Genomic DNA, 72,089 nt, shown 5'->3' on the forward strand with positions numbered 1-72,089 from the left:
TCAAATGACTTATCTGGTAATATGTTCTTACATTTACATTTCTCAAATTCTACATAATTTCTAGTACATATTTTGAAAAAAGGTCTTTCATTGATTGCATTGTTGGTGGAGGAAAACATTGTAAAACCGTAGGAGAACATATATTAAAAGGTGTTTATAAACACCATCCATTTGTGTGATTATCAACTTATATTAAAAACCATTTTACCCCTAAAGGGTGTGAAGAAAACCATTCGCTATTTGATCATTCAATCTCTTAAAGTTGTAGAAATTTACCCAAATTCAATGAGATTCATACAATTTCAAATTCTCAAAATGTCTTGATCCTCAAAAACCCCCGATGGTGAAGTTTGACATTGATATATTAGCGGCTTTAGTGAAAAATGATCCTCTTAAACCTCCTGCTGGTAAAGTTTAACATTTTGGTGTAGAAGTTTTGGAGTTATAGGAATAATATTATTTTCCCTTAAAAAGAGACTTCTATTTCGTATGGAAAATTTTTACAAGGGAGATTATAGATCAAGCACAAGGGAAATCTCAACCAATTTGGTGCCGCTACCAAACAAGGTCCCACATGAGAGGTCATAAAAAAGATGGTCCCATGATGTCGCGCTCTCATGAACTGGCCATGTTGCCTCTCTTGAATCCTCGTCGAAGATCCTTGAATCTTAGCCCAAGTTGCACAGGCTTCTCCAAATGCACTGTGTGTCATAAACCAAAGTATCCTCCATGGCCTTAATGCATCTAGCCTTCCAAATTTACTAAGTTGTGATGCTAGCAATGATCTCCCATGGATAGTCAAATATTTGTGTTGGTCATACATAGCTTCACCCTAGCATGTCTTGAAGATGGCATTTCCAACCCACTTCTTAGGTAATCCTTATGATCATATCGATGTCATTCCCTTCAAACCTAAGTTGCAGGCCCGATTATGTGAAGCAATAGCACCAAAAAAAATGTAGGTGTCCCTCCTCGTCCTTCCAAAAATGTATGCTATTGCAATCCAACTCCTCTCTGCCTCCTTGTACTATCATAAGCCATGGTAGATTGTCTCTCAAACTCCTACACATCTTGGAAAATTTGGGCTAGCAATCTCCATTGTGATTGGTGGCAAGACTTCTATGTAGAGAAAGCAAAAAGAAAGATGAAATCTCTCTTTCCCTACACAAGTGCCACAACCTCAGCCAAAACGCTCTCTGAATGTCAAGCGTGATTCCATAAGCCTCCCAATGAGGTTTCCAAGTAGGAACTCTTTGGAGTTTTTCCAAAACAGTGTAACTAAATAGGGGCATGCTTTAATGGGGTTAAAAGCATCCCTCCACTCCCACTCACTCGGGTCCTAGTGAAAGAATTTGGAACACCCACCATATAACAATAGGCTCCAATATTCTATAATCATCCCTTGAGGGGGATCAATATAGAAGTGATTCCCTGCCCTACCCACCACTCTCTTTGGTTGGACCATTGGACCCTCAATGATATCTTGCCCAAGACCTCTCCAAGATCCATCTATCTCATCGTGCTCACCCGAAGTGAGAAGGCACATGACCTGAAGTGAGAAGGCACATGACCTGAAGAGGTGCCCCTGTTCTTTCCTGAAAACACCCCACACCATAATAAGATGAGGCCCTTCCACGAAGTTCTCAATCATGAGTTATAGGAATATTTTTCCTAGGTGTAAAAGCATGCACTTGAGGTCAAGTGCAGAGGCATCTTTGTAATTGAATTTCTAAGAATGGCTGATGGAATTTATTTATAGTCAAATCCAATAGTAAGAGATCCAATTTATTCAGATATTACAATTATTTCATCACATTCAAATAATTACTTTGAACATTACATTTAATACATAGATCATACTTTGGAAACCTTAAATCCTACTCTCATCTAGTTAATGATTTTCATATTCAAAATTTTCAAGTAAAAGAAGTGACAATAACACTTTTCAAGAGAAGACCAATAGAGGATGGTATCTATGAGAATTCTAATAGTGCCCACTCATCAAAATAGAACATGTCAAGCCATGCAAAGTCTAGAGCACTAGCATGAAGATTGAAGAAGTGTACATTCAGGAGGTGCCTACCAAATTTTAGTAAACGTGCGGTAAACTATCCCCCTAGTAAAAAACAAAGCTCGCCTTGGTAGTTCTCTCAATCCTAGCTAGGGATTTCACTGACGTAAACGAGAACATGTGAACATGTTAATAACATATGTTAATAACACAAAAAATTTTCAAGTAAAAGAAGTGACCTATTATTTTGTGAACGGTAACATGTGAATAACTTGTTCACATGTGTTATTATCACAAAAAATCTTGTGATCATGTGAATATTAAATCCCTGATCCTAGCTATAGTAGTGTTAGTGTTGCCTTATAGGAGCTATCCTTTGAGGCCTCAATTCCATCTATAGTAGTGTTAGTGTTGTCTCACAAGAGAAATCCTTTGAGGCCTTAATCATGTTAAAGTTTCTCCCTAGTAACATACCTTGGGAGGGCCATGTAGTACCTAGATCCAAAACTTAACCTAGTTTCTTGTTGTAGATGGGGTGTGGATCATCCCCTCCACCGTGCTACAATGCCACTCTATCTCAGAAACCATGCTTAGGGGGAAGGAGAAGATCTAGATAGCTGCACCCACATTTGTAAGTATGCACAGAGGTGTGACCACCTCCATTAGGATAACTCGCTTTTAGGGGTAGCCATTTGAAGGAGTGTATCCCATGAATGGAGGGGGAGCACCCTTGAACTTTGGGAAGTGGGCACAGACAGTCAAAGTGAAAAGGATATTCTTCACTAGGTTACAGTCATACTCCCAAGATTGACTGTCAAAGTGAAAAGGATATTCTTCACTAGGTTACAGTCATACTCCCAAGATTGACTCAGGGGGCTAAGGTAGATCAGGTGGGCTAGAGGACGGTCACCACCACCCCACAAAGAAGCGGTCCACTATTGCCTACCTCGATGCCTAGAAGTGGGCTGCTATTGCTGCCCCTAGATGAGGCTCTCTATTTACGAAAGGAGTGGCCAAAGGATGGGGAAGGGGTTGCATAAAGAACTTTAAATTGTTACCAATGTATGTAGGGACTCTCTGAATATAAAGGAAAATTTAATAAGAACCAAATACCTATAATAATACATACTATAATGTGTGTATTTGAAGATGCATGCTATTAGGGGAGAGGGAGCCTTACTCTCTTGGGTGTGAGTAAAAATCCCCCCACCCTAGGGATTGGAAAAAAAGATGCACCTATTAGTTGAATTCTACCTTTTTGATGAGTCATTGAGGTTCATTGATGAGTAATGAGTCATGCCTATAACCATTCTAATGGGATCACTGTCTATAGGTTGATTGCATGTTTGTAAGTTCATTGCATGCTATTATAGGGCTAGTCCTTTTTGGTTGGATTTTCTTAAATGCTAACATTTACTTTGTATGGATCACTTTAGATGGAGTCATGTGTGCGCTTCAATTAGGTATAGCAGACCTCGTGAAAGTTGATCCTCAAAAACCCCCCAAGTGCTCCTCCTAATGGTGAAGTTTGACATTTATATTTGACAACTTTGGTGAAGTTTGATCCTCTTAAACGCCAAATGCACCTCCTATTGGGTGAAGTTTTACATTTTGATGTTGAAGTTTTGGAGTTATAGCAAAACAAATTTGAGATTTTAGTGCCTAAGTTCTAGATTTATAGGAATATTGTTTTTCCTTCAAAAGAGACTTATATTAAGTATGGAGAAAATCTATAAATGGAAGATTGCAGATCAAGCTCGGGGGAAATTTCAACCAATTTGGTGCCTTGTGTTGCCAAAAAGGTCCCTTATGAGAGGCTATGGAAAAGAAGCTATTATTCCAGTCTCTCATGAACTCGTCGCATTTTCTCTTTGCAACCCTCGAAGATACCCGAATCCTAGCCCGTCGCCATAAGCGTGTGGATAACATATCACCAAGTCTTGGAAATGCACTTTGTATCATAAACCAAAGTCCAATCTGTGTGTTGGTGATACGTAGCTTGACTTTAGTACGACTTGAAGACAACATTGCCAACCCATTCCATGGGTAATACCATATCATTGTCTTCCTCCATTCAGATCTAAGTTGTGGGCCAGTTGTGTCAACAAATCAATATCACCAAAATAAATGTAGGCATCCCTCCTTATCCTTGCTATTGCAATCCAAATCCTCTTTGCCTCCTCGCACTCCCATAAGCAACGGTAGACAGTGTTTGAAGCTCCTGTGGATCTCGAAAAAGCTAGGCTAGCACCAATGACCGATCTCCGCCGCTAGCAAGACCACCATGTAGAGAAAGCTAAATAAAAGAGAAAATTTTTGTTTCCATGTACGAGTGTTGCAACCTCAGCCAAAAAGCTCTTTGAATGTCAAGGGAACCATTACCATTCTCAGAGCCTTTCATCACCTTGATGTCATCTTAAATGGTATAATGGCACCACTGACATTCTCCCTTACATTCATGGAAGAATGGCAGAGGTGCCATTCTCAACATTCCCCATCACCTTGAAGCGGAGAATAGAACCACTGTCGTTCTCCTCTTCCATTCAAAAAAGAATGGCACTAGTGCCATTCGCAAGGCATCCCATCACCTAACATTCAAGGTTGGTCGGTAGTAGTGGTGCCATTCCCCCTTATATTCAAGGAAGAATGGGAGTGATGCCATCCTCAAAGCTTCCCATCAACTAGATTGAAGGAGAGAATGGCACCACTGCCATTCTAAGGGTCTTCCATCACATGAAAGGGGAGAATGTCACCACTGTCATTCTCTAGGCCTCCCATCATCTTGAGGGGGAGAATGTCACCACTGTCATTCTCTAGGCCTCCCATCCCATCATCTTGAGGGGTAGAATGGCACCACTTCCATTCAAGTGGTTCCATTCAAAGAAGAATGGCAGTGGCTGCAATTCATGAGGTCTCCCATCCAATCGCCTTGAAGGGGTGAATGGCACCACTGCCATTCTCCCTTACATTAAAGGAAGAATGGCAGTGGTGTCATTCTCAAGGCCTCTTATCCAATAACCTTGAAGGGGTGAATGGTAGTGGTGCCACTCTCAAGGTCTCCTATCACCTTAAAGGGGAGAATGGCACCACTATTGTTCCCCTTACATTCAAGGCAATCACTTGAAAGGGGAGAATGGCACTACTGCCATTATCAAGGCCTCACATCCCATCATCTTGAGGGGTAGAAATAGCACCACTACCATTCTCCTTACTTCCAGGGAAGAATGGCAGTGGCTGCCATTCTCAAGTCCTCCCATCACCTTGAAGGGGAAGCTGGCATAGCTGCCATTCTCCCTTACATTCAAGGAATAGTTGTAGAGTGGTGCCATAATCCCTTACATTCTTGGAAGAATGGTAGTGGTCCCATTCTCAAGGCCTCCAATCACTTCATGGGGAGAATGACACCACTGCCATTCTCCCTTACATTGAAGGAAAAATGGCAGTGCTGCCATCCTCAAGACCTCCCATCTTGAAGCAAAGCCTAAGGCACCACTGCCATTCTCCTTTACATTCACGGGAGGAATGGCAGTTTTGCCATTCTCCCTTATATTCTAGGAAGAATGGCAGTGGCGCCATTCTGAAGGCCTCCCATCACTTCGTGGGAAGAATGGAACCACTTCCCTTCTCCCTTACACTCAAGGAATGGCAGCCGTGTCATTCTCAAGGCTTCCCATCACTCACCTTTAAGGGGAGAATGGAACCACTACCATTCAGCCTTACATTAAAGGAAGAATGGCAGTTATGTTGAGATATTGAGCTCATCTAGTGAGGCGTGGACACTAATGCCCGCTTGGGGGATAGGCCCCGCACTTACACCACTGGCATGGTTGGTGAGATCATGGGTGATACATGGCCAGTGGGATGACACGTTGTGTGACAGCCATTCTAGAGAAAAGAAGAAAAGAAAAGAAAAAAAGAAAAAGAAAAAGAAAAAAATAAAAAAAAATAATTTTTTTATAAATTATGTGTTTTTTTAGGAGTCCATATTCTTTGCATATTCTGTAATTTTTCTTTTTTTTAAAACTTCTGTAATTTTTTGCATAATTAGTGTAACTTGCATTTTTTTAAAATTTTTGTAATTTTGTGCATAATTAGTATTTTTGTGTAATTAGTAAAAAAGTAAAAAAATTATTTAAAAAAATAAAAAAAAATAGTAATAAAAAAAAGAATAGATAGTTACACACATATTCATATCAGTTGCATTTAGTGGTTAGGTAGAAAATGTTGAGATATTCAAGCTCGATGTCAGTGAGCCAGCTATGCTATGTGCTGGCAGATTAGATAGGAACATGTGTGAGACATAAATGACCGCGTGTCCAGCTGGTCATAGTGTGTGGACATTAGCTAGGGTTAGTAGAGTGTGGACACAACTCATTGTGTGTTGTGTGGATTATGGATTAGTGCATTATGCTTTGTGTGAGAGTGGACATGGCTTCCCTCTATGGTTAGGGTTTGCAATATACATTAGGGTTTGCTCCTGTGTGTGTGTCTCCTCCCCCTCAACCGATCTTTCAACATGGTATCAGAGCCTTGTGCTGTTTATTAGGGTTTATGAGTGAGTGAGTGAAGAGGGAGAAGAAGAAGCTGTGAAAAAGAAGCTGTGAAGCTGCCATGGAGCTGTGAAGCTTGGAGCACACCGAATCTTATCAGATCTGAGAGCTAGGCCTACCGGGTAAGGTCTTCTAAACATCCTTGAGCGGATTGCAGGTGAAACAGGCAAAAGCAAAGCATTTTAGAGCAAATCAAAGCAAGGCAAAATTCTGGTTTTTTGAAGCTTTCCATTAAAGCTTGGGAACATTGATGTATGGTGGAAATATGTGTGATTCTGGCAAAGCAAACATGTATCTGACAATGAGAGATGTATTGGCAACTCTTATGCAAGCCCTATTGTGATTTTGAAGCATTTTGGAAGCATTTAAATGTATGGAAATCTCTGGTTTTTGAGCTCACACAAAACAGAGAGAAGACAGTCAAAAATTGATGCATTTGGAGCCTATTTTTGGTGAAAATCAAAGCATTGGTGGGTTGCACACATACCTAGGTGTCTTGGGAACCCATTACTATCATCAATTGTCAACAAAAACTCTCCAAAACCCTTCTACAGCAGGCGGTGCAGCCATCTACAGAGAAACAGAGCTGAAAACTGTCCGTCCTGACGCGAGGAGATCGATTACTCATTGGTTGCTTGATATATTCCACAAATTCCTTAGCAATTGGATGATTTACATCTTGGAGAAGAGGGCTATGTGATTTGCTTGGTCAATGATGCTTAATTGAGCTGGGAATGAGCTGATTAAAACAGGCTGTCCACTGGTTGCAGAGAAACAGAGCATTTTAATCGAGCAATTAATCTTTGGTGTTTTACAATTGGACAAATTCCTCTTACATGGAGTTGATGGACACTATTGCTAAGACAATGAATGCCTGGTTGCTCAATTTGGTGAAATATTGAAGGAATTAGAGCCAAATCATTACTGGTTTTTCTGGTTTTTCTGGTTTTTCCAAAAACAGAAAAAGGGGTTTTCAAAAATTGATAATTATACATGTCAAATGGAGTTGATACTCAACATTGAGGTTCATTAGTTGTCAATGCAAGTTGCCTATACTTGATTGCACCATTGCATTGCGATCTGGAGTCTTGGAAGGCGTGTCAATTCAGGGTATTCCGCACTGAGTGAGTCAGTTCATCTTGGATGATTACAGGTTGATTTTCTACATCAAATTTGGAGTTTGTTGGCTACCTTGGAGTATCTGGAACATTCATTGGAGTGTGGTTGAGCTGAGGAAGGCTCATTTACAGATTTGAAGTGTGCGGAAGGTGTACGCATTGAGCAACATGTCGGACAATCCAGTTCAGATTGTTGGTGAAAAGCTGGATAGGAAGAACTTCCAGGCATGGAAGTATAGGATAAAGAGTTTCTTGAAAGGAAAAGGATTTTGGAATCTCATTACAGGTGCTGAGCCAGAGCCTGAGCTACCTCGGCAACCTACACAGCAGCAGCTTATTGCTCATAAGCAATGGTCAGAGAGAGCATTCAAAGTGCTGCATTATTTGTCTATATGCATTTCTGATGCTATGCTCACACACATTCAGGATGCTGAGAATCCCAAAGATGCATGGGATACTTTGGTCAAGATGTTTGATACAGATACGAGTGCTCGCAAGTCTCAATTGCGACAGCAGATACACAATGTGAAAAGGAATAAAAGGAGAATACATGATTATGTGCAAGAAATCAAGAAGTTTGCAGATGCATTGGCCACAATAAATGCCCCCATGCCTGATGATGATTTGGTGGATATTACCTTGCATGGTCTTGGCAAGGAATACAAATCCTTTGATACATCTATCTCAGAGAGGAGTACAGGTTTACCCGACTTCGATGAGTTGGTTTCACTCTTATTGGTTGAGGAAATCAAGCTCAGTGATTCATTTCTGGATGCATCTACTAGCCATGATGATGGCAGAAATCAGGCTTTTTACTCGCAGAGAGGCTTTAGAGGCAGGGGGAGATTCGCATCACGTGGACGTGGTGGTAATGGTCGTGGATGGCAGGATAGACCTCCACAACAGAATTTTCAGCCTTCATATGGTGCTCAAGGTGGTCGTGGATATGCACCACAAAGAGGCAGAGGTAACCCCCGTGGTCGAGGACGTTGGCAAGGCCAACAAAATTCTATGCAAGATGTGGAATGCCATTATTGTGGCAAATATGGTCATATGGCGAGAGATTGCTTTCGCAAACAGAATGATTTGAGAGGGGGAAGAGCACAACGTGGTGGTCATTATGGTGGAAACTATGCACAACATGGCGGCAACTATGCATCAAGTAGCAATGATGGAACTGCAAATCATTTGTTTGCCATGAAGCATGTTGTGGGTTCTATGACAACAAATGCTGAGAATGATGATACATGGTATATGGACTCAGGAGCATCAAATCATATGACATGCCATGGTGAATGGTTTGAGCACATGAAGCCAATGGATGTCAAAGGCTATGTGGAAACAGGTGATGATACCCAGCATGTCATTACACATGTTGGAAGTGTACCATTGGTCATGCATAATGGTCAGACAAAGTCTATGTCAGATGTGCTGTATGTGCCTTTGATCACTAAAAGCTTGGCCTCAGTTGGTCAAATGGTAGAACAGGGATTACAGGTTAGATTCAATGAGCATGGATGCTTCGTTGAAGACTTCAAACATGGATGTAGAGTGATTGCTAAAGGCAAGAAAGAAGGAAGACTGTTTAAGCTGGATGCTGGAATTCCTGAGCTAAAATCAGCCATGTTCTCAAAGAGCAGGAATGTGGTACAGGATATTGATATGTGGCACAAGAGGATTGGCCATGTAAATATACAGAGATTAAAGAACATGCAAACAAGAGGCATTGTCAATGGATTGCCTAGGTTCAAATATGATGGACATATGCATGTTTGTGAAGCCTGTCAGTTTGGGAAGCAAGAAAGATTGAGATTTCCTAGAGAAGGAAATATGAGTAACAGGCCACTTGAGATCGTGCACAGTGATGTATGGGGTCCTGCACAAAACCCATCTATCAAAGGCAGTTTATACTATGTTACATTCATTGATGACTTTAGCAGGATGACATGGATATACTTTCTGAAAGAGAAGAGTGAAGTGTTGGAAAAATTCATGGATTTCAAAGCTTTTGCAGAAAAACAGTATGGCTGTTGGATTAAATGTCTGAGGACAGATGGAGGTGGTGAATACACTTCAAAAGCTTTTGAGCATTTCTTGAGGAAGCATGGAATAAGAAGACAGTTGACATGCAGGTATACACCTCAGCAGAATGGTGTGGCTGAGAGAAAGAATAGAGTTATATGTGAAGTGGCAAGGGCAATGCTTAATGAAAAGAGCATGCCAGATTACTATTGGGCAGAAGCATGTGCTACTGCAGTTTATATATTGAACAAAACACCTACAGCAGCCATTCATGGAAGCACGCCAGAGATGCGGCTCACAGGTTACAGGCCAAACATTGGACATCTTAAAGTTTTTGGATGCATAGCTTATGTGCATGTGCCTGATGAAAGAAGAAGGAAGTTGGATCCTAAGGCAGAGAAATGTATATTTGTGGGATATGCACAGGATCGAAAGGCCTACAAGTGTTATAATCCACAAACTAGACAAGTGGTCATCTCACGTGATGTGGTGTTTGATGAGCTTGCTAGTTGGTACAAGGCAAAAGATGAAGGTGTTATTGAGTCACTTGAGGCTGATGTACATGTGAACTTGCCATCACAAGCAAGTTCTAGTTCTACTACTATGTCTGGGCCAGCAGCAGAAGCTGAGAGCAGCAGTGTACGTCCATGGTCAGGACGTTTGAGGCATGAGAGTGTAAGCACTGGGAGTAGTGCTATGGATAAAGGCAAAAAGAAAGTCGAAGGAATTGGAATCACAGGATATGAGTCATCTAGTTCGGAGAGTCTTGATGAGGAGCTTGGCATACCTGTTTTACGCACACCTGGTACTAGACAAGATAGATATGTGCCACCACATGCTAGAGTTACAGGTGTACAGAGTGACCCGCATGCATTGCGGAGATCCCAGAGGGTCAGATATCCTGTTGACAGGTTGACATACAGAGATCTTGCTATGCACTATGCATACATGACATCTATGGTGAAGCATGTGGAACCTACATGCTATACAGAGGCTATTGGAGAGCATGTATGGAAAAAAGCAATGGATGTGGAGATGGACGCATTAGTCCATAATGATACATGGGACTTGGTTGCACTACCAAAGGATAAGAATGTTATTGGATGTAAATGGGTTTACAAAGTAAAGTGCAAATCTGATGGTTCTATTGAAAGACATAAGGCAAGATTGGTAGCAAAGGGTTATGCACAGACCCATGGATTGGATTATGATGAGACGTTTAGCCCAGTGGCTAAGATGGGCACAGTGAGAGCAGTCATTGCTATGGCTGTAGCTAATGGCTGGGAAATGCATCAAATGGATGTCAAGAATGCATTTCTGAATGGAGACTTACAAGAGGAAGTGTACATGGCACAGCCAGAAGGGTATGTACACCCTAGATATCCCACTCACGTATGCAGGTTGAAAAAGGCATTGTATGGTCTAAAGCAAGCACCTCGTGCTTGGAGTGATAAGATGAGCAGATATCTTATCTCACTTGGTTTTCAGATTTCTACAGCAGATTCTTCACTCTATGTGAAGAAGACACAGCATGGGATTGTTTTACTAGTCATCTATGTGGATGACTTGATTATTATAGGTGATCATAGTGCAGATGTGATGCATGTCAAGAAAGCTTTGAGTGGGCAATTTGACATGAAAGATCTTGGTGAATTGAGATACTTCCTTGGCATTGAAGTGGTGAAAGATCATGCAGGTACTTGGTTAGTACAGCGCCAATATGCCTTGGATATGTTGGCAAAGTATGGCATGACAGGGTGTAAACCTATGAGTACACCATTGGAGCAAAATGTAAAGTTGCGGGCTGATTATGGCGAGGAATTGGATGATCCTTCTATGTACAGGAAGATGGTTGGTAGTCTCATATACATGACTATCACACGCCCGGATTTGAGTTATGCAGTGGGGCTAGTCAGCCAGTTTATGCAGAGCCCCAGGAAACCACATTTGGATGCAGTGAGACGCATCATGAGATATGTGAAAACCACAGCACATTATGGTTTATTCTATGAGAGTGGTAAAAGCTTGGACATACATGGCTACACAGATGCTGATTGGGAAGGTAGCGCATATGACAGGAGGTCTACAAGTGGATATGCTTTTACACTTGGAAGTGCTGTGGTGAGTTGGAGTAGCAAAAAGCAACCTACAGTTGCTTTATCCAGTACAGAGGCTGAGTACAGAGGTGCAGCCATTGCTACTTGTGAGGCTATATGGTTAAAGAGTCTCTTGGCAGATTTATGTGAGCCTCTTGATGGCAAAGTTGTCATACATTGTGACATCATGAGCAGTATACAGTTGGCAAAGAATCCAGTGTTTCATGCGAGGACCAAACACATAGAGGTCCATTATCACTTTGTCAGAGAAAAGGTGCTGGATGGTACAGTTGATCTTCACTATGTGAAGACTGATGAGCAGGTGGCTGATATCTTCACGAAGCCACTTAGCAGGGAGAAGTTTGAGTACTTCCGGACTATGTTGGGAGTACATGGGATGAGCTTGAGGGGGAGTGTTGAGAGCCTTGATATCCCAAGCTCATCTACATCTTCATCGGCAGTACATCATGAGCTTGAGAGGGGCTGTTGAGATATTCAAGCTCGATGTCAGTGAGCTAGCTATGCTATGTGCTGGCAGATTAGGTAGGAACATGTGTGAGACATAAATGACCGCGTGTCCAGCTGGTCATAGTGTGTGGACATTAGCTAGGGTTAGTAGAGTGTGGACACAACTCATTGTGTGTTGTGTGGATTATGGATTAGTGCATTATGCTTTGTGTGAGAGTGGACATGGCTTCCCTCTATGGTTAGGGTTTGCAATATACATTAGGGTTTGCTCCTGTGTGTGTGTCTCCTCCCCCTCTACCGATCTTTCAACAGAAAAAAAAAACATATATATATATATATATATATATATATATATTTGTAAAAAAACAAAAAAAAAACCTTAAAATTTGACCTTATGCACTTTTGGTCGGGACGTCATATAGACACTACCATAGGGCCTAGGGCACCTTCTAGAGTACCTATGCAAGAAAGTGGGACCCAATCGGTAGGAAATTTGGCAGATATTGCTGAAACCTTTTCCGAATTCCAATCTGATACCCTTTCCAGAACAACTAGCTCATTGTCCATGGACAATCTAGGGCCGTCAAATAGTCATCCCTTAGCCCCAAATAGGACACCCACAAGATCTTTTAATCCATTTGAAGCCGACACCATGGGGTTAACACTCAATGTGAGACTTCAATATGTCTACACGAACGCTCAAGGAGCTGAGATCTTTAGGGATCCACAACAACGGTATCTTGTTAAGATCGCAGACTTTTTCTCAGAACTTGATAGAGCACCTCTAGTCAATGACTAGGGTAACATGTACATGGGTGGAGATGGTGTTCGCTCTGCGAAGTCACCTATCATCCAGAGAATGTAGACAAATTAGGGGAGCTCTCTAAAAGCAAGTTCTTAGACTTATCAAAGCTTTCCAGAGCAAGGGAGTCTAGAGATGATTGGCTCATTGAGTCGGACATGCTTGGACCATCCAATGCCCAGTCCTCAAAGCCATCCATAGATGATTTACTTCTTGTAGATCTAAATTTGGAAAGGGATAGGAAAGGCAGGAGCAAAATGGATCAGGGTGTGGAGAACCAATGGGAGTTTGTACGACAAATTCCAGTGACAAAGGTCTTACAGGATGACCCACTTCAAGAGGTCTATAAGGACTCTTTAGAAGGATATTATGCCACAACTAGATTGCCAGAGCTAGATCTTCCTCTAGCACTTGTGGTGGTAGTCGAGAAGCTTGCAGGACACATGAACCGAATCGTTGATAAATGGGCCAATGAATACAAACCTTAGATTGGAAGGAGATTCGGGAGCTCGCGTGGAAAGGACAACCATTATTCATGGAAGTGTTCTCAACAAATACAACTAAACTAGGAGAGACAGCCTCTCATGGAGAAACTGCTGCTCCTCCCCTACGAGAGTTCATTAGAGAGGGACCCTCAACATCAAAGTGGACCACTGCAAGTAGCCCAACTCTAGCACCAAGACATTATCCTATACCAAAAGTGCGACCACACCCACAGATCACACCACAACAACGTTTCTCTCACTATGACAATCGGAGGGTAGGGGAGCCAACTCGGCCTCCCTTAAATGCACCTCCTGAAATGCGGGTAACAAGATCTTTGGAGGGGGTTGGTGAGGCAGGTAATAGGGGACCCACACCAATTTGGGATGCATGTGGACCATCTTACCAAAGAGAGGAACAATTCCCACTGAGAGTGAGAGGCCATAGGCCCTATGATGAGTATTCAAGACAAGTAAGTCCATCAACTCTTTAGAAGTTGGTAAAGAAGTACAAAGGGTCGGGAGATCCATATGACCATGCAGCAGCATTTAGGCAAGCAGTTCGAGCTGAGCAAGTGACAAGCATACTCAAATTGAAGGATTTGGGCTCACTCTTGAGGGAAAGGCCCTTGCTTGGTTTCAGGCACTATAGGCTTCAGACAAATCTTCTTTACGAGTTCTAGAAGAGAGGTTCATTGCTGCTTTTTCCTTGATGGGGATTCAGCATGACACAGTAGCAAACATCTACTCTTTTAAGCAAGGCGAGACTGAGAGTGTTAGAGATTGTGTAAATAGGATGAAGCAGTACATTAATCGTTGCCCAGAAGATGCGAAACCCACCCAGAGTCGATTAATTTCTCTCTTCTTAAAAGGACTAAAAAATTCAACACTACATACACATCTCTATGCAAAGAAGCATACAAATTTCAATGAGTGTTGCCATGATGCTATGGATTTCACAGATAACTTCAAATTCCAAGATGGTTCTGGCCCTGAGGTGAAACCTAGAGATCAGTGGGGTGATGACCAAAGTTCAGGGTCTAGTGCGCTAGTAAATCCAGACCAGATAGCTAACCTAATACTAAGGAGATTGGAACAAACCTATCGCCCACCCATGCAGCCACAACAACAGCAGCAGCGAATGAGGAGTGTACTACCTACAGTTCCTCATCTTTGTGGAGCATGTGGCGGTAACCATAAAACCGAAGAATGTAATACCTTTTCTTCTCTAGTCACAAACCAACCCACAAAGAAGTGGTGCCAGGCCTGTGCTTGGAACTTTACCCACACCACACAGGAATGTACTCGCATTGCAAGAATGAGACAGGAGCGTGAGCAGCAAAGGGGTGGAGTGACTCCACAAATGCATCAACAGTATACTAATTTTGAACGTAAGCCACCGATGGCACAAGAGCAAGCACGACCTGTTCTTGGTGCTCAACCTCCTGCTCCTGTGAGGGTTGTTGACTACGACAATTCAAATATGTGTAGAGACTTGGTAAACCCAGGCTATGTGGAGGAGGAATATACATCATATTCATCCAAGGAAAATCTCTTTGAAAGTCCCGCATATCCAAGCCAAGCACTGGAGGTTCAGGGGAACAAAATTCTTTGACGTTGCTAGGCGGCTACCAACCTAGGACTCCAGGCCCCTCAGGTCAATGGCAGCAAAGGAAAGTAGAAGCCAAACTAATGGGCCCCTGTTATGAGTGCGGAAAACCCCATTGGGCTCGTGATTGTCCACATCGCTCAAGGCAAGCAGCTCGATCCAATACAACAGTACCACAGTTTTCACCAATTGAAAGATATTGTCTAGGGTGTTGTGTAGAACACTTCCCAAAGGATTGTTTGCTGAAACCACATGAGGAAGGCACCTCTCAACCAAAGGTCTCACTCAACCTTGTAGGGGCAGTTCCATCGCCACCTTCATCAGAGAATGAGGATGTCGTGCCACTTAGAGTCATGACTAGATCCTAGACACAAAATGCCGAAATGCAGACTGATGAGACACCTCGAACTAGGGATGCAAAGGCAAATCTAGTGGACAAGACCCTACATTCCAATAGAAAAAGGACCACTAGGAGGAAAAAGAACCGCAACAAGCGAACTAAAAGTGCATCCACTAGTTCTCAAGAAGTCTCTAAACAAAACATGAGGGATCAAGCTTTTACATCCCAAGAAGTGCATTGCTACAACAACAGAGTTGTAGGAACCTTTATTATACACGACGCCAGGTACTCTCTGAGATGGATCTTACTAAATACTTATGCATATTTCATGACCAGATGGACCAAAAGAAAACATCAATCCCAAGACTTCGGGTGAAGTCAAAGGACAATGATTCTACTTGGCAATTACAAGTGTCTCTAATTGGAATGATTACTCATAGGCATGGGCATGGACATTATGGACACTTCACTGTGAATGGTTTGTGGCCCTCAGATCCAAATCTCACAGTTGAATCCCTTGAATTGTGTTTGAGTAACTTGGCGAGGATGGACATGCATACAATTGGGGACCTAGCTACTAATGGAGTCCAAGAAAGTAACAATGTTCCATTACTAAATGCTCTAAACTGAAGAAGTGCCTTGGATTTTCATTATGCTTTAGAAGGAAAGGAACCTCTCCAGAGTGGTGGGTTTGTAGGTTTATTACAGGAAAGCTTCACTAATGCAAACTCAGGGGATATAAATGCCATGACTTCTACTACGGAAACTATAACAAGCACTACCTCCTCATTTCATAAATTGCCAAAGAACTTGCTGCTACTACAACTAGATAATTGTACATCAAAGAACAAAAATCGGTACTTATTTGCATACCTTTCTCTACTTGTTGCAAGAGGTGTCTTCAAGACAGTTCAATTAGGCTTCTTGATGGTAGGGCACACACACATGAGGACATTTATTCAATGTTTAGTAGGTTATCTGAGAAATTGAGAGTGGGTCAAACATTCACGTTTCCACATCTAATGAGTACATTTAGATTCTTTTTCGAATCCAAACTAGCACCATTTCTTCTCAAAAGGATCCCCAACTTCAAAAGTTGTGTTTATGGTTATCTTAAATGATGGGAAGGGTATGCTTGAGGGTCATTCTAAACCATTGCAATTTCATTTCTTCATGCTTGAAGAAAAACCAATGATGCAATACAAAGTGCATCTTAATTCACGTGACTGGATGCCTAGAGAAGGAGGCATTGAGTTGTGGAAGAAAAATTCTAATAGACGGCCACTTCTTCCAACAGGGTTTCTAGACATGCTACCAATGACTGAATTTGTAAGGGGATCACTTGCAAGTATTGGCAGGTAAAAAGGACTACATTAGGTTTTGGGAGAAGTGTGAGACAACATCATATGAAACCTATATTATACCAGTCATAGATTATTGGAAAAATGTGCTAGGGGAACTTGAGCATCCAATTTTATCAAAGACAAGTGTGTACTCATATTTTTTGCCAAAGACAGAATTGCCAGATCATGTGGATAACGTCGATAGGAACAATAATGAGTTCATAGGCTATGAGGAATGGAAATATCACTATTGCGGTCCTTTAAGTGGTAAGCCACGGGAAGCGTTTAGCTCTATGATAGATGTTAAGAAAGGAAACTTTGTCTTGGTGAGGCCATCTGATCCAATTTATCCTATAGGGCTTGGTGTTACCCAATCAAAAATTGAGATATATGCAACATTACCTAATTCAATAAGGTACTAATTCAATATTGGGCACCTTGTGGCTAAGAAAAAAGGACTAAGTGATGGAGAAGTCTATGAGGAGTGTTGGAGCAGGCTTTGGGTAGAGAATAAGAAGGATCCCCAAGTTTGGGAATGTGTTGTTGTATGTTCATGGATGTTAAAAGTCACAAATACTAAGAGGATTAAGATTCTGTGCAGAATGTGCATACAAAAGTACAAGAAGGCTTGCTTAGAAATGGAGACTTGCAAATCGCATGACTTATCTGGTAATGTGTTCTTACGTTTACATTTCTCAAATTCTATATAATTCTTGTACACATTTTGAAGAAAAAGGTCTTTCATTGATTTTATTATTGGTGCAGGAAAGCATTGTAAACCCCTTGGAGAACATATATTAAATGGTGATTATAAACACCACCCCTTTTTGGGTCCAAAAATTTCCTAATGCAGTAGGTTATAAATCCACATCCTCCAACAACTTTAGAATTGGTATGCTGAAGATACAACAAATTAAAGTAGAGTAAAACATAAATTTTCAAAGTAATGGGATTTTTTAAAAATCCCTAATAGGTCTTTTAAGGTTTTCATTGATGAGAGTAATGGGCCATATGTGTAAGTTGATTGAGGTTTTCATTCATGAGTATTGGGTCATGGTTGTAATATCATTATATGCTATTATTACTAGAACATATCTTGTTCTAACGCTATGTGACATATTAAAAAATTGACTTACTTTTGGAGTATTTTTATCATTAAAAATACCTAATTTCACCACTCTTTCTTTTTCTCCATATAACATCAATTATTAATGATAAATTTTTAAGGTTTCTTAAATCTATAATCATATCTTTATATAAATATATTTGAATATGGGGTGTTAAAATTATAAGGTCTTCCCACATGACACATGACGTGATAATTAAGTTGGAAAACTTTGAGCTTTGTCAATGAGCTAAAATCATGATTACATTTCCACAATTGTTAGATTTATTTAGGAAAAAACTGAGCCCAAGAAGGATAACATTTAATTCACTTGATAAGTAACAGAGATTGGAGGTGTCCCAATGAGAAGAATGGAGGTGAAGTACACATTTTATCCACTTGGTGAATAAAATACAAAAGGAGGTCAAATGCACATTTTATCCACTTGATATCAAGGTAGGTAGCCATAGGCTTGTCCTTGATTTCATAGGTGTCTCACCCCCACCCCCACCCCCAAACCTCCCCTACACCACCCCACTACAAGGGTATGATGGGACCGGTGCATATACCGATGCCAAAACATGACATTGTAAATGCCCCAAGCATTTGTATACGCACCAGTATAAGTGCCGGTTCATGTGCCAGTATTCGAACATCAGTATAGATGCCTCGATATAGGCACAGTTAGTTGTGCCTATATTTCGCGCACATACCAATGCTTTGTGTATATTATTTTTGGTAGAATATGTTGGAGCTATATATAGCTAGCCCTAACTCACTCTAGGTCTTGCCTATATATATGTGACTTGTGACTAATATGATTCATTCTTGTGGAGCATATGTGGTGTCTCTTGTCTCGTCTCTCTCCCTCTCTCAACATGGTATCAGAGTGATTCTAATCATAAGTGAAGCATCTACGTATTCTTGTTCAATTTATGATTATGATTTCATGTCTTACAAGATTGATCTTTCGTACAGTTTTGTGTAGGGTTGTGTGGTTCTTTGATTATATGTTGCCTACATGATTTTATAGCTCCACTTGTTGTAATTAGAATTGTTTCTTAATCGCATCCTTAAAAGCAAAACGGTTTGTAGATGGTACAATGCTGGTGCATAGATGGTACAGTGCTGGGTGAATCCTATCAAAACGGTTTGTCAATCGGAGTTCTAGGTCAGAAGTTAGGACAGTTCAGGCAAACTGTATCTAAAACAGTAAAATAGGTTCTTTGTTTGTGAGAGAAAATAGGTAGTTGTCTCTGAGTCGTAAGCAGGATTTGATCATCAAAGCGTTCCGTGAAAGCTTCAGACGGATGCTTGCTGTACAAGCTACAATTAGATACAAAACTTGCCGTGTAAGTTGCATCATAATGCGGTGCTTTTTCTTAACACGGTGCTTTTTCTTATTATTATTTTTGTCTTTTATGGACCTCTAAGTTTGCTTAGGTGCATGAGACATGGGTCTCCACTTTTAGAGTTCTAATTTTGGTTCACATTCTATTCTTTACACGATCACTTTATGCTCGTCGTCTAGTGCATGCCTATGTTTGGCTACGTTTCTCATATCTCGTACACATGGTCTGTAAGTTCTGCGATCTTATCTTGTACGTGTTCTCACAACCTGACATGGCAAACACCATACTTGTTAACAGATTTCCTTCTGGGCAGCGTTCTGTTCCTCTTTTCCAAGGCCAAGGATTTCGTGGTTGGAAATATAAGATGCTATTAATTTTGAAAGGAGATGAATTGGCAGATATTGTTCTTGGTATTCTTGCATGCCCTCCTCAACCTATTGATCCACTTCAGAATGATGTTATTATTACCGAAGGTCTTATTTTTGAACAGTGGAAAATTTATCATGCACATTGGATTCGTCGTGGTGATAAGGCTGCTCGTCTCGGTATATACTTTCTGTCCTTAACGATTCACTCATGCTAGATGTTTATCCGTTATCCACATCATATGCTATATGGGACTATCTTATCACTATGTTTGAGAAGAAAAATGTTACAGAGATTCTGTATCTCTGTAATCTTCTGGGCAAGCTTCAATTCACGGCAAGTACATCTATGTCTAGTCACATTGAATCATTCAAAGGTATTATAAATCAACTTTCTACTGCAGGGGATCCTATTCCTCAAACTCAATTGGTTACACACCTTCTTGATACGGTGAAGGATCCTTTGTATGATAATATTGTCACTATATTATCTAACAAGGATGGAATTGACTTTGAGCATACATGTATTTCTTTGATTGAATATTCTCAACGTCATGATCGTCAGACGCATGAAACGGTCATGATTGCCCAAGAGTACACAGAATCAGAGATAGCCTGTACTGTCCGAAGACGTCCATTTCAGCAACACCCTTCTTCTTCGGACAGCCTTTGCTGTTTGGAGATGTCCATTTCAGCAACACCCTTCTTCCTCCTCCAAATTCACATCTCGTGGCTTCCAAAGAGGAGGTAATTCTTCTCGTTTGAGATTTCCTCAAAAGCGTTGTTCTTATTGTGACAAAACTGGTCACTTGGTATGTGAATGTTGGGCACACGAGAGTACGATGAGGAACACGGTATTACAAATAAGCAACCTCATTTATCAAGGGGTTCTTCCTCTTCTGCAACTTGTGAATATTGTGGGAGCATAAGGCATTCATCCAGTCGATGCTTCAAGAGGCGTTATGATGAAGCTCGAAATCAAGCTTATGCTACTCAACAAAATCCTCTCATGATGAAGACAATGTTCATGAAGAGGCTAATTTGGTTCATTATAATGTCTCTCCATAAAAGATACTACATGTTCGTGATGGTTCTTTCTTTATTGTTGATTCTGGTGCTACTGGCAACATGACATATCAATTGCAATGGTTACACAGTGGTTTATCTTGCTGATAATACAACTTGCCAAGTAATGGGTATTGGTGACTTGTATTTGGGAACTTCTTCCTCAACCAAAATACTGTGAGGAGTTTTATATTTTCCTAATTTACAAAGAAACTTACTTTCTGTTGCGCGGCTTGTGGATCTTGGTCTATTTGCTGGATTTGATAATACAAAGTGTCGCATCGAAAAGGATGGCACCACTTAGGCTAATTAACTTACCGACAAATAATTAATTGTTTGACAATAGACAAATTCAGTGATGCAACGAACATACGTCAATATATATCATCAACAAATATATGTACGTGTCTAGAGTGTGTGGTGATCAATCCTCACATATACAAAACAGATCCCTAAGTATGATCACTACATGAGCCATCACTATACGAGTCGCTAGTATCTCGTGATCACCATCACCATCACCACCCGTGCCCCCACCCGCAACACCACCATCACCAGCACCACCACCCGTGCCCCCACTCGCGATCACGCCGCCGCTCCTCTCAGCCTCTCGGTGTCGCCCCTCGACCTCCTGTCGAGCCACCTCTGTCATGTTGTCCTTGCCATATTGCTCCTGCATTAGTTAGTGAAATCAAATAAGAACATATTACAGTTAACATGAAAATAAACTACAAAACAAAACAGTGATACCCACAAGTGGATTTGGTCTGTCAGCAAGTGTCGCATGCAAAGCGCGGTAGCCGTAGTATGTGGCGTACTCCATCTCCTGCACCATAGGTGCACGACCATAGTCTTTGGTCTGCATCAAGACAGAACCAAAGACTTATTTATAATATTACCTTTGAAAGTTAAAATTTGAATGGTCTATACTCACAAATGTGGCCACAAATCCATCTCGTCCCATCCAGCCTAGTCTAGATGTGTGACCAGCTTGCAGTCTCTTTTGTGCTACCATTTATGTAAATTTGATTAAACAAAATAACATAGATTAGAGAATAGTTAGAATCAATCTAGCAAAGTTCATTTAATTCTAATATACGTTAGCAAAGGCACACACCTTCTGCAGAGGAAAAGTGATTCGTAAGGCGTCTCAATTTGCGGAAGTATTGCCATGTCTCCATGCACATATCAGCCCCCCTCTTGTTTGTCTCCACCATACAGTAGCGTCTGTTTATTTTTCATATTACAATAAGCGTTAGAATATACCATAGACCTAAGTTGTTAGATTTCAATGTTTTGTTTCTTTTATTGATTTTTTAACTTCGATCATTTGATAAATGACTCATGTTTTTATGGTACTTGAAAATCAGATTTGGACCAATCAGAGGGTACACTGCCACCTCCTACTGGTGGTGGTTGGGGTGCACAGAGTTCCAATACTGCACATGAACCCGTTTACGATGATTTCTACTATGATGAGTCTATTATATGCTAGTGCGCTCATTGTCGTGGCACATATTGGAGGCCACGACGACGGGAGTGCTTTTCACATGAGATGACTCATGGTACTTTTGAGCGAGCACCACCACCTGAGGAGCGAACAATTCGTTGATGAGTACGAGAAGGAACTTCCAAGCAAACGAGTTGGCAGACATAAAAAGAGGAGATCCAGACGTCAAACCAATGTAAATAATGACGGGGCCGTACCTACTTTCATGGATTGGTTATACACCCGTATGCAACGCGTGGTTAGTGATCATGAGCCAATCTCAACGGAACAAAGAGAGTATGATCGGGTGTGAAAGACTGGTAACTTGTTGGGTTTTGAAAACTCTGAACTAAACAAATGAATCTCATTTTTTTAATAATTTATTTATTGGTCTAGGCTCGAATGTATACCAACATGTGGACTTATGGACAACATCTTCAGATAAAATCAATTGACGACTTACGTCTAATGAACTTGGTTATGTGGGAACCATAGTCGGCATTTATGAAGTATCGTATCATATCTTCAAGTAGGTAAATGACATCTCTCTTCATGCAACAATGACATGTAGATTTCTTGAAGCTATACATAGTTCTAAAGTTTTGATTTGTGTATTTTGACAGGTGCTTTTGAAGGCGGATTGGTTTCGTGCCGAGTATAAAGGCAATAATGCCACAATGAAAAGAGAACCGTCTGGATTTTGGTCCGTCGACTCCTCGAAGTTATTGCGTGCAACAAAAGAGCCTTACATTCTGCCAACTCATGTTGAACAAGCGTTCTTTTACAACAATACAGATGCTCATCCATGGTGGCAAATTGTGCATGTGCAACCTAGAGGTCGACACTTGTTTGATAGCGTTGACTCTGAGAAAGCGGATCAGGATGAATTGATTACGTCCTCGAATCTAGACACATTGACGTCAGAGAGGTGTAGAATTCTTCTTTCCGATCATGATGACATTGTAGATGATGAGAACGACAACGATCCAGACTCTGACACTACAGACACCGAAGAGGAAGAAACAATGCATGTCGAGCCTACGGAGGAAATGAATGTCAACACAGATTTAATGATGGAGGAGTTTGAAGAAGTCAACAAGGATAATGAAGATGAAATTTTCTTGACAGTTAATCTCAGAGATAACGATGAGGACTATTAGTCTTACGTGTCAACTCACGGATCAACCTATGTTCGATAATATTTAATCTCAAAATAATTCATTGTGTGAAGTCATGATTTTTATTCTTTTGAAAACTTACTAACAAGGGTGGGTGGTGGGAGAGTCTCGTGGTGATAGCCTCGTATGGCTAGTGTCGGGGTTCGATTCCCCTCAGACTCATTTTTCTTGCTCTAGCTGTGTACAGGGTAATTTCAGCTTCAAGTTCACTGAAAGAAAGTTCATATCAGGATTTGATTCCCCTCCTCTACCAAGGCTTCTATCTCGCGTTTCAACCCCAATATCAGCATCTCAACCTTCAGTACCCGCAATCAAGCATTGTTCCCTGGATCGACTTGGCCTAGCAGTAGACCATCGAAGCCAGTAGTCTTCTAGCATTTCAGGGTAGTAGTTCCAGCAACACTCTCAGTGAGTACCCGCAGTACCCTTAGCCATAGCACCCCCCATGCTGCCCATTTGCTGCTCCAGAGGCTCTCTCTCTCTGACACTATGGTCACCCCAGCTTCGATGTATGCAGCAGCAGTATGGGCCCCATGCTTGTCAACCGCTTCATGAACGCAGATTGAGAGACCACAGATATGTATGATCTCATGCTTGTTCCACAACAAACCATCAGTACCACTGTTCTACTTGACAATGGTATCACAGCTCTCTGGTGGTAACTTTTTGGTCTCATAGGTCATTTTGGCCTTTTGAAGACGTAAATATAGCATTTCATTTTGTTTCATTTCTCTCTCTCTCTACTTACCGTGCATTGTCGTGTCGAGATGACTCATGAGTTTGCACATTTGCTTCAACAACAACCACTTCCGACTCCATCCTATCCCAAACTCCGTCTCCAATGTGTTGATGACATATTTCTTGTCATCCTCAAGTTGATCGTTGCATTGCAAAATAAAGATAGTTAGTAATTCAAATAAAAAACTATAATTCATATTCTTTATGTTAAATAATACTTACTGCCATGGTATATGAACTCGCTGTAGATAAGACATGCAAAGGTCTCTCATCCAACGTCTAAAGGCGATGCCGGCTCCAACCTGAAGGATAAACCCGTCAGGCGTGATGTCGCATGTGACACCCAAAGTGCCAGTGCATGTGCACATCGGCACTGGTGGGGGCGCTGGTGGGGGCACTGGTGGTGTGCTACTCTGCCGACGCCTACGTGCAATACAAACATATGATATATTGAGATGTGAGTTCTTAAAAAGTACTTGATATGTAATCCGTAATCGCCATAAAAGATATACCTACGGGACGAACGGCCACTAGCCTGTGACTCAGGTGTCGCAGGAAGTACATAAGGAGTAAGCCGCTGACTCTCGTGATGTGATGTACCTGGGATAGGAGTCCTAAGCAAAAAAAGACATCAAAAGGATATATATATTAAGAATTATGTATGTAAAAAAAGTTTGACATTACTATTTTATCAATCGAGAAGCTTATCGATGCGCTGTAGTGTGTGCATGAGAAGAAGTCTCCACTCCTGCATGTGGCTGGGAGGATGTACCCTCTCCAGGTCGTACGGGCATACTGAATCTCCCAAGAATCTCGATGGTGCCATCTAAATCCGCATCATCCATCTCCACATAATCTGCCATGGCCTTTGACAGTGTATCTCCAAAAAGTCCAGTGCCTCGTAGCAAAGTCTTGATGATCGCCAGCTTCACTTTACGGGTGTGGTCACTCATCGTATCTATATATTTAAAACAACTATATGTCAGACTAGAGATACATTGTTAGAGGAGAGGTCAATCTATCTAATCAGAAACATTGACTAAATAACTCCAAGCAAGATGCGTCTCGAAGTTTGCAAGAGTCATATATGGACTGTTGCAACAAAGAACGTCGAAGAGTCATATATAGGATCCCATAATTTGGCCCATAGTAATGGCATCTATGTTCAAGAACATTATTTCTACTAGTAGCTACCCAAGTTTGCAACCCTCAAACCATTAAGAGACATTACTTAAGACCCAAGCATCAGAGCTTCTCCATGAATCATAACCTCTCTATTTTTTTAAAAAAAATTTAATGAGCTTGGACCTTGGTCCCACACAAAGCTATAATAAGGGTTATACCAACCATCCTCCAAGCACTATGATGCAAGCCTTCCAAAGTTTACCTCTATATACCTGGCTACTGCCTTCTCAAGTGTGCGTCCCCCTACAATTAGCAACAATATTCTCAAATGTGACATTAAACATGTATGCCTAAAAAACTATATTTGTGCAAATGTCCATCAACATTAGTGGTGGGATCTTAGTAGCTCTTTCCAAGATATTCTCCACCATAATGATGTCATATGCATCATACATGCCATAGACATTCTCAGGGCTAAATCCAGAAGAGGCAGCCAGATAAAGAGTATGAACCAGGTAGAACCAAGATGATGGAGCATAGAGCACTTTAGGCAGTGTAGACTGGAGACATGCGTGGAGAGCAAGCTGAAGGTCAGATGGCTGTCGGCTGCAGGAGGAAAAGGGTTGCTGGCTGCACACAAGGCTGTCGGCTACTCACAACTGAGGTGGTCGATTGAACCAGAGGATAGGGGTAGCAGCAAGCGCAAAAAGGAGGACCGGTTGGCTAGAAGGAAAAACCAATTGGTTGTATTAAAACGCATTTATTGCATTTATGGCTGGCCGACCACCCCACCAGTAGTAGTCGGCCAGCATACCAAGTGTCTAAGACACATATAAAAAGCTAGTGTGCTCATCATTGAACTCATTCACTCCCTCTAGGGGTTTGGATCTTTAGGGGTCCCATAGGGGACAGATTTTTGGTGTGTTACCACCTTTTATGTAAGGCAGCCCATGGCTGCAGATTTAGGTACCTTTTTGTACCATAGAATATACTGAATTTCGAGCACTTCTCTCTTTCTCTACTCTCTCTCTATATCTGCGTTTTGCATCAGATGGTTTCCAAGAGTGTTTAGGGCTAAAAGAAGACTCCCAGAGCTTTCGCGTGTTACATTGGTATCAGAGCATCAGGCTCAGCAAAGCTAAACACTGAATCAGTCCCAGATGATGGTGTACAGGTCCAAGGTACAGGAAAGTAAACGGATACGAAGCCCAAGGCAAGGAGCACAGAATCAGGAAGAACTCCCAGGAGGTTTGTTGGTGGTGTTCCACAGTGCCAGATGGGGATGGCAGTTCTGTGAGCCAGATAGGTTCTCAGGCAAGGGTCCCAAGGGAGGTTTATCCTCCAAGGGTGATGTGAGAGTGCCAGACTCATTTCTCAGGAAAGAAGACCAAGACGGTGTTCAGAGTCAGGGCAGGAAACGGATTGTGGACTAGAGGAAAACAGATGCATAGATCTTCGTCAGAGACAAAGTGGTTTGGAGAACAGGCCGAGTTTTCAGAGAAAAAATGTTGCCAGGGATGGATGATGATAGAGGGACTTCGGGACAGGATTGGGATGATGACAGTCATCCAAGAGCAGGTTGGAATCCTGTCATCAAGTTTAGCACAGGGGGATGTCATGTGCATCATAGATGCCATGGACATTCTTAGGGCTAAATCCAAAAGAGGCAGCTAGATAAAGAGTATGAACTAGGTAGAACCAGGATGATGGAGCACAGAGCACTTTAGGCAGTGTAGACTGGAGACAGGCGGCGTGGAGAGCAAGCTGAAGGTCAGATGGCTATCGGCTGGAGGAAAAAGGGTTGCTGGGTGCACACAAGGCTGTCGCCTGCTCACTGAAGTGGTCGGCTGAACCAGAGGATAGGGGCAGCAGCAAAGCACAAAAAGGAGGACCAGTCGGCTAGAAGGAAAAACCAGTCGTCAGCTGTATTAAAACGTATTTATTGCATTTGGCTGGCCGACCAGCAGCAGTCGGCCAGCATACCAAGTGTCTAAGATACATATAAAAAGCTAGTGTGCTCATCATTGAACTCATTCACTCCCTCTAGGGGTTTGGATCTTTAGGGGTCCCATAGGGGACAGATTTTTGGTGTGTTACCACCTTTTATGTAAGGTAGCCCATGGCTGCAGATTTAGGTACCTTTTTGTACCATAGAATATACTGAATTTTGAGCACTTCTCTCTTTCTCTACTCTCTCTCTATATCTGCATTTTGCATCAAATGGTTTCCAAGAGTGTTTAGGGCTGAAAGAAGACTCCCAAAGCTTCCACGTGTTACAAATGAGCCTTGTGGAGGCATAAATTTGAATCCTTTTAACCTGTTAGGAGAGGAGGACAATAGGACTTCTTTTGTTCAAAAATTTAATTGGCAAGGGGATGAAGCTTGGAAAGAAATTCAGAAGGAGGGGGATCATGGGTGGAGTGGGAAGGAGGTAGAAATGGTGCTTGAAACTGCTTTAACATGAGTGAGGCATTAAAAATTAATCGGTGCACGAGGAACATCAAGGGAATCAAAGATAAAAAGAAAAACACTGCTTTCTGGGGCTTAGTCAAAGAGTGGGGTTTATCCATTTTGGCTATTCAAGTGCATAATTTATACGGGTCTAAAATTTTGAGGAAAGATAAATTTAAGGATTGGGTAGTGATGTTGTATGGGGGTGTGAATGGAGGGTATAGTGGAGTTATGACTATTGTTAAAAGCAGTTTGAAACCTAACATCATAGCTAATCATCCTAATGGTAGAATTTTGGTTGTAGAAATACTTCTAGAAGGGGAGAGATTTTGGGTAATAAATGCTTATGGGGCTCATAATCATAAAGTTAAAAGTGGGATGTGGGAATGGATAGTTAACCTAAATAGTCAGGGTCATTGCATCCTTATGGGGTATTTTAACATGGTTGAGAAACATAGGGATAGGTGTGGGGGTAGAATTGTTTTGATGGGATAGGAGAAGATCAAGTGGGAGGGTCTGAGAGGGAGAATGGGTTTAAGGGATGGGTGGGATATGGGTGAATGGGTATGAAATCTTGGGCATACTTATTTTAGTCTTGAATATTTTGGGTCATCTTCAAGATTAGATAGGGTCTTTCTCAGTCAACAAGATGTGTGGGTTCCTCACACTCTCAAATTGAATGTGGATTCTAGTACTGCACTGTATGACCATATGCCTCGAAAATGGGGATAACACGTAATGGGTTGTGAAGAAGCTGAGTTAAACAAGTTTCCTACTAGGAAACTAAGGGTAAACAATTTATTACTCAAGGATGAACTATTTATTAGACAAACTGAAGACGCAATTGAGAGACTCAAGAGGAGAGGCACTATACAAGAATCATGGAAGATTTTTTCCAATGCAATGCAGGATATAATTAGTGGGGTTGGGAAATTGAGAGTTGAGGAAAAAAGACAGGAAAGAAGGAGATGGGGTGATCTTGTAGAAACTCTATAGAAAAAGACGAAGATTGGGAAATTTAGTGATGAGGGGGCTACTTGGTATTTCAAATGTCAAGCTGGGTTGAGGAGTGAAGATGAGAAATGTAGTAGCAGGGAGGAAATTAGAAACAAGTGGAAAACCTTTAATAACAAAAGGAAGTTAGATGGGTATCTATTTAAGTTGACTGAGGGGAAGAGGGGTAAGGAGATTATGGGGAGGGTTTTGGATGAAAATGATTAAGAGATAGAGGGGATTAGGTTAATAGCCAAAAAATGGGTAGAGTTTTTGAGTTAATAACCATCAATCTCAAAGAGGATTACTCAAAAATGAAGCCAAATTTCTACAACAAATTAGCAATAGACTGGATAGGGCTAGATGGATGGAGAGAAATATTAAGATAGAGGAATGTTGGGATGCCCTTTTAAAGATGGGAAGAGAGAAATCACCTGGGTGGGATGGTTTATTTGTAGAATCCTTCATTGCCTTCTGACCATCCTTAAAGGAATTTGTTTTGAAAATCTTTAGGACAAGCAATTTGTTGAGATTCAAGCTCGATGTTAGTGAGCCAGCTATGCTATGTGCTGGCAGATTAGGTAGGAACATGTGTGAGACATAAATGACCGCGTGTCCAGCTGGTCATAGTGTGTGGACATTAGCTAGGGTTAGTAGAGTGTGGACACAACTCATTGTGTGTTGTGTGGATTATGGATTAGTGCATTATGCTTTGTGTGAGAGTGGACGTGGCTTCCCTCTATGGTTAGGGTTTGCAATATACATTAGGGTTTGCTCCTGTGTGTGTGTCTCCTCCCCTCTACCGTTCTTTCAACATGGTATCAGAGCCTTGTGCTGTTTATTAGGGTTTATGAGTGAGTGAAGTGAAGAGGGAGAAGAAGAAGCTGTGAAGAGAAGCTGTGAAGCTTGCCATTGGAGCTGTGAAGCTTGGAGCACACCAAATACTATCAAATCTGAGAGCTTGGCCTACCGGGTAAGGTCCTCTAAACATCCTTGAGCGGATTGCAGGTGAAACAGGCAAAAGCAAAGCAAAATAGAGCAAATCAAAGCAAAGCAAAATTCTGGTTTTTGAAGCTTTCCATTAAAGCTTGGGAACATTGATGTATGGTGGAAATACGTGTGATTCTGGCAAAAGACATATGTTCCCAAGCTTTCCATTAAAGCTTGGGAACATTGATGTATGGTGGAAATACGTGTGATTCTGGCAAAAGACATATGTATTTGACAAAGAGGGATGTAATGGCAACTCTTATGCAAGCCCTATTGTGATTTTGGAGCATTTTGGAAGCATTTGAATGTGTGAAAATTCTGGTTTTTTGAGCTCTTACAAAACAGAGAGAAGGAAGCCCAAAATTGATGCATTTGGAGTGAGTTTTCTGCAAAAATCTAAGCATTGGTGGATTGCACATGTACCTAGGTGTGTTGGGCACTTATAACCATCTTCAATTAGCATCACAACTCCTCCCAAACCCCCCTAAAGCAGGCGGCGCAGCCAGAACAGAGGAAACTGTGCAGATTTTGATCATTTTGCCTACGAGGAGATCCGATTCTCATTGGTTGGTTGATACCTTTCAAGTTTACTTTAGCAATTGGATGCTTTACACTTTGGAGAAGAGGGCTATGTGATTTGTTTGGTCAATTATGCTTAATTGAGCTGGGAATGAGCTGATTAAAACAGGCTGTCCACTTGTTGCAGAGAAACAAAGCATTTTTAATTGAGCAATTAATCCTTGGTCTTTTACAATTGGACAAATTCCTCTTACATGGAGTTGATGGACACTAATGCTAAGCTAATGATTGCCTGGTTGCTCAATTTGGACAAATATTGAAGGAATTAGAGCAAATTTTATACTGGTTTTTCTGGTTTTTTCAAAAACAGAGAAAGGGGTTTTCAAAAATCGATATGTACACATGTCCGATGGTGTTGATACTCAACATTGAGGTTGATTAGGTGTCAATTCAAGTTGCCCATACTTGATTGCACCATTACATTGTGATTTGGAGCCTTAGAAGGCGTGTCAATTCAGGGTATCCCGCACTGAGTGAGTCAGTTCATCTTGGATGATTACAGGTTGATTTTCTACATCAAATTTGGAGTTTGTTGGCTACCTTGGAGTATCTGGAACATTCATTGGAGTGTGGTTGAGCTGAGGAAGGCTCATTTACAGATTTGAAGTGTGCGGAAGGTGTATGCATTGAGCAAACATGTCGGACAATCCAGTTCAGATTGTTCGTGAAAAGCTGGATAGGAAGAACTTCCAGGCATGGAAGTACAGGATAAAGAGTTTCTTGAAAGGAAAAGGATTTTGGAATCTCATTACAGGTGCTGAGCCAGAGCCTGAGCTACCTCAGCAACCTACACAGTAGCAGCTTATTGCTCATAAGCAATGGTCAGAGAGAGCATTCAAAGTGCTGCATTACTTGTCTATCTGTATATCTGATGCTATGCTCATGCACATACAGGATGCTGAGAATCCCAAAGATGCATGGGATACTTTGGTCAAGATGTTTGATATAGATACGAGTGCTCGCAAGTCTCAGTTGCGACAGCAGATACATAATGTGAAAAGGAATAAAAGGAGCATACATGATTATGTGCAAGAAATCAAGAAGTTTGCAGATGCATTGGCCACAATAAATGCCCCCATGCCTGATGATGATTTGGTGGATATTACCTTGCGTGGTCTTGGCAAGGAATACAAATCTTTTGATACATCTATCTCAGTGAGGAGTACAGGTCTACCCGACTTCGATGAGTTGGTTTCACTCTTGTTGGTTGAGGAAATCAAGCTCAGTGATTCATTTCTGGATGCATCTACTAGCCATGATGATGGCAGAAATCAGGCTTTCTACTCGTAGAGAGGCTTTAGAGGCAGGGGGAGATTCTCATCACGTGGACGTGGTGGTAATGGTCGTGGATGGTAGGATAGGCCTCCACAACAGAATTTTCAGCCTTTATATGGTGCTCGAGGTGGTCGTGGATATGCACCTCAGCGAGGCAGAGGTACCCCCCGTGGTCGAGGACGTTGGCAAGGCCAACAAAATTCTATGCAAGATGTGGAATGCCATTATTGTGGCAAATATGGTCATATGGCGAGAGATTGTTTCCGCAAACAGAATGATTTGAGAGGGGGAAGAGCACAACGTGGTGGTCATTATGGTGGAAAACGTGGTGGTCATTATGGTGGAAACTATGCACAACATGGTGGAAACTATGCACAACATGGTGGTAACTATGCATGAAGTAGCAATGATGGAACTGCAAATCATTTGTTTGCCATGAAGCATGTTGTGGATTCTATGACGACAAATGCTGAGAATGATGATACATGGTATATGGACTCAGGAGCATCAAACCATATGACATGTCATGGTGAATGGTTTGAGCATATGAAGCCTATGGATGTAAAAGGCTATGTGGAGACAGGTGATGATACCCAGCATGTCATTACACATGTTGGAAGTGTACCATTGGTCATGCACAATGGTCAGACAAAGTCTATGTCAGATGTGCTGTATGTGCCTTCGATCACTAAAAGCTTGGCCTCAGTTGGTCAAATGGTGGAACAGGGATTACAGGTTCGTTTCAACGAGCATGGATGCTTCGTTGAAGATTTCAAACATGGATGTAGAGTGATTGCTAAAGGCAAGAAAGAAGGAAGATTGTTTAAGCTGGATGCTGGAATTCCTGAGCTAAAATCAGCCATGTTCTCAAAGAGCAGGAATGTGGTACAGGACATTGATATGTGGCACAAGAGGATTGGCCATGTCAATATACAGAGATTAAAGAACATGCAAACAAGAGGCATTGTCAATGGATTGCCTAGGTTCAAATATGATGGACATATGCATGTTTGTGAAGCCTGTCAGTTTGGAAAGCAGGCAAGGTTGAGGTTTCCTAGAGAAGGAAATATGAGTAACAGGTCACTTGAGATCGTACATAGTGATGTATGGGGTCCTGCACAATACCCATCTATCAAAGGCAGTTTATACTATGTTACATTCATAGATGATTTCAGTAGGATGACATGGATATACTTTCTGAAAGAGAAGAGTGAAGTGTTGGAAAAATTCATGGATTTCAAAGCTTTTGCAGAAAAGCAGTATGGCTGTTGGATTAAATGTCTGAGGACAGATGGAGGTGGTGAATACACCTCAAAAGCTTTTGAGCATTTCTTGAGGAAGCATGGAATAAGAAGACAATTGACTTGCAGGTATACACCTCAGCAGAATGGTGTAGCTGAGAGAAAGAATAGAGTCATATGTGAAGTGGCAAGGGCAATGCTTAATGAAAAGAGCATGCCAGATTACTATTGGGCAGAAGCATGTGCTACTGCAGTGTATATATCTTGAACAAAACACCTACAACAGCCATTCATGGAAGCACGCCAGAGATGCGGCTCACAGGTTACAGGCCAGACATTGGACATCTTAAAGTTTTTGGATGCATAGCTTATGTACATGTGCCTGATGAAAGAAGAAGGAAGTTGGATCCTAAGGCAAAGAAATGTGTATTTGTTGGATATGCACAGGATAGAAAGGCATACAAATGTTATAACCCTCAAACTAGACAAGTTGTCATCTCACGAGATCTGGTGTTTGATGAGCTTGCTAGTTGGTACAAAGCAAAAGATGAGGAGTCATTGAGTCACTTGAGGCTGATGTGCCTGTGAACTTGCCACAAGCAAGTTCTAGTTCTACTACTATGTCTGGGCCAGCAGCAGAAGTTGAGAGTAGCAGTGTACGTCCATGGTCAGGACGTTTGAGGCATGAGAGTGTGAGCACTGGGAGTAGTGCTATGGATAAAGGCAAAAAGAAAGTCGAAGGAATTGGAATCACAGGTTATGAGTCATCTAGTTCTGAGAGTTTGGATGAGGAGCTTGGCATACCTGTTTTACGCACACCTGGTGCTAGGCAGGACAGATATGTGCCACCACATGCTAGAGTTACAGGTGTACAAAGTGACCCGCAGGCATTGCGGAGATCCCAGAGGGTCAGATATCCTGTTGACAGATTGACATATAGAGATTTTGCTATGCACTATGCATACATGACATCTATGGTGAAGCATGTGGAACCTACATGCTATATAGAGGCTGTTGGAGAGCATGTATGGGAGAAAGCAATGGATGTAGAGATGGACGCATTGGTCCATAATGATACATGGGACTTGGTTGCACTACCAAAGGACAAGAATGTTATTGGATGTAAATGGGTTTACAAAGTGAAGTGCAAATCTGATGGTTCTATTGAGAGACATAAAGCAAGATTGGTAGCAAAGGGTTATGCACAGACCCAAGGATTGGATTATGATGAGACGTTTAGTCCAGTGGCTAAGATGGGCACAGTGAGAGCAGTCATTGCTATGGCTGCAGCTAATGGCTGGGAAATGCATCAGATGGATGTCAAGAATGCATTTCTGAATGGAGATCTACAAGAGGAAGTGTACATGGCACATCCAGAAGGGTATGTACACCCTAGATATCCCACTCACGTATGCAGGTTGAAAAAGGCATTGTATGGTCTGAAGCAAGCACCTCGTGCTTGGAGTGATAAGATGAGCAAATATCTTATCTCACTTGGTTTTCAGATTTCTACAGCAGATTCTTCACTCTATGTGAAGAAGACACAGCATGGGATTGTTTTACTAGTCATCTATGTGGATGATTTGATTATCACAGGTGATCATGGTGCAGATGTGATGCATGTCAAGAAAGCTTTGAGTGGGCAATTTGACATGAAAGATCTTGGTGAGCTGAGATATTTCCTTGGCATTGAAGTGGTGAAAGATCATGCAGGTACTTGGTTAGTACAGCGCCAATATGCATTGGATATGTTGGCAAAGTATGGCATGACAGGGTGTAAGCCTATGAGTACACCATTGGAGCAAAATGTGAAGTTGCGGGCTGATTATGGCAAGGAATTGGATGATCCTTCTATGTACAGGAAGATGGTTGGTAGTCTCATATACATGACTATCACACGCCCGGATTTGAGTTATGCTGTGGGGCTAGTGAGCCAGTTTATGCAGAGCCCCAGGAAACCACATTTGGATGCAGTGAGACGCATCATGAGATATGTGAAGACCACAGCACATTATGGTCTATTTTATGAGAGTGGTAAAAGCTTGGACATACATGGCTACACAGATGCTGATTGGGCAGGTAGTGCATATGACAGGAGGTCTACTAGTGGATATGCTTTTACACTTGGAAGTGCTGTGGTGAGTTGGAGTAGCAAGAAGCAACCTACAGTTGCTTTATCCAGTACAGAGGCTGAGTACAGAGGTGCAGCCATTGCTACTTGTGAGGCTATATGGTTAAAGAGTCTCTTGGCAGATTTATGTGAGCCTCTTGATGATGGCAAAGTTGTCATTCATTGTGACAACATGAGCAGTATACAGTTGGCAAAGAATCCAGTGTTTCATGCGAGGACCAAACACATAGAGGTCCATTATCACTTTGTCAGAGAAAAGGTGCTGGATGGTACAGTTGATCTTCATCAGTATGTGAAGACTGATGAGCAGGTGGCAGACATCTTTACGAAGCCACTTAGCAGAGAGAAGTCTGAGTACTTCCGGACTATGTTGGGAGTACATGGGATGAGCTTGAGGGGGAGTGTTGAGAGTCTTGATATCCCAAGCTCATCTACATCTTCATCGGCAGTACATCATGAGCTTGAGAGGGGCTGTTGAGATTCAAGCTTGATGTCAGTGTGAGCCAGCTATGCTATGTGCTGGCAGATTAGGTAGGAACATGTGTGAGACATAAATGACCGCGTGTCCAGCTGGTCATAGTGTGTGGACATTAGCTAGGGTTAGTAGAGTGTGGACACAACTCATTGTGTGTTGTGTGGATTATGGATTAGTGCATTATGCTTTGTGTGAGAGTGGACATGGCTTCCCTCTATGGTTAGGGTTTGCAATATACATTAGGGTTTGCTCCTGTGTGTGTGTCTCCTTCTCCTCTACCGTTCTTTCAACACAATTTGGATAAGGACTTGAAGGAAAGGTTGGTGAAAATCATTCCCAAACAAAATGTTTGTGATAAATTTAATCACTAGAGGGTAACTGTTATATACAAGATTATGGCCAAAACCATTGCCATCAGGTTCACTCCTGCACTTCAAATCATCATATCTAAGAAACAACATGGCTTTATCAAGGGAAGGTATATATATGACAATATATATACTGTTATGTTGGGGATATATTTTCCTAGTGTTATGTTTAGGAAAAATTCATTAGCAGAGGATTGTAAGGCCTGGAAGAGACTTTGTATGGAGAAATGCTGGCTCTAACAAAAAGGCCTTAGCCTGGCTTTCTTGGGATAGACTTAGCCTTCCTAGATGTGAAGGAGGCCTTGGCATTCTTCATCTCTACCTCTCACATAGTTGCCAGGTTGGCACTTCTTTTACCCAAGTGCCTTTAGTAGAAGGAGATTTGGACAAGGATACTAAAAGAGTTAGTGGATTGTTCAGCTATTTATTTTGAAGATAATTGGCAAGGCCTAGGATGGAAAGAAAAAATACCATTGCTTCCAAGAGGGGAGATTCCTATGCTCTACATTTGCTTCTTTGCGGCTTCCTTCTGCTATAGGGTATTCATTTTGCAAAATGCTTTGCACCAAATGGAAAGAGGTTTTGGAATTAATGGTTTGGGATGGGTCTGGTAGGGCCTCAGGAAATTCTCTATTGTGTCTAGGGATATGGTGGACTCATAAATCTAATCCCCCTTTAGCTTTGTGAGATGCTAGAATAGCCAAAATCCTAAACAACAAAGGCGTGAGAAGGTTTTCTGATTGCTGGAATGGGGTTTCAGTTGGGTGGAAGGAGCCTGAGAAACTAGAACTAGAACTTGGTTTGTCTTACATGGAAGGATGACTTGTTATACATGTACTGGGGATGAAGTGCAAAAGGGATGGATCTCTATAGTTGTTGATCGGTCTTATTGGATAAAGGACTGGGCATGGTTTAATGGGACTAAACTGGATAGTGGATCAACTAAGACTTTGTACAAAGCATTGAGAAAGAGTGAGGAGTATGTTATTTATTGTAATAAAATCTGGAGAGTGAGGAGTATGTTAAATTTGAAAACAAGAGGAAAGTGATCAGAAATGAGAATAGACTTGTCAAGAGAGCAATCAAAAACAAAAGACAAATTAGACAGAGAGAAATTTACATAAACCTTGTCAAGTCTAGATACCTTGTAGTAGCTCCCCTCCTATTTGTTAGTGCAAGAGTGATCAGAACCTAGAGTTGCGGTGGCCTCTCTTTTTGGAGATTAGCACATCTCAGGTCATGTCAATTTTGTCTAGACTTGTACATACCCTATAGACTTTAGGACACTTCACACATTACTTCACATCATGCACATTTATTCTTTGTACTTTATATATAGAAGCACATTGCACATGGACTTTAAGGTGGCATTGTATATTTATATGTAGGAGATCAGGTTTTTCCCTTATGCTCCCAAGGGTTTTTTTTACTCGCAGCTGGAGACCTTTATTTGAGTGGGGGTGTTGGAGCTATATATAGCTAGCCCTAACTCACTCTAGGTCTTGCCTATATATATGTGACTTGTGACTAATATAATTCATTCTTGTGGAGCATATGTGGTGTCTCTTGTTATTTTTACTATATTTACTAGAGAATATTGCACTATTATGTAGACACCTAAAGACACACACATTTCGTTTGTGTGTGTGTGTGTGTGTGTCTCTGTGTGTGTGTGTGTGTGAGTGAGAGAGAGAGAGAGAGAGAGAGAGAGAGAGAGAGAGAGAGAGATTTGGAGCATTTTTAAGAATACTTATAAAGTAAAATTTTATAAATTTCATCATCAACACTTAGGTCATAATATTTTAAAACAAAAAGCTTCCTCTACATTTTATAACTAAATAACTTACTCCAAAATAATATTTTCAAACATTTAAATTTTTTAAATAATTATAGATAAAAACATTACATTAGTTAGAGATTAAAAAATCACTGAGATATTTAAGAAAATAGATAAATACAATCCAGTAGTCTGAGACTGGAGAATGCAATCTTTCAATTATTAGAACTCAAATGGAATATGAATCATCACGTAGCCTATCTAAGAGGAATATTTTTAGAAATAGTCCATGGAAAAGAAGATTGGGACGTTGATGTTTGACATGAAGAATATGTACCTTATCACATTGCTCAGGATGCCTAGGCTAGAAGATAGTGCTTAATGTTCTCTTCTAACAACATTTCTGTATCAACATTTATTGCACACAACAAACAAATTCTAGACATAAGCATACCTTTGTCTTGATGGAAGAACGACACGTAGGTGCAATTTCGATGCCTCAAGTATATTGATTGTTGGAATTAGGGTTGCAGGAAAGCACACAAAGCTTGGAGAAGAAGGAGCAAGAATGCACACAACACACAATGTATTAGATTGTGTCAATGCACAAAAGATAAGTTAGCCCTAGAATAATGGGCGTATATACAAGCCAGGGGAAAAAACCTCCTAAAGAGGGAAAAAGTGCCCCGACAGTCCTAAGTATGTTCACACATATCACTGCCTATATATATGGCAACAAATCCCCCCTGGGAGTGATGGTGTGAACGAGAGCTGGCACTCATATATAGGGAAGTGCCATGCCCGAAGTAGATCAGTCCATAAAGGGGAGCAAGCCCAAAGCTTTGCGGAAAGCTTCAAACTTCTCACGATGAGGAAGCACCTTTGTGAAAAGATCGGCGACAAGGTTATCTTGTGTTGGCACCAAGAATTTCATTAACGTCTTCACAATTTCGTGATCATGTTAACAAAACCTGTTATTAACATATTAAAACTTGTGATCACATTGTATATTCACATGACCTGAGCAATGACCTGCCAAAACCTACTAGTCCCGTAACCCCGCCGGGGTTCTGTCATGTTTATAAACATTGCCCGACACCCATCATGCAACTTTTGGGGAGATAGTCCTTGTTTTGGGGGCGTGATATCTCTCCTCAAAGTACTTGTAGAGCTCTCGAGTTGCTAGAAGTGTCCTCTTGGGAAGAACGTCCTTATCTTAGGGGCTGTCGTCTTTCCTTGTAGGCACTCCTAAGGCTATTGATTCACTCATCCTTAGTTCTTTGAATTGGGGGCAAGGTGTGGTTCGTAGCTAATACTTGCAGATATTTAGGGACAAAGTTGGAGTCATTCAGCTTTGCATTTGAGCTACGTAGGTAATCTACCTCATTCTGCTTTATGAATGATTTGAGCTTGTATTGGTTCTTGATACTTGATATAGTTTAGAGTAGACAAGGGTCTATTGTCCTATACTAGAGTATTGGGCAAAAATAGATCTTTGATTTTCTTTGTGAATGTTAGAGAAAGTCTATTGTCCTATACTAGAGTATTGGGCAAGCATAGATCTTTAATTGTGTAAAGTATTCTTAATTGGGTACAAAAGTGCAATGTGCATAATAGTTTCGAAGTAGTTTTGTAGTCAGACCTTGCAAGATAGTTTCGAAGTAGTTTTGTGTTATGTGATGATCTTTTGTGTTTGTCAAGATAGTTTCAAAGTAGTTTTGTGTTATGTGATGATCTTTTGTGTTTGTCAAGATAGTTTCGAAGTAGTTTGTCTGCTGATGTATGTTTTGTAATACGTGAGTGACTTTGTTGTTTTTTAATTTGTGTATTCATTGTTATATGCTTGCTTGAATAGGTTATTTGAGATGGAGGACAATGTTGGATCCAGTGAAACCTCCAATAGAGTCCAAATTCCAAATAGTAGGAAGAAAAGGCACCTGGGATAGAGTGGCAATATGCAATTAACATCGGTGATCGATTCATAGATTGGGAGTGTAAGCTATGCCACGCAATAAAATCAAGTGGGGCGCCTCGACTAAGAGAACACTTTTAGGCGGAGCGAAGAAAAAGTCATGTACCCACCTCTCTGCACCTGCAGTGGCCAAACGCATAAGAGAAGAAATTCAAAAGAAAGATTCAAGAAAACATTACACTCCTACCATTAATGTATCAAGGTAGCAAGAACACTGTTGTTCTAATCATCAAACTCCGGCTACATCACCTGCTTGTACTCCGAACGTCAATGTGCAACCAGAAAGTAATCTACCCAGTGCATCTTCCTGCAAGCGGAACTTTGACGTAGGAAATATACCCATGCGTCAAATTTCATTGCAAGAAAGCCTACATCAAGGTCGGCTCGATGATGCACAACTCGCCCTTGCTGAAGCGATTTACTTTTCTGGGAGTGCTATGATGATGGTGGACAGTGAGCATTGGAAGGGAACATGGAAGAAAATTGGTGAGTTTGGACCAGGGTTTTCACCGCCTACATACCATGCTATGTGAAATGATCCATTAGAGAAATGTTATGCGCAAGTAAAAGAACGTGTACAAAGAATAATTCTTAGCAATATAGAGCTTTCTGGATGTAGTATAGTAAGTGATGGATGGTCCAATGTACATAGAGAACCATTAATTAATATAATGGTTATTTCACCTAGAGGTGAGACTTTCATCCGTGTCGTGGATTCTGCTGGTTCAATCAAAACTGGGACTTACATTGCTCAAGTCATTGGCTCTGTGATAGAGGAAGTGGGTGCCAAAAATGTAGTCCAAATCATCATGGACAATGCAAAGAATTGCAAGAATGCATCCAAAATCCTAAAGCGGCAATATCCACATGTTTTTCCGGTAGGCTGTAATACTCATAGTTTGAATCTTGTATTAAAAGATTGGTATAAAAGTGATGATACCAAATGGTTTGCCTCAATTGTCGACACTGCTCGCCAGCTTGTGAGATTCATGCTCAAGAGACATAGAGTGTTAGATATTTTTTGATCTCGCATGTCAGTTATGTTAAAGCTTCCAGTGGAGACTAGGTTTTGCACTTACTTTTACACTTTTGAGTCTCTTCTTCGAAATAAAGATGCAGTTTGGGAAACATTTACATGCATGACATTTCATCACTGGGAGAGCAACCTGAAAAAGTGAAAGAGAAAATCAAAGTCTTGAAGGCAGCGCTTACGAGAAGAAGTTGGTGGAACAGTGTGATGGATGCATACCATGTAATGATGCCTGTTATGTATGCCGTACGAAGTCTTGATCAAAGAGCACCTAATCTCGGGAAATCATGGATGCAATGGTGGACTGTCCACCGGATATTGGAGTGTCCTGAGAAATTAGAGAATTCAGTGGTGGAAAAGCAATGGCGTGTACCATTCTCCAGTAGACAAAGAAAAGTCCTATTGAAGTACTTCCATGCTAGATGGATTGGAGCGCATTCACCACTACACAGTGCTGCTTACATGCTAGATCCTGAATACTGGAATATGGATTTGATGTCCAACGTTGAGGTGGTTCAAGAGTTTTATAAAGTGGTAAACACTTTTTATAATAATGTTGATGATCGTGTAAAGTACATAAAGGAGATGACCTCATTTTGATTGAAAGAGGGTTTATTTTCCAACTCCCTTGTTCAACAAATGGCTAAAGAGCAGCCTACATGGAAGTGGTGGATGACGAATGGTGGTGAGAACTATGCTTTATTGTGCAACCTTGCAATGAAGGTTCTAAGTCAGTGCTCTTCAAACTCAGGCTCAGAAAGAAACTGGAGCATGTACAAATAGGAAATCTTTAGACTATGGTCCAATTAAGGTTCCTATGGACCAATAGCATCAATCCATGTGTAGGGAGGAGATAAATCCAACTTGTAAAAAGAAAATACCCAAAAATGAGTAAATGCTCACATAAGATGAAGAGTTGAAAATGTACAAGGATTATTAGTAAAAAACTATGAGCAATATTAAAAATATGACATATGTAAGGAAGGGGAATTCTTTAAAGGAGGTGCATATTTCACATAAGATGAAGAGTTGAAAATGTACAAGGTTTATTAGTAAAAAATTATGAGCAATATTAAAAGTATGACATATGTAAGGAAGAGGAGTTCTTTAAAGGAGGTGCATATTTCACATAAGATGAAGAGTTGAAAATGTACAAGGTTTATTAGTAAAACATTATGAGCAATATTAAAAATATGACATATGTAAGGAAGGGGAATTCTTTAAAGGAGGTGCATATTTCACATGCTTGAATGAGTTTTAAACTCATAAAAATTGAGATATTTCATCTCTCCTCTCTCCTCATTCAAGTCTAGTTCCAAAAAGTTAGCTTAACTGACCTAAAAATGGTCAAATATTGACCAAACTGATTTAGAAAATTCTAGAATCAGTTTGTTTGGTTAGGAGCTCAATTTTTCCTATAAATAGAAGCCTCACCCTTGTTGAAAAATATATAGTGTTTATGCATCGTTACTCTACTCCACCTAAGCCAAGAACTGTGAATTCATTTAATAATTCACTAGTTTTTGGAGCTTCCCTCTTTCTTCAATCCCCATTAGTGGCTCCATCAACATACTTAACCAATTGATTGGTTGGGGGCCTCTACCGTGAACAAAGAAGCAAGCAAGTTGTAAGGTAATTAGTGAATATTCATCTTTCTATAATTTCTCAATGTTTCTCTCTTCTCAACCCCTCTCAAGCTTGAGAAGTTTAATTGGTATGGTTTTTTTTTAAATGCTATTGAAGTTTGAATAGTAGTGAAGAATTACATAATTTAATAAATGCTATTGAAGTTAATTTTCATTTATGTTTAAATTCTAATGATTCTTATGTAAATTCTCTCTCTCACTCAAGAAATGGTCATACTCATGACCCATTCTCAATCCAAATCAAGCTTTTCATAAAGCTTTTCCTTAACCCAAGATTAAGCTATGCTTGAGGCCAAATTAATGGCTTTTTCTTATGCTTTTAGTTTATGTATATTGATGATTCAATCCATTATGGATTAAGGATCCAATTAGAGAATCATTTTAATTATTTCCTTAATGATAAGCTTTATCCCTTAGAAAAATTGAGATTTATCAGTCATAGCAGCGGAGCTATGGCAAAATTTTTATAAAAATTATGCATAAAAAATTTTCATTCAAAGCATAAAAAGAGGACTTCCTACCATATTCTAGGAATCATCATCCTAGATTAATTGAAAGAATTTCATTATAATCATGGAGAAATTGAATTTTAATATTATGCATAAAGGATAAATTTTTATATCAAAAGTGTTATTTTTACCATTTTTATTTTTATGCATAGAAGTATGCATAAAGGATAAATTTTTATATCAAAAGTGTTATTTTTATCATTTTTAATTTTCATGCATAGAAGTATGCATAAAGGAAATTTTTTATATCAAAAGTGTTACTTTTATCATTTTTAATTTTCATGCATGGAAGTATGCATAAAGGAAAAATTTTTATATCAAAAGTGTTACTTTTATCATATTGGATTTCATGCATATAGGTATGCATAAAAGATATTCTTTTTATACTAAAAGTATGATTTTCCTCATAAATGGATTTTATGCTTAACTTAGATGCATAAGAGAAATTCTTTTATTCTAAAAGTATAATTCCCTACCAAATTGAAATCATGCATAAGAAGATGCATAAAAGATTGATTTTAATTTCGAAAGTGTTAGTCTCCTTAAATGGAATTTATGTATAAATAAATGTGTAGAGAAATCTTATATCAAATAAAAGAATTCTCTTTTTTTTAAAAAAAAAGATATGAAATGTGATAAGATGTGATAAGAGGTGTATGAGATGTGATAAGAATTGATAAGATGCGTATGGAAAGTGATAGGATGTGATAAGAGGTGTGATAAGAGGTGATAAGATGCTTATGAAATAAGTTAGGATGTGACAAGATGAATTAAGATGTGTATGGGGGGATGAGGTAAGAAGTGTATGTGATAGGATAAGATGTATATGGGTTGTGATAGGGCGAGAATGGATGTGATGTAAAAGATTAGATGTGAAGGTATATGGGGTTATATAAATGGGAATGTGAAAATGGATGTATGTATGTGGATGTGTGGATATGGAGATGGGAGTGTGGATGTAGGAACATGAAAATGGATATATGCATGAAGATGTATATGCATAGATGTAAATGTGGATGTAGATGTGGATGTATAGATGTGAATGTGGAATGTGGATGTGGATGTATGTATGTATGTGGATGTAGATGTGGATGTATAGATGTGAATGGGAATGGGGATGTGGATGTATGTGAATGTGAATGTAGATGTGGATGTATGTGAATGTGAATGTAGATGTGAATGTGGAATGTGGATGTATAGATGTGAATGTGGATGTGGATGTATGTGAATGTGAATGTAGATGTGGATGTATAGATGTGAATGTGGAATGTGGATGTGGATGTATGTATGTATGTGGATGTAGATGTGGATGTATGGATGTGTATGTATGAATGTGGATATGGGATGTGGATGTATAAATGAGGATGTGAAAATGGAGGTAAGCATGTAGATGTGGATGCATGTATGTGAATGTGAATGTAGATGTGAATGTGGAATGTGGATGTATAGATGTGGATGTATGGGAATGTGGATGTGGATGTATGTGAATGTGAATGTAGATGTGGATGTATAGATGTGAATGTGGAATGTGGATGTGGATGTATGTATGTATGTGGATGTAGATGTGGATGTATGGATGTGTATGTATGAATGTGGATATGGGATGTGGATGTATAAATGAGGATGTGAAAATGGAGGTAAGCATGTAGATGTGGATGCATGGATGTGAATGTGGATGTGGATGTGGATGTGGATATGGATGTGTATGTATGAATGTGGATATGGGATGTGGATGTATAAATGAGGATGTGAAAATGGAGATAAGCATGTAGATGTGGATGTATGGATGTGAATGTGGATGTGGATGTATGGATGTGAATGTGAATGTGAATGTGGATGTGGATGTATGGATGTGGATATGGATGTGAATATATGATATGTGATGTGAAGGAATCTGAAGTGAAGAGATGGAAAAGGAGGTGATTGGATGAGTACACATATACATGGAATGTGGAATAAGTAATGTGGATTAATGAGGGATAATGTGGAAAAATGAGAGTTAATATAGAAACTGTATTTGTAAACTGTTTGTAAATGGCTATTTTATGTCAAGAATGCTGGGGAAGCATTTTGACCGTCTTGTGATTAAGGTCGTGGAGACCTAACTGATAAAGTTGCAACTGCTGACGGAGAGTCAATGGAGGACGTCTCGCGTAGCAAGGTCGACCGAGGTCTTGACCAGCCTCGGTTCGATTAAAATGGTGAGCTTCCGGTACGGTGGATGAGGGACCAAGGAAGCGGCCTATGAGTGAAGCGCTAGGTCACCTGCGAAGGATCCTAGAGGGTGCTGACCATACGGTGCTCGGGCTCTGGGTCGCCTAGGATACCCACGCGTGCGTCGAGGAAGATATTGGAACAAGGAGTAAGAGTTGTTTTGTGAAACCGGGCATGGATCTGGTTGACTGACCTTGCTGGTCCTCAACGGATGAGTCCATGGCTCTTTTATATGGATCTGTTGGTTGATCTTGCTGATCTTCAACGAGAGTCCATCTTGATAAGTGAGTATATTGCCGAGTATTATGGGCTAGGAACTATGGAAACGGCCTCTGTGTGGACAGGTGGTGAGCGTTCTAGTTGCCAATGATGCCATAGATACTCTGATGAAGGAATGATGGAAAATTATGAATCAACCGGATAAATTGGAAGATTGTGATCAGTGGTACTATGGTTTCATTAAAGAATTGTTTTAAAGTTAGCTGATGCTAAGAAAAAGGCAATTTCATATTGGGTGTGTAAGTGGTGTGGCTAGTTTTATGTTTGCATGAACTTCCGGCTAGGGGGCCTTGGAACTCTTTTCCTTGGTACCCGGGACAAAACCTAACCAAATTCCAAATTGGATCCCATCACTACAGTGGTTGGGCGGTTGGCTAACCCATGGGATCGGATGGGGTTAGGCTGGACTGATGGATCCGTAAATCGAGATTTAATTTCTATTATTACGATAGATGAAGTAAATCCCGGATAGAAATTGTTCTATGGATAGGAATCAACGGCTGTGCCTCTTGATGGGAAAAAAAGCGTTGATCCCAATGATCCAAGTGCAAGTTTCTTCCTTGAATTGACCAAGTACCGTTAAAGGTGCAGTCAGATCAGTTGATCCGTAATGATCTTGACTACATTAGAGTAAAGAGTTATCCTGGTGGAATCGCCCATGCTTTCCGGGTAAAGGAAGTTTTTCCGGTTTCGGTTTTGGACAAACCGACGGATTAGTCTCTTGTCCGGATATCCGTGGGCGAGGCCCCGAGTGTGGGTCCCTGCCCCGCGCATGAAGTGCTACTTCCGTTGCTAGTACCCCGAATCCGTTGCTCAGTGGGAACAGGGATCTCACATTGAGACTCCCCAAGACAAGCCACGTGGGCCAAAGACCCTCAAGAAAAAGATTGGAACTTACCCAAACCCAGTTGAGGAGATTGAACAAGTGCAACACTTAAGGGGTTTGGTGGAAGAAACACAAAGAGAACTGGAGCCAAACCTGAGAACAAGTTGAATTGATGTTTGAATGGCTGTAGGAAGAGGAAGATGCTTACTCAAAGTTTTTAGTTTTCCAATGCATCTTCAAGACCACTAGTCACTCCTTAAATTTTGAGTTCCGTGACACCATGGTGGAGATACTAGAGAAGATGTCCCTCCCTCATTTCTCTTGTATTAAAAGAGGATGGGGTAGAGATTTTTGGAGTCATGGGCCGAGATATTTCTTCATCCAAGTAGATCAAATTGGGAACCTTACCACCAACCTAAAGCGGATTCGTTGGATTGAAAAGTTGAAGATGATCCGTTTATTTGGGTTCGTCGGTACCCCCAGGGCCGACGCCTGTGTGACTATCGATGGGATTCGCATACCTCAGGATTGCTGGGTGTATGACCAAGTGATGTAGATCTTACCTGTTTGATAGAGTAGCTGTGTTGGGACCTACCCCAATCCAGAGTCTACCACCCTTACCATCAGTTTTTAGAGTCTTAGAAACTACAGCAAAACTCTCATATTTCACCTATGTGGACTGCTCTACCCTTATGTCATAGTCAAGCTTAGGAATTTCCCTTGATGGCAAATAAGACTAATTATATTAGTCTCAGATCTTTGTAATAAAACTCATCTTTGTAAATATTTGGAAATAAAATGATTTCAATGTTTTACTCTCCAAAATAAGTGTTGTGCAAGCATGAATCTTGTAATCTTAAAATTGTTTTTACAATGGTGGCTGAGACGATCACCCTCCACTTTCCAATGCACTTTATAGTGATATCCAAGAGAAGAAGCTCCTGCTCAAGCAAATGCAGTCTCCCTCCTTCAAAGGAGAAGGTTCAAAGATTGAGAAGGATGCTGAAGTATGGATTGAAGCAATGGACGATTATTTCTCTGCCGCCGCCGGTCTGGAGTAGCAAATCAGTCTATGCTTGCACGGTTTTGCCTCATCGGAGACGCTAAACTCTGGTTGAAACAATGGTGCCGTGACAAGGGAGTCACCGAGCATTTTCAAATGTGGGAAGACATCAAGCAGGCCCCGTGAAGGAAAGATATCTTCCCCCATCCCATGAATCCATAAAGATGAATGAGTTTTTTAGTCTTAGGCAGTGCAGCTTAACTCTTGAGGACTACTATTCCAAATTTATCACTCTTCGAAAGTATGCCCCAGCTATGCAAGTGGCTCGTTTTTGCCAAGGGTTAAATGAACCCTTAGATTCCTTCCTTGAAGCAATGAGGCCAAGCACATTACAGGATGCTCTCATACGAGTAAAGCCCCTTGTGAAAGAAATAAGAACTGACAAACCTAAGCCTCAAAAGAGATCTTACCCTGAGGCAAATCCTAAAGATCAACCCTACAAGAAATCCCAACAGAATCTTCCCTACTACAATAGAGGGCAACAAAGCAACTCTTTTGTCCCTCGCTCGTATGCTGCTTCTTCCAGAGAAGGTGTGTTTTGAGTGCAATGAGCTGAGACACTAGGGCCAATTGTCCTAAGATGGCAACATCAGTCCCCCAAGGTGGCAGAGGAAATCAAGGCCGTGGAACCCCTATCCACCAAGGTGCAAGAGGCGGTGGGCGTGACAAAGGCGTGGAGGAGTAGTTGTTGCTAGGACCGCCTATATTATAATAAAGTGAAGAACCGCCTATATTATAATAAAGTGAAGAACCGCGACCTTGGAAATGGCTGAAGAAGAGCACGCCACCGTCCATGCGGTAGTAGAACACCAAGGTCCAAATAAACAATTTGGTGTAATCCAAACCCCAGCCACTCATCACGATAAGCCATTTCAACTTTTGATTGATTGTGGTAGTACCCGCTAATTTCTTTCTCCTAAGTGTTTGCAAAAATTAAACTTGGGTCAAAAAACAGCTAGAAGAATGACTGTAGAGTTAGCCAGTGGGAAAGAAGTAGTATCCCACCACTCTATAGGAAACCTTGATTTTGAGCTAGGTAATGAGCGAACTCATGGGGCCACTTTAGAGTCTTGCCATTAGGAATTTATGATGGAATCCTTGGGATAAATTGGTTAATTGCAAACAAAGCTAGCATTCATTGTAACCAGGGGAGTATCACTTTTGAAAATGAGCATGGCCAAGTAATATCTGTTCAGGGGATAACAGGAAAACCTAAAGGCAAAACATCTTCTCAAGGAAACACGTAAGGGTCAGCAAGTTTTCTTAGTCAAGCTCAACAAAGTCATTGAACCTAGTAAGGAGACAGAATCCTCTTGGCTCTAAGAATCCTCTGACATCTTGCCCTGATGAGCTTATAGGGCTACCGCCTCCTTGAGAAGTCGCTCATGAAATCGAGGTGATCCGTGGAGCTCAACCCGTCTCAAAAACTCCTTATAAAATGTCCCTTCCTGAAGCCATTGAACTTAAAGAGAAACTTTCCCAACTCATTGAGCAAGGATTCGTACGCCCCAGTAGCTCTCCTTGGGGGACACCTGTTCTTTTCCAAAAAAAGAAGGACAAAAATCTCCGCCTTTGCATAGATTATCGAGGGCTAAATCAAGTTACTGTCAGGAATAAGTATCCTATCCCTTGCATCATCGACGAGCTTCTTGACAGGCTTCATGGAGCCAAAGTCTTCTCAAAAATAGATTTGAGATTTGGTTACTATCAGATCAAAGTCAAGGAAGTAGATATACCCAAGATAGCCTTCAATACCCATTATGGCCACTATGAGTTTACTATCAGGAATAAGTATCCTATCCCTCGCATCATCGACGAGCTTCTTGACAGGCTTCATGGAGCCAAAGTCTTCTCAAAAATAGATTTGAGATTTGGTTACTATCAGATCAAAGTCAAGGAAGTAGATATACCCAAGACAGCCTTCAATACCCATTATGGCCACTATGAGTTTACTGTAATGTCATTCAGGTTAACCAATACTCCTGCAGCCTTCAACCACCTAATGCAAGATATATTTCGTTCTTATGGATTTTGTCACAAGTCTCCCCACTGTTCAAGGAGGATATGACTCCATTTTGGTAGTAGTGGACTTACTTACCAAAGTAGCTCACCTTATACAAGCAAAGAAGACCTTCAAAGCTTTTGATGTTGCTTGAATATTCATCAAGGAAGTCCTCAAACTTTTCATGGTCTCCCAAAAAGGATAGTAAGTGACCGGATTCTGACTTCACTTCAAAGTTTTGGCAGTTCTTATTTCAAGCCGTGGGAACTCAACTTTGCTTTAGCACAGCTTATCATCCAGAGACCAATGGCCAGACTGAGAGAGTCAATTAACACTAGTTTGGTACCAAAAAAGGACACTTAAGTGTCCTTTTTTGGACGATGCAAATAAAATGCTACTTGCGCTAGGAAAGACATATTCAAAATCCCTCTTGAGGAGTTTGAATATGTGACCTTGTGTGTCTTTAAAAAATGTAATCTTGCAATTTGGATGCTGGCATGATAAGGAATTACACCCATAAATAGGACTTGCATGAGACTGCAACTCAGGTTTGAGAAAACCGCCTTATAAGCTTAGAGAAAAAAATCACTAAGCCCCGTGAAAAATTCCAAGTAATTATTTTATATTTGTGTCAAAGATTTTGCCAAGTTTCACATGAAATAAAATTCAATTGAGAGTGTCAAAATAGTAGGAAGTTGTGTGTGTTTGATACACCACTTTTTAGCATCCATTTGTATCCAAACCAATACATGGTTTTTATGTGTTTGCAAGTTTTTTAAGGTGATACAATGCTTACTCTATCCATTGAGATCTTAAAGTTATATGTAAAAACCCCTTAGTAAGCTACAAATATTAATTGTTTCAAAATGTCCAAATTGCACACAAAAAAAATTCTGGATTTAGATTCTTGAGTCATACGCATTACATTCCTTAGTAAACTTGCAACATTTTGTGTGTATAGAATAATTCCGCTAAGGTACATTGTACAAACATGATTTGGGCACCTAAAACCTTTGTTTCATGGTTGTTGAGAGAGAATTTAGAAATTTTGAAAAATGTAGCACGATTGAAAAACTAAGATAGCGCTCAAGTAGCAAGATTTACTTGAGCTTGGGACCCCAAAAAATATGTATTAACTTGGTTTTGAACTATATAATCATTTTCGATTGCCAATTTGCACTAACATAATCCTAGTTTTATGGAAGTACCTTTGGAAGGCCAAAATTTTCCTCTTTTTCAGCATCTTGGTAATTATGAGATTTTTGTTATAGTTCACAAGTAGCTTAGGAACTAGGACCTAAAGGAGATTGTGTTGTTTTGAAACCCCAAGTTCTACTAATTGACTTTTACAAACATGAAAAACATGATTTATTCAAGAAGTTATAGGCATTTTATGGGATTTTTGACAAAACAGCTTCAAATTTCAATGAAAATTTCAAGTTAGAGTTTTTTTTGTCAAATTTCTTATATAGCTTGTGTTTTGACATCATGAAAAATCCCCTTTATTTTTTGACTTTTAACTGACCTATGGTTGAAACAAGGTGTAGAAATGTTGTTTCTAGGTTCCCCAAAAAATTCCAAAGTTTTGGTGAGAAACAGGACACAGGACACTTTAGTGTCCAATTACAAAACTAGTGTTAAATAATTGAAGACATTATCAGAGCATACTGTGGATGGGAACCAAGAAGATGGATTCAATACCTTCCTCGGGTAAAATTTGCCTACAATGCATCTTATCCCATCAGAGCATAGGAATGTCACCATTCATCAAAGCACTCTATGGGCAAGAATGCTTGTCTCCTCTAAATTTCTCTGATCCAACCATAAGAGTTGAGGCATCCAAGAAAATGCTCAAAGCGATGGAGGAACAAACCAAGGTAATTCAAAAGGATATTAAAGCTGCCCAAGATCGACAAAAACATTATACTGACACCAAGAGGTTTGAAAGGATCTTCAAGGAAGGAAACAAAGTTCTTCTACGAGTGCAACCCAAACGAAGTTTTCTATCACTTGGGAAATATAACAAGCTCAGTCCTAGGTATTGTGGTCCCTATACAGTTATCAAATGTCTAGGTAAAAGTGCCTATAAACTCCAACTCCCAACCCATATCAAAGTCCACAATGTATTTCATGTAAGTTTGTTAAAACCTTATGTACCCAGTCTCGATCATATTCTTGATGATGAAAAGTTGTAATCCCTACTCAAGGATTCCTTGAATTATAGCCCAGTAGCATCATAGATTCTAGGGAAAGACAACTCCAAAATAGAAATCTTGTAGAACATCTAGTACAGTGGAAAGATTACCCTGATGAAGAGGATAGAACTTGGGAAGATGAAGCTACACTCTTAAAGGATTATCCCCATATCATGACAAGATGAGGACATCTCGATTTCTTTAAGGGGGAAGGATGTAACATACCCATCTTCACTAATAAAGAAATGCCCATGTAATAGATAAATTTATGAGTTTTTATGGTATACAAATCAATGATTTTTTTAAATGAGTCATTTCTACTTAGAATCTTCAAATTTTGAGCCTAAATTTGGAATCTGCGCGTGATTTTACCCTAATATAGGATTTTACAACATCCAAAACGGACACCGGATCAAGCTTATATGCAAATTTCAGTCAATTTTTAGTTAAAAAGTGACGACCTTTAAACCTTATTAAATGCACGACTGGGCGTCCGATTGACGAATGGTCTCACCCCAACGACCACGACAACATCCCGGACAAATAAAAAATTACCCCCCCGGGCGGTCCGGCATGCAAATCGAGGTCGGTGTCCCAAATTTGGGGACTTCGCCTCCAAATTTGGACCGTACACACTTACCAGGGTGCCCATACGATGGCCGCACAAGAACCAAAGGACGACCGCCCACTTTGTGGTCCACACGTACCGCTACGTGGACACCCATGCTGTCCCTGACTAGATAAGGTACACGTGTACCACTCCTTTTCTTGTTAAAACTGACACCGTACCTTTCCCTCGGAGCCATGCAGGCCACTGATCCACAACCTTTGCTGGTGCACTTTCCTTTCGTCCTTGCTTTGCGCAGCGCCCATACCCGTACCCCATAGTTATATAAACCCCCGGGTGCTCCATGGGCAACACACATTTCTACGTGGCTTATGCTATGTTGTGCCGTCGTCCGTCTCCCTGTGCAGTGTACTTGCTATAGGACAGCTACCCCTTGCAGCCACCCCTCTCCACACCCCCTCATTTGCCACTTTTCAGATAAGGCAATTTTCCTCTATCCCCCTCTTGGTAGGAGGCAGTGTCCTTAACTCTTCTCCCCTCTCCTCCCCCCCGTGTGAAGAGACTTCCAATAGCCCTTCTCCCCTTTAGCAAAAACGTTTTTGTGTTAAGGACATCTCACAAATCCCCCCCATTTGTGTGGACTTTAGTAAGAGGTTTTAGCCTTAAGAGAGGGTTCATGCGCCGTGGGCTTTTGCTCATATGGTAAGCAAACGATCGTAGAATTGAGATCTGACTAGAGCGTTTCGACCGCGATATCGAGCCCTACAAGACGACATCCAAGATGGCCCCTTCCTGGAAACATCAAAATATTGTCTCTTCGAGGGAGGAGTGCGCAACAACAAGACTAGAGAAGATGCTCCCGATGCGGCTCCAACCCTCCCTTTACAAGCTCCTCAAGGAAATGATGGCCAGGTCAACTTGGTTATCTTTTAAAGAAGAGTTTTTTAAAAATATTAGTGTTAATAAATGTGTATCTTTTCCTTTTAAAATAATGACATAAAAATTGTATGAAGTTATGAATTGAGTGATGCTGTATTCAATGAATTACATTGAAATTGTTATCTTTAAAGAGTGCAAGTTTTTCCTGGCTTCGATGCTAACTCTGTTCCATACTTGTGTAGCCAGGTGGCGTCACGTGTTAGCAAACCCCGAGAATGGCCCAAGGTATCCCTCATACCATTGGGAGAATAAGGTTCGCCAATTGAGGCGAGAGATTATGATGCTGTCCAGTTCTAAGGGCCCAGGCTAGTGCGGTGAATAAGCCCACCCTAGTGTGCAGACATCCCTCTGAGGGGCAGGAGGATCGAGTGATGGAGCCTGAGAGGGCAATAGGCCAGCTTGAGTCCTCGCCAACGCGGCCGACGATGAGGTGTATGGTCTCATAGGGTTTTCCCAGCGTATAGAGGCTAGAAGACCGAATTCTAGATCATTGGCAGTATAAAGAAAAAGAATATAAGAGAGCCAGTTTGGCTTGTATGGAATTGATTCATGTATAAACTTTTTTTATAAATCTTGTCTTTGGCATTATGGTATTGTGAAAAAAGATTGTTTTAACAAACCTTGTGAAAAGGGCCTTAATTAAGGAACGTGTTTATTTATGTCAAATAGTGTGGTAGGATTAATTAGAAAATAAATTGATGCGTGGGTGGAAAGTGGGAGGATGGAATGCCCCGAGACAGCACCATCCTACGGACAGGTGGACCCGATTAGTCGGGTAGCTTTCCACCAACAGATTAAGTGAAAGCCCTACACTAGATAAATAGGTTCTTGGGCAACTCTATTCTAGAAGACTAGGCCAGTGGCTGTGCCTTGCATGGATGAGGAAAAAAGCGTTGCCTCTAGAAATCAAGTCTAGTAGTTGTCTAGTTTATGATCAATTACCCTATGGGTGATTTGATTTTTAGAAGATCACACTTCCCCTACGGGATAGGACTAGGTCTTACCTATGAATCGTATCCTTGAATCTCTACATGGTCAAGGTGTTGATGAATAGGAAATTTTCTCCAAGTTAAGACTTAGTGGACTATCTTAAGTGTTTTCCCTATTAATTTAGAAGGGGGGAACCTTACACAACTCTAGGCGGTGCCACTCAACCGCATCGCAGATTGCATGGACATCCATGTCCTACATCCGTACATTGAGGCCAAGCATCACACATGGTAGTGAGAGAATCCACCCTGACAACGAGGAGGTTACCATATTGGCCACCCGCCCCGCTACTCATCCTATCACTTTTGAACTCATGGGTGAGCACCCGCCGGCCTGGAAGCGCGGCCTAGAAGCGCCCATTTCTATTAAAGCCCTTCATTTGGGAAACCTACTATACAAACAAGGTGCCGCATCCCCTTCGCATCAACCCAAGAGTACCTACCAATCCAAAGAAGGTGGGCTTGGAACCTCCATGAGGAGGAGAAAAAGAACCCAAAACTGAAGTTCAACTTCCCATGGTTTGCACCTCCGATGCCCTAGTAGCCCTACACGGAAGACACCATCAGGATCATCATGCTGCTTGAGGCCCTCCTTGATTGGGATCACTACCACACGAAGAAACGTATGGCTTGGCCTTTGACATCAACAAAGGGTCGTCACTCAAGAAGATTTTTAACTATTATGAGTGTATCACGTGGATGCCCACCCGGTGCCTCTAGACGTTGGACGACATGATGGAGAATACATTTTGGATGAGCTATCGAGTCTTCATTGAGCACCCCCTACTCCTACCTCATGCCGTGACTTTATCCATAGCTATTCAATCTACTACCGCTAGATCCGGCCAACTTCGAGGATGGACATGAATTAGGGAGGGGGTATGTTAACCACTCTGGTTAACATTACTTTTCAAGCATGGTTGTAACTCATCTTTTGTAACTGCAAAAAGCACATAATGTAAAAGAGACATGGGATGACCGAGCTTACGACTTCTATAATGCTGGTCATAGAAAAGAGTTGTACATAGAGCTAGGAAGAGTAGTTTTGGGCTCCCATTTGTAAATGTGAGGATGACCATTGTAAGCTATGAGCTCTTGTATATAAGAAATTTTATGAAATATGACAAGTGGAAATCCCATTGGTCTCATTTGAGTTTTGCCTCTCTCTCTCTCTCTCTCTCTCTCTCATTAGCTTATGGATGTAGGCTGGCTTGTTGTGCTTGCATGCTTGATTGTTGGTGTGTGCTTGTATAGGGATGGTGATGCTCTGGCTTCTCTCCTTCTCTCTCTTCTCTTTTCTGTCTACCAAGTCCCTCTTGCATGCATGTGACATGGAGTGAAGGTTGAGCTTTCCATAGATCTCTCCTTCTTGCTCTCTACCTAGCTCTTGAATCTCTACTTGGGTGACACAAGTAGAGGTGAGGTGAGCCCCTAGCAGCTTCACATTGAGGAGTTAACCCTCATTAGGGTTGGCTATGTGAACCTCTCCAAACTCCACCCTTGCATGTGTTTCTCTTCTTCTCTATCTCTCTCTCTCTCTCTCTCTCTCTCTCTCTCTCTCTCTTGTGTGCAAGGTAGTATGTTAGGATTAACACCATATGATATTAACATGATTTGGCTTGACATAAAGATAATCCAAGTGTCCCCAAATTATCTAAGAGGGTAGAATAATATTTTTTAGAGATCTTAAAATATATTACCATAACACAGATCTTGTCTGTAGTATACAAGAGTGTGGTAGGTGCACTCAAAATGACATCAACAAAGCCCAAGAGAAGCTTTTTAAAGAAATCATTGAGTGGAAGAATAATTGTCTTATCTCTTCCACACAAGAAAGGAATGCTCATGCCGAGCTTGTCGATTTAGTGCAACGAGCTCACCAAAATGTAGTTTAGGATTTAGGTTTAATGAACTATATAATTTTAAATTTTCATTAAAATCCATGATATTTTGGCTTATTGGAAATATTTTTTGTGTTTTAAGTGTTTAAGTGTTCTAAATATCATTAACTAGTATTTAATTAATGTGATTTAAAAAAATGGAGACAGAATGTGAGAGATATGTGGGGACATGTGTCCCCACAAATCTTATCCATTCTATCCTTGCTTTTTTTTTGCAAAGAATATGTGGCTATACAAGTTGCTATAAGCATTGCTCTGCATGCAGCTAAGTATATTGTTGTACATGAGATTATTGATGCTGCTATGGCTGTGTCAATAGCCGCTCTTATAGCTAGGTGAATGTTTTTTTTCCATTTATAATGGATTCTTTGAAATTTTCGTGGCTCTTCACGCGGTTGTGCTCTTTGTTTGTTGTAGTGTGAGATAATCCTTGACTTGGAAAGTTGTTTAAGGAACTTTGTGATGAGTACTTGAACATTTGAAGAAAGGGCATGCAGGCATTAGGTCCGTGGAAATACAACTGCAAGTGATTATATGAAAAACTCAATTACACCCTTCTAACATCATGTATATTTTTTTCCCTTAATAGTAAAAAAAAATATATATATATACTTCTAAACTTAAAAAAAATTATTAGAAGAAAAATATAGTTCTACAATTTTCAATTTGTGAAACCCTTCTCTTATTATTTTTCAAGGTCAATTCTCAAATTTTGCCATTCACCTAACATTAAACCTCAAATTTTTCAAGGTCAATTCTCAAAATTTTCCATTCACATAACGTTAAACCTTACTTTTTGGTGAAAAGTGGTTAGGATCCAATGTGGTGGTAAAACAGAGGTCGAAGTGATCTTTTAAAAACCCTTAGATTTTTTTCTTTTGCCATTGGTTGGACATAGTAGTAAGGCCACGGTTGACAAACCATGTCAAAGAAAGTAATCAAATAAAAAAAGGTGCCTAAAAGTCATTATTTATAAAGAGAAGTTTAAGTTCCCATACTTGCCGAGGTAAAATGCACCACATTTTTATAAGTAGGTGAAATTCTTATTTTAGTACCTTATGTGGGGTCCCCTGCCCCCTCCACGGTGCACCTGCCCCGCGGTCGATGGCGGAAGTGGCGTCGGGGCCTCCCACACGGGGTGGGGTCCACACACTCGCCGGGGCCTCGCCCGTGGATGTCCGGGACGAGAGGCTAGCCTTGGCGGCCCCTCCGAGATCAGGCCCGGAAGACTCCCCTTGCCCGGAAGGCACAGGCGATTTAGCCAACTGTGAAAAAATCTTCTAACAGCAGGGAAATTACTCTAACGAGTTTAGTCTTAACTAGATAAAGTGATCTGACCAAACCTGAAGTCACATGGTCAGATCAAGAAGAGACTTGCACTTGGTCCATGGAATCACCACAGTCGATGATCCCCTCCCACAGAACAAGGTCTTCTCAGGACTTAAAACTAAATAACGTAACTAATCATATCTAGTTATTTGTCAAGAATCCTCTGATCCAGCCATCCGGGCCATGGGTTAGCCGACCCCACTGAATTGGTGGGATTCCTTTATAAAGATTTGGTTGAGTTTTTGCCCGGGTAAGTACTGAGGAAAAGAGTTCCTAGGCCCCCTAGCCGGCGCAAAAATCAAGGTAGGCATACCACGTATACACCCAATATGAACTTGCCATTTATAACAGATTTGACTGGCTTTAAAATCAATCCTTTAGTAGAAATCATAATATTTCTGATCATTATTATCCAAAATTTTGAGTCCATTGTATTACAAAAATGTATCCTCTGAACTTTTCGTTGAAGACCAGCTGGCTAACCAACGAGATCCAGTATCAAAATTTGGTTCCCAAACATCTTTCCTTTTTGTCCATCCGAAATCTTCCTCGATGTACAACCACCTTGACCTCTTTGGCTCCCCCTGCCTCTAGACTGGCCTCTTCCACCTGTGTATAATTGCTGCTAGTGCGAATCATTGGACTATTATTGTCAAGAATTCTGATTTCCTTGTTCGCTACCACATTGACCTCGACCATGACCTCTACCTTTGCCTCTACTTGAAGTAGATGAAAAGGCATGTTCCAATGTGTTCTTGCTTTGTGAATAAGTGACCTCATCTAGTGAATTTTCTTCTATTATTAGCATAGACACCAAGTCCTAAAAGTTGGAATATTCTCATTGACTGCACAATGGAGGTCTTAAATGGCTTGTACTCTTTGCCAAGCCCATTCAAACAGACACTCACTAAATCATTATCTTCAATCGATACATTGATGGACCCAAGGGATTCAACAATGCCCTTAATATATTTAAAGCATACTCATTGATATACGTGCTTTTCTTTTCCACAGTATGCAGCTCTTGCTTCTTTAGCTGCAATTTCCTTGCCTTTTGTGTTGGTCTAGAACATTTGGAGCAAATTTTATCATGTAGTTGTTGGAGTGTTGGCATCCTGTATGTGTCCTACCATCGTGACTTTGACAATAATTGAAAGCCAATACATGAATTTACTTACACCCTGGTTCCAATACTTAAATTCCTTTATGTCTGATGGAGTGGCATTCTCTTTAGACATTTCAAGAGGCTCCTCATTGTCTTCTTTGACGACATAGTCCCAAAATCCTCTATCCACCATAAGGAAATTGATCATTCTGAACTTTCAGGCATGGAAGTTGTTCTTGTCCAGCTTCTCTCACTAACAATCTAATTGGTCCCATCAGACATGTTTTCTCTTTTTATCTGCATATTGTTTTTGCCTATCTTGGGCTGCCTTTATATCTTTACGGATTGATTGCATTTGCGGGTCCATGTCATCAAGCATTTGTCGGGCATCTCGACTCTGATCAATGGGTCCGACCAAGTCAATGGTGTAAGGCAATCGTGTCTATACAAAACTTTGAAAGGACTAATCCCAATGCTTGGATGATAAAGAGTTGACTAAGTATTAGGTTTATTAGTTCAAAATTATGAAGTATTAATTAAAAAATGAGATATTTTAGAGTAATCATTCATTTTTGACACATGGGTAAGGAAAAGGGGGCCCTTCAAGGAGGCACCTATTTCACATGTGTGGATGAGTTTTAAACTTAAAAATAATAGGATATTTTTATCTCTCCTCTCTCCTAGATCAAACCATATAAAAAAGGGAGCTAAACTGGTCCAAATCTTGTCCAAATTCAGCCAAACTGAAGCTGGAAAATTCTAGAACTCAGTTGGACTCAGTAAGTGGCCTCCCTCACCTATAAATAGACCCTCATTCCTTGGTATTCTCATATGTGAATTAAACTATGCCGATATTACTCTAAGTTAAGCTTATTTTCTATTATCCTACAAATTGAAGAGATTGGAGCTTCTCTGTCTCTTCAATCTTCCTTGGAGACTCCAACAACATACCAAACCAATTGATTGGGTTGGGGGCCTCTACTATGATCAAAGAATCAAGTAATTTAGGAGGAAAAGTGTGGATTATTGTCTTTTTTTTCTTAAATCTCCAAATGTTTCTCTTCTCAACCCCTCTCAAGCTTGAGAAGCATTAATTTGAATGGCTTTTGAATACTATTGAAGTTCTTTAATGTATTATAATGAAGAAACACATAAATTTCCATTTATGCTTAATTTATAATGGTTTTTAAGCATTTATGTCTCTCCTCCAAAGAATGGTCATTCCAATGACTATTCTCAATTTGAATGAAGCATTTCTCTAATCTAAAAGTAATTTCTATGCTTGTATAATTGGAGGCCAAAATAATGGCTTTTTAATACTTTTATGCTATTAAATTTATAATAAAATTAAGAATCAAACCATAATTGGATAATGATCCAATAGTTAGTGGTTATTCTAATCACATGAATAATACTAAACTTTATTCTTTCAAATTTATTGAGAATTACCAATAATAGCAGTGGAGCTATGGTAAAATTTTTGTAAAATAAACACATAAATCATTTTCATTTATATTATGAAAAGAGGACTTCCTACTATATTCTAGGATTAATCATCCTAGATTAATTGAATGATTCTCATTATAATCATGGAAATTTGATTTTTAAGTTTATGCATAAATAATAAATTAGAAAAAAGAGGAATTTCTAGTAATCCATTTTTATGTTAAAAGAGTAATCCCCATGACAATGGAAATCCATGTATTCCAATGAATTAAAAGAAAAAAAATTGGAATGCTAAAATAATGTATACTTTATTTAAAAATTAAGGAAGGATTTTAGTTAAATTTATCTTTTTGCATAGATAAATTTTAAATGATGAAAGAGGAATTCCCACTATATTGGAATCCAAATATTTAAATGAGGAAAGTGTAATTTCTAGTGTAAAGGAATTTTTAAAGATGTTTTTTTTTTTGTAAAAGAAAGTGTAATTCCTAGTGTAAAGGAATTAATGAAGATGTTTTTTTTAATTTAAGAGAAAATTTAGTTAAATTTATCTTTTTGTATAGATGAGATTAAATGATGTAAGAGGAATTCCCACCATATTGGAATTCAAATGTTTAAATGAGAAAAGTGGAATTTTTAGCTTAATGGATATTTTTATGTAATTTTTTTATTTTAGAGAAATTTAATTTATGGTAAAAGAGGAATGTCCATGATAATTGGATTGCACTCATTGAAATGAGAAAAAGAAGGATTTCAAGTTTATTATAAAAAAAGATATTGATATTTTAGCTAAAAGAAGAATTTTTATGATGTTTAAGAAAAGATGAATTTGAATTAAATTTTAGTGTCAAAAGATGAATTTCCACCATAATTCCACCTAATGAATTAAGGTTGAGAAATTATGTGGCATAAAGAATATCTTTGGATATTTTAATCGGTAAAATCACTACATTGATATTTACCCAAAATCTAGACGTTTAGTTGAAGGGAACCCTTGTAGAGCTGAACTAAATGAATTTGGTTAGACTACGTGAGGGATGGACAATAAACCTAATTGTCCTCTCGATCTGAATCACACAAAAACTTCGTGATTAATTCCAGTTACTAAATCCAAAGAATAGACTACCAAAACTAATCTAGTTTTTTTTGACCAAACTCACCAAGAATCTAGTTGGACAAATGGACAAAATGATGGGTAGATTACCCTCATGAGAGATCAAGGATTCTCATTTTATGAAACTAGGAATTATGGAAAAGGGTTGTGGAAACCGATCTCAAACTAGAATTTTACTTGCATTGGAACCTCTATTTTTTTATTCAAAGGACTGTTTTACGCCAGAATGCTGGAGGAAGCATTTGTTTTATGTTTTTCTAAGAGGAGGTTTGTTTTGTTGGAACAACTAGCGGGGAGTCGTCAAGGGACGTTGTTTGCGGCAAAGCATGTCAAGGTCTTGACCAGCCTCGATACGGTTAAAATGGTGCGCTTTCGATACAATGGGCGCGAGGAGCGAGGCGAAGCGGTCCCTGAGTGAAGTGCTAGGACACCTAAGGAGGATCCTAGAGGGTTCTGACCAGGCAATGTACGGGCTCGCGGTTGCTAGGACACCCATGCGTACATCGAGCAAGATTTCAGATGGACAAAAAGAAAAGATTTTTGGGAACCAAATTTTGATACTAGATCTCATTGGTTGGCCAGCTGGTCTTCAACGGAGAGTTTAGAGGATACATTTTTGTAATACAATGGACTCAGAATTTTGGATAATAATGATAAAAAATATTATGATTTCTACTGAAGGATTGTTTTTAAAGCCAGTTGAATCTGTTATAAATGGCAAGTTCATATTGGGTGTGTACGTGGTATGCCTACCTTGATTTTTGTATGAATCGCCGGCTAGGGAGCCTGGGAACACTTTTCCTCAGTACGCGGGCAAAACCCAACCAAATCTTTATAAAGGAATCAGGGATTTCATTAATATCTTCACAATTTCGTGATCATGTTAACAAAACCTATTATTAACATATTAAAACTTGTGATCACATTGTATATTCACATGACCTGAGCAATGACCTGCCAAAACCTACTAGTCCCGTAACCCCGCCGGGGTTCTGTCATGTTTATAAAAACTGCCTGACACCCATCATCCATGTAAGATCCCTGTTCCCACCGAGCAACGGATTCGGGGTACTGGCAGCGGAAGCAGCGCTTCTCGCGCGGGACAGGGGTCCCACACTCGGGCCTCGCCCACGGATATCCGGATAAAAGACTAATCCGTCGGTTGTTCCAAAACCGAACTCGGAAAAACTTCCTTAACCGGAAGCACGGGCGATTCCACCAGGATAACTTTTTACTCTAACGTAGTCAAGATCATTTCTGATCGAGATGATCCAATTACATCTATAAGATACTTAGTCAGTTCAAGGAAGAAACTTGCACTTGGATCATTGGGATCAACGATTTTTTCCCCATTCAAGAGGCACAGCCGTTGATTCCTATCCATAGAACAGTTACTGTCCGGGATTTTTTTTTTCTATCGTAAAAACAAAAGTTTGAGTCTCGATTTACGGATCCATCAGTCCAGCCTAACCCCATCCGATCCCATGGGTTAGCCAACCGCCCAACCACTGTAGTGATGGGATCCAATTTGGAATTTGGTTAGGTTTTGTCCCGGGTACCAAGGAAAAGAGTTCCAAGGCCCCCTAGCCGGAAGATCATGCAAACATAAAACTAGCCACACCACTTACACACCCAATATGAAAATTGCCTTTTTCTTAGCATCAGCTAACTTTAAAACAATCCTTTAATGAAACCATAGTACCACTGATCACAATTTTCCAATTTATCCAGTTGATTCATAATTTCCCATCATTCCTTCATCAGAGTATCTATGGCATCGTTGGCAACTAGAACGCTCACCACCTGTCCACATAGGGGCCTTTTCAATAGTTCCTAGCCCATAATACTCGGCAATATAATCACTTATAAAAATCAAGATGGACTCTCGTTGAAGATCAGCAAGATCAACCAACAGATCCATATAAAGAGCCATGGACTCATCCATTGAAGACCAGCAAGGTCAATCAACCAGATCCATGCCCGGTTTCACAAAACAACTCTTACTCCTTGTTCCAATATCTTCCTCGACGCACGCGTGGGTATCCTAGGCGACCCAGAGCCCGAGCACCGTATGGTCAGCACCCTCTAGGATCCTTCGCAGGTGACCTAGCGCTTCACTCATAGGCCGCTTCCTTGGTCCCTCATCCACCGTACCGGAAGCTCACCATTTTAATCGAACCGAGGCTGGTCAAGACCTCGGCCGACCTTGCTACGCGAGACGTCCTCCATTGACTCTCCGTCAGCAGTTGCAACTTTATCAGTTAGGTCTCCACGACCTTAATCACAAGACGGTCAAAATGCTTTCCCAGCATTCTTGACATAAAACAGCCATTTACAAACAGCATTTACAAACAGTTTACAAATACAATTTCTATATTAACTCTAATTTTTCCACATTATCCCTCATATAATCCACATTACTTATTCCTCATTTCATTTATATGTGTACTCATCCAATCACATCATTTTCCATCTCTTCACTTCAGATTCCTTCACATCACATATCATATATTCACATCCATACATCCACATCCACATCCACATTCACATCCATACATCCACATCTACATGCTTACCTCCATTTTCACATCCTCATTTATACATCCACATCCCATATCCACCTTCATACATACACATCCATATCCACATCCATACATCCACATCCACATGCATACATCCACTATCACGTCCTCATTCATACATCCACATCCACATGCATACATCCACTATCACGTCCTCATTCATACATCCATATCCACATACATACATACATCCACATCCACATTCCCATTCACATCTATACATCCACATCTACATCTACATCCACATGCATACATCCACTATCACGTCCTCATTCATACATCCACATCCTCATGCATACATCCACTATCACGTCCTCATTCATACATCCATATCCACATACATACATACATCCACATCCACATTCCCATTCACATCTATACATCCACATCTACATCCACATACATACATACATCCACATCCACATTCCACATTCACATCTATACATCCACATCTACATCCATATACATACATACATCCACATCCACATTCCACATTCACATCTATACATCCACATCTACATCCACATCCACATTCACATTCACATCTATACATACACATCTACATCCACATCCACATTCACATACATCCACATCTATACACCATTCACATCTATACATACACATCTACATCCACATACATACATACATCCACATCCACGTTCCACATTCACATCTATACAACCACATCTACATCCACATTCACATACATCCACATCTACATTCACATTCACATCTATATCCACATCTATATTCCCATTCACATCTATACATCCACATCTACATCCACATACATACATACATCCACATCCACATTCCACATTCACATCTATACATCCACATCTACATCCATATACATACATACATCCACATCCACATTCCACATTCACATCTATACATCCACATCTACATCCACATCCACATTCCCATTCACATCTATACATACACATCTACATCCACATACATACATACATCCACATCCACGTTCCACATTCACATCTATACAACCACATCTACATCCACATTCACATACATCCACATCTACATTCACATTCACATCTATATCCACATCTATATTCCCATTCACATCTATACATCCACATCTACATCCACATACATACATACATTCATATCCACATTCCACATTCACTTCTATACAACCACGTCTACATCCACATTCACATCTATGCATATACATCTTCATGCATACATCCATTTTCACATGCATACATCCACACTCCCATCTCCACATCCACACATCCACATACATACATCTATTTTCACATTCCCATTCATATAACCCCATATGCCTTCATATCTAATCTTTTATATCACCTCCATTCTCACCCTATCACAACCCATATACATCTTATCTAATCTCATACACTTCTTATCTCATCCCATACACATCTTATCACATCTTAACTCATCTTATATGCATCTTATCATATCTTATCACTTCCCATATCTTTTATGCATACTTCTATGCATGAAATTCAATTATGCTAAAAGTAACACTTTTATAATAAAATAATCATCTCTTATGCATACCTCTATGCATGAAATTCAATTATGCTAAAAGTAACACTTTTATAATAAAATATTCATCTCTTATGCATGAATTTTAATTATTGTAAAAGTAACACTTTTATAATAAAATATTCATCTCTTATGCATACCTCTATGCATGAAATTCAATTATGCTAAAAGTAACACTTTTATAATAAAATAATCATCTCTTATGCATACCTCTATGCATGAAATTCAATTATGCTAAAAGTAACACTTTTATAATAAAATAATCATCTCTTATGCATACCTCTATGCATGAAATTCAATTATGCTAAAAGTAACACTTTTGATATAAAAATTTATCCATTATGCATACTTCTATGCATGTAAATAAAAATGATAAAAGTAACACTTTTGATATAAAAATTTATCCATTATGCATACTTCTATGCATGTAATTAAAAATGATAAAAGTAACACTTTTGATATAAAAATTTATCCATTATGCATACTTCTATGCATGTAAATAAAAATGATAAAAGTAACACTTTTAATATAAAAATTTATCCATTATGCATACTTCTATGCAAGTAAATAAAAATGATAAAAGTAACACTTTTGATATAAAAACTTATTCTTTATGCATAATATAAAAATTCAATTTCTCTATGATTATAATGAAATTCTTTCAATTAGTCTAGGATGATAATTCCTAGAATATGGTAGGAAGTCCTCTTTTTATGCTTTGAATGAAATTATTTTATGCATAATTTTTATAAAAATTTTGCCATAGGTCCGCTGCTATGACTGATAAATCTCAATTTTTCTAAGGGATAAAGCTTATCATTAAGGAAATAATTAAAATGATCTCTAATTGGATCATTAATCCATAATGGATTGAATCATCAATATGCATAAACTAAAAGCATAGAAAAAAAACCATTAATTTGGCCTCAAGCATAGCTTAATCTTGGATTAAGGAAAAGCTTTATGAAAAGCTTCTTTTGGATTGAGAATGGGTCATGAGTATGACCATTTCTTGAGTGAGAGAGAGAAATTACATAAAAACCATTAGAATTTAAACATAAATGAAAATTAACTTCAATAGCATTTATTAAATTATGTAACTCTTCACTACTATTCACCAATTAACTTCAATAGCATTTAAAAAACCATACCAATTAAGCTTCTCAAGCTTGAGAGGGGTTGAGAAGAGAGAAACATTGAGAAATTATAGAAAAGAGCAATATTCACTAATTACCTTACAAGTTGCTTGATTCTTTGTTCACGGTAGAGGCCCCCAACCAATCAATTGGTTAAGTATGTTGATGGAGCCACTAATGGGGATTGAAGAAAGAGGGAAGCTCCAAAAACTAGTGAATTATTAAATGAATTCACAGTTCTTGGCTTAGGTGGAGTAGAGTAACGATGCATAAATACTATCTATTTTTCAACAAGGGGGAGGCTTCTATTTATAGGAAAAATTGAGCTCCTAACCAAACAAACTGATTCTAGAATTTTCCAAATCAGTTTGGTCAATTTTTGACCATTTTTAGGTCAGTTAAGCTAATTTTTTGGAACTAGACTTGAATGAGGAGAGAGGAGAGATGAAATATCTCAATTTTTATGAGTTTAAAACTCATTCAAGCATGTGAAATATGCACCTCCTTTAAAGAACTCCCCTTCCTTACATATGTCATACTTTTAATATTGCTCATAATTTTTTACTAATAAACCTTGTACATTTTCAACTCTTCATCTTATGTGAAATATGCACCTCATTTAAAGAACTCCCCTTCCTTACATATGTCATACTTTTAATATTGCTCATAATTTTTTACTAATAAACCTTGTACATTTTCAACTCTTCATCTTATGTGAGCATTTACTCATTTTTGGGTATCTTCTTTTACAAATTGGATTTATCTCCTCCCTACACATGGATTGATGCTATTGGCCCATAGGAACCTTAATTGGACCATAATCCAAAAATTTCTGAAAATCTAGACCCTTAGACTAAGGTCCTTTATACACATTTTCAATTAATTCCAATTGCACATTGGAAAGTTCTTTTTGAATTTCTGTTTCAGGGGAACTTATTTTAATAAGATGAGATAATTTTCTATCCAAAAATATTAAAAATCTGAATATTCTCTCTCTAGAATATTTTCTCTCTCTAGGTTAAAACAGTTAGAAACAAGTCTTTTATATTTCTGAAGAGGGATTGATTATAGAAGAAGATACTAGACATCAAAAGGGGGTTTGGGGGAGGAATCTTACATTCTACCCCACTTAAAAAGCGCGAGATGTCCTCATCTCGCAAACTGGGATAATTTTGCAAGATGCACGAATTATGAGACTTAGAGAAAAATTTAAATCAGGATTAACCACCAAGAAAAAGTCTCAAAGAGAGCAAGATTCAAGATAAGAACAAGATTTAAACTTTATTCATTCTCAAAACTTATACAGTAAAGATAGAAGAACTCTTTACACTTCCATAAGCCCGTCCATCATATGATCACAAAAGCAGCACTCACAAGCTGCGCATGTATAAGGTAACTCATCTATGGGAATAATTCTGTTGGTTATTGCTGCACCTATCTCAGTGGTATGAGGTGATCTAACAAAAGGGCCTCTGAGAGGCAAGCCAAAAACGGGGTAAAGGCATATCTTCTCATGAGGAAGAAAACACGCCAGTAAGAAGATTCGCTCAGAAAACCCAAGATGCCTTGATCTCATGACGCAGTAGTATCGGGGACCCAAACCCAAAGCTTCAATAACCATGGCCAAGCGGACATTATTACGAAAATGTTGCTGACCCCAGGGTGTTACCCTAGTTATGTCTTGATAGGTCCGCCATTTGGTCTGCGCTACAGAAGTTCCCAAGTGAGGGAAAAGTGAGCGCTCATACTGTTCTATAAAATCCTTCTTCACAGACTCACTTGCGTCTTGAAGGTGAGGAATCATTATGGATAAAACTAGTTCTTGTTGCCAAGCCATGAAGGAGATTAAGAAAGAGAGGAGATCGATGGAAGTAAGATTACTGCTGTGAGCGACAGGTAAAAAGTTACGACTTATATAAAGGAAGGAGTTAGCGTAACCTAGAAGCCAACGGTATCTTGTCACTGAAGTTTTATTGTCTTTCCTTGATTTGGGTTTGGCACATATTTCTATGAAATACATTAAGAACTTTGAGATGAGGAGGTAAAAGAAGCTTGTAGGCTAAGTCACCTACTTTCATTGAATTCAGATATAAGGCTCACAATATCTGGGGGATAAGTTCTTATACTCCCCAAGAGATAAAGAATTCTTTTGGGCCGTACTCGAATGAAAACCAAAACCTTGGTATCCAAAACACCGATTTTCACTTCTGAACTCATTGTTCTGAATCCTTAAAACAGCGTGACTCCTGAGAAGTATTCTAGGAAAAGGGTCTTCCTTTTTTTTAAACAGAATCTTTCTTTTATTTTAGAGAGGGACTAATTATAAGATCAAAAAGGGAGATTCTTACTCCTGTATACCTCGAAGGCTGGGGAGGAATCTTACATTCTACCCCACTTAAAAAAGTGCGAGATGTCCTCATCTCGCCAAGTAGAGGATAACTCTTTTTCTTAAGATCCAATTTATTCTAGGGTTCCTTATATTCTGGTCAACCCAACAGAATACGGGGATAAATATCCCTTATATAGAACTCATCATTAAATAAATTCATTTCAGATCATATCATTCATATCTTTAACACGATAATGGTCCATCAGATCGAAAATTTTTCTTTCTGAACATTCCTCCACGGGAATTTCAGTCAAGCAAGTTTTCAATTTGTCATCCCTTAACTTGATATACCGAGTCAAGTGTTAACAGTAGCACTTTGACAGCACAATCCACTAATCTCATAGTGATTTGTTGAAATCATTATCATCATTTATCATTACAGGGACTCGTCCCATTCATCCTCATTGCGGTTTTGCTCAAGTTATTATATTTCAACTAAATTTCAAAAATCATCATTTTTCAATCAGAATCCCACTCAATTCATCAGTTCCCAAACAGAATTAAAAATCATATCAACCACATTCAAATTCATCATCTAGATAGCATTAATGCTTATAATTTCAAGTCTTAGATTTACTCGTATATACTGTCAGTAAAGAGCTGCAGTTATACTCTCGGTATATACGGATAGTCACGGCCCTTGGAATTATAAGGTAAATACCATCATGTCTAGGCCTCAAGCAAGTCAGGGATTCTATATAATTGCGGTACTTCCATCTGAAGACCCAATTACCAAATTACGAATTTCAGTTTGAATATCAAATTGTATGAATTATATCACACAATTACAACCTTTTTGTGTTTCTTGATAAATTTCTGACCTATTTGTCTTCTCAGTTGATCTTTATTAACCAAACGCTTTGATACCAACTGTGAAATCCCTATTCCCACCGAGCAACGGATTCGGGGTACTGGCAGCGGAAGCAGCGCTTCTCGCGCGGGACAGGGGTCCCACACTCGGGCCTCGCCCACGGATATCCGGATAAAAGACTAATCCGTCGGTTGTTCCAAAACCGAACTCGGAAAAACTTCCTTAACCGGAAGCACGGGCGATTCCACCAGGATAACTTTTTACTCTAACGTAGTCAAGATCATTTCTGATCGAGATGATCCAATTACATCTATAAGATACTTAGTCAGTTCAAGGAAGAAACTTGCACTTGGATCATTGGGATCAACGATTTTTTCCCCATTCAAGAGGCACAGCCGTTGATTCCTATCCATAGAACAGTTACTGTCCGGGATTTTTTTTTTCTATCGTAAAAACAAAAGTTTGAGTCTCGATTTACGGATCCATCAGTCCAGCCTAACCCCATCCGATCCCATGGGTTAGCCAACCGCCCAACCACTGTAGTGATGGGATCCAATTTGGAATTTGGTTAGGTTTTGTCCCGGGTACCAAGGAAAAGAGTTCCAAGGCCCCCTAGCCGGAAGATCATGCAAACATAAAACTAGCCACACCACTTACACACCCAATATGAAAATTGCCTTTTTCTTAGCATCAGCTAACTTTAAAACAATCCTTTAATGAAACCATAGTACCACTGATCACAATTTTCCAATTTATCCAGTTGATTCATAATTTCCCATCATTCCTTCATCAGAGTATCTATGGCATCGTTGGCAACTAGAACGCTCACCACCTGTCCACATAGGGGCCTTTTCAATAGTTCCTAGCCCATAATACTCGGCAATATAATCACTTATAAAAATCAAGATGGACTCTCGTTGAAGATCAGCAAGATCAACCAACAGATCCATATAAAGAGCCATGGACTCATCCATTGAAGACCAGCAAGGTCAATCAACCAGATCCATGCCCGGTTTCACAAAACAACTCTTACTCCTTGTTCCAATATCTTCCTCGACGCACGCGTGGGTATCCTAGGCGACCCAGAGCCCGAGCACCGTATGGTCAGCACCCTCTAGGATCCTTCGCAGGTGACCTAGCGCTTCACTCATAGGCCGCTTCCTTGGTCCCTCATCCACCGTACCGGAAGCTCACCATTTTAATCGAACCGAGGCTGGTCAAGACCTCGGCCGACCTTGCTACGCGAGACGTCCTCCATTGACTCTCTGTCAGCAGTTGCAACTTTATCAGTTAGGTCTCCACGACCTTAATCACAAGACGGTCAAAATGCTTTCCCAGCATTCTTGACATAAAACAGCCATTTACAAACAGCATTTACAAACAGTTTACAAATACAATTTCTATATTAACTCTAATTTTTCCACATTATCCCTCATATAATCCACATTACTTATTCCTCATTCCATTTATATGTGTACTCATCCAATCACATCATTTTCCATCTCTTCACTTCAGATTCCTTCACATCACATATCATATATTCACATCCATACATCCACATCCACATCCACATTCACATCCATACATCCACATCTACATGCTTACCTCCATTTTCACATCCTCATTTATACATCCACATCCCATATCCACCTTCATACATACACATCCATATCCACATCCATACATCCACATCCACATGCATACATCCGCATCCACATGCATACATCCACTATCACGTCCTCATTCATACATCCACATCCACATGCATACATCCACTATCACGTCCTCATTCATACATCCATATCCACATACATACATACATCCACATCCACATTCCCATTCACATCTATACATCCACATCTACATCTACATCCACATGCATACATCCACTATCACGTCCTCATTCATACATCCACATCCTCATTCATACATCCACTATCACGTCCTCATTCATACATCCACATCCTCATGCATACATCCACTATCACGTCCTCATTCATACATCCATATCCACATACATACATACATCCACATCCACATTCCCATTCACATCTATACATCCACATCTACATCCACATACATACATACATCCACATCCACATTCCACATTCACATCTATACATCCACATCTACATCCATATACATACATACATCCACATCCACATTCCACATTCACATCTATACATCCACATCTACATCCACATCCACATTCACATTCACATCTATACATACACATCTACATCCACATCCACATTCACATACATCCACATCTATACACCATTCACATCTATACATACACATCTACATCCACATACATACATACATCCACATCCACGTTCCACATTCACATCTATACAACCACATCTACATCCACATTCACATACATCCACATCTACATTCACATTCACATCTATATCCACATCTATATTCCCATTCACATCTATACATCCACATCTACATCCACATACATACATACATCCACATCCACATTCCACATTCACATCTATACATCCACATCTACATCCATATACATACATACATCCACATCCACATTCCACATTCACATCTATACATCCACATCTACATCCACATCCACATTCCCATTCACATCTATACATACACATCTACATCCACATACATACATACATCCACATCCACGTTCCACATTCACATCTATACAACCACATCTACATCCACATTCACATACATCCACATCTACATTCACATTCACATCTATATCCACATCTATATTCCCATTCACATCTATACATCCACATCTACATCCACATACATACATACATTCATATCCACATTCCACATTCACTTCTATACAACCACGTCTACATCCACATTCACATCTATGCATATACATCTTCATGCATACATCCATTTTCACATGCATACATCCACACTCCCATCTCCACATCCACACATCCACATACATACATCTATTTTCACATTCCCATTCAT

At 40.0% G+C, this 72,089-nt stretch overlaps 1 protein-coding gene and 1 pseudogene across 1 annotated transcript; one reads left to right on the forward strand and one right to left on the reverse strand.

Moving 5' to 3' along the window:
• Positions 1 to 17,724: 17,724 nt before the first annotated feature.
• Positions 17,725 to 25,086, reverse strand: LOC147613967 (uncharacterized; annotated as a pseudogene).
• On the forward strand, positions 22,895 to 23,377 carry LOC147613968 (uncharacterized). Its single transcript, XM_086781283.1, has one exon. It carries the CDS (start codon positions 22,895 to 22,897, stop codon positions 23,375 to 23,377), a length of 483 nt encoding a protein of 160 aa, XP_086637409.1.
• Positions 25,087 to 72,089: the final 47,003 nt, after the last annotated feature.

Source organism: Cibotium barometz, chromosome 43, assembly GCF_041138505.1.
Source record: "Cibotium barometz isolate CiBa-2024 chromosome 43, ASM4113850v1, whole genome shotgun sequence".
NCBI lineage: Eukaryota > Viridiplantae > Streptophyta > Polypodiopsida > Cyatheales > Cibotiaceae > Cibotium > Cibotium barometz.

Bases quoted from the DNA above. Each gene is read 5' to 3' on its own strand.
- LOC147613968 (XM_086781283.1), top strand. From the start codon at position 22,895: ATGAAAAGAGAACCGTCTGGATTTTGGTCCGTCGACTCCTCGAAGTTA.